Raw genomic sequence first — 72,089 nt, forward strand, 5'->3', positions numbered from 1 at the left:
AGGGGACATAATAGAAAAACATGCACTTGGAGGGATTAAAACTTTAGACTTTGTGTTATTTTTATTTTTAAGTTTAAAACTTTAACGTTTATTTGAGTGACCTTTTTATTTTGTTTAATGGAGTGTCATCTCGCTTTTGTCTGTGAGAACGACGAAGATCTCATCTCGCTTTTGTCCCAAGACTCATTTTCGTCCACAAATGTCTCGAGTTCTAAACCCTTTGTGAATGTGTGAATTTTTGATGTTTTTTTTTGTGAATCTCTTTCATTGAATTACATGTTTATAAGGTACAATAAAAAACATATTCAATCAATAGTCAACAAACCATCTCGATAATATGTTTATAAGGTACTATTACATAGAAAACCAAAAAGATAAAAAATAAACATCTGAAAATACAAAATCACGGGATAAGGTGGTTGTAGAATAAGTCCACGCACCATTTCTTCCTGAACGTTCTCATATTGACACTTTGAAGAGTGTCAAATGATTCGTTCAGTACTAGGTGCTCGACATACTTCAGTGCGAACATCCCGCAATCACCGCTACAACACAAGAATAAGTAAAAGAAATTGTCAAAAAAAGTTGAAACATAACTTGAAAAAAAAAGTTCAATTAACTAATTGTTTAAAAACATAAATTGTCGATAAAAACATAATTGTTTAAAACTTATCAATAAACACATAATTGTCAAAAAAAAGTTCAATAAACTTGTCAAAAAACTTGTAAAAAAAAAAACAAACTTCTAAAATAACTTGTCAATAAAAACATAATTGTTTAAAACTTGTCAAAAAAAAGTTCAATTAACTAGTAAAAAAACTTTTTTTTAAATAACTTTTACCTGTATGCACATTGTGGGACGTTGTCCTCGACGAGCCACGTCAGGTTAGCGAACTTAATTTCACCTTGCCCATTCTCCCGGTAAGAGTAGGGATGGTTCTTGAAGAAACCACCTATGGCCACAATCCTAGCAAATGCTCGACTCCAAGTCTGAATAATAAACATTTTAACAATGTTAAGTAACCCTTATAATTTAATTAATTGTTGCTCTAAGGTAATAATTGTGAATAACATAACATTTTACGTACGTCCATCAGCTCAGTGAAGTCCTTTTGTTTGTTCGACGACTGCATGAGATCCTTTTGGCAGTCGAGGACGGTAATGGTCCAGGCCTCGATGTCGATCCGAAATGTGAACCAATGAAGGTTCTGGAAGTTCACGACGAACAGGATCTCGCGAGCACCATCCCAAGGCAAAATATCGGTGTCCCTATACCCAGTCATCGGGCTAATAGTTGCCCTCATGTCCCAGTCCACGGGTTCGGGCTCTGCTCCCAGCTCGATGGCATTCTTGATGTTCGCTTCTTCCGTTGTGAATCGGCCGTACACGTGCTGGACCCACCGACAATCCATGATTCGGACGTCTTGCCGATATCCGTCGAGAGCTCATTGGCGAGCCCGAATCATGTGAATCATAGCATCAATATGCTGAGACATTACAAACATATAGCGTTATTTTAAATTGATAGGGAAAGTGAAATTATATAATAACGTACCGAATCATGTAGCCATCTGGTTTCTGTCAATATCATGTCGAAGAAATTCGTGTCTCCGTCGCACGTCTTCAGTCGAGCAGACTCCATGAACTTGCCGTCCCACTTTTTTGTCCGCACCCACTTAACGAAATTATCAAACTCTTTTTGCTTCGCGTCCTTCAACGGCTTGAACTTGGGGATCGGCTTTTCCAAATACTTGGGCCTCGTCGGATCAGTGAATTCGGCCCAACGCGACGACTTCTGTCGCACTTGCCGATCTGGACGTGCCGGAGTAAGCTGTGCCTTCTGTCTTTTCCTTAGAGGAGTTGTGAGCGGGCGTAGCTTATCCTAAATGTCTTCTCTACGAGGACTCGACGAAGACGTCGACAACCTGGGAGAAGTCACCGGCCTGATCTCCGATCGCTTCGACGACTCGCGATGCGTTGAAGACGGCTTCTTCGACTTCTTCGATGACTCGCGATGCGTAGAAGACGGCTCTGACTTCTTCAATGACTCGCGATGCGTAGAAGACGGCTCTGCCTCGTGCGATGGAGACGCCGGCTTTTGACTAGCCGCCGGAGGAGGAGGAGGAGGAGGGGTCCGGCGTTTACGACCATCAGCTTGGGTCATGGGAATATCACCCCCAGGCAAGCCCGTTGCGTCCTCGAACAAAATGTTCAGCCTCTTCCACATAGAAAGCTGAAAGTCAAAGTAATAAAATATGTCACAAAATTTAAACTTGTCACAAAAATTTAAACTTAACTCTAAAACGTTAAAATAAAATTTAAACTCAACTCTAAATTTTAAACTCAACTTTAAAACGTTAAATTATATTTAAACTTAACTCTAAAATGTTAAATTATATTTAAACTTAACTCTAAAACGTTAAATTATATTTAAACTTAACTCTAAAATGTTAAATTATATTTAAACTTAACTCTAAAACGTTAAATTAAATTTAAACTCAACTTTAAAACGTTAAATTAAATTTAAACTCAACTCTAAAACGTTAAATTGATTTAAATATAACTTGTCACAAAATCTAACCTGGTTAACACTCATGCGCTCAACTCTACGGCCGGTCGTGCTAAGAGCACGTAAGACTATCCCTTGTGACTGAATCATTTGTTTTTGGGATGCTCGCAATTGTTCTTGAGATGCTCGCAGTTGTTCTTGGGAAGCTCGCATTTCTTCCCACATTTCCCGTGTTATGACAAAGGGCTCGGGAATGTCGGCGCGAGAGGTCGGTGTGGGTCTCGATCCCATTGGGGGAGTGGTCGGTGTGGGTCTCGATCCCATTGCGGGAGTGTCTGACACGTGTTCGTCGTCGGAGTCTCCGACGATGACATCTTCTGCAACAGTCGCGACTCGATCTATTTCTTCTTCGATATCTCACGGCTCTGTCGCATCTTCTCCCTCGACGTCTATGGGATACAGACATTTGCTCGTCTGTGTCTCGAGGAGAGTGAAAAATTCTTTCTCTGGTGCCTTTGGTCTCTGCATTTGAAGAACACCCACCTACAATACATTAATAAACGTTACCAATATTCCAAAATAATGTAAAATACATTAATAAACGTTAAATAATAAAAAGTTACCGCTTTTTTATTCAGGACGGCCTCGATGTCTTTGCCCATGATGATCACATTACTAGACCACGAGTGCATCCTGGGCACACGAATCCCCTGGTTCGACCCGAACCTCATCCCAATTTCTGGGATAGCCTCGTACGCCGAGTAATGAAGATACCCATAGACGAATACGAGCAGCCCGAGCTTGAACGCATCGTCAGGGCTTCGACATATGGTGAATGCGTTGATCAATGCGCTCAACTTGCTTCCGGCAACGCCATTCAAGTGATCTGTGATCAATCGATCGTTGTTTCGCTCGTCTTGTTCGGCTTTGGTCGGACCGTCTTCATAGCTCATCCCCGTGACGAGTGCGTACTCGAGGCGTCCAAATCGTACTTGTTTGCCTCCGATCCCAAAATGTATCTCCCCCCGTACCGTCGCCTCGATCTTCTTCTGAAGGAGAGTATGTACGAGCACCGGTGAGAAACCAAGCTCGCTCTCCGTAAAAAATTGCTCGAACGGAGTCCCGAGGATTCGTTCTTTTATCCCGAGCTCATCGAATCTACTCCGTACCAGCTTCAAGATCCCCGTCCCACCGTAGGTGATACGCCCCGGGAATGAGACGTTGTATATGTAGTTCAAATTGTCCTAAAAAACAACAAAATTAGGTCAGAATCACAATTCATCGTATGGAATCGTACAGACTCGTATAGCATCGTAAAACAAAAAATTCATTTTTTTTAAAAAAACTATCGTACAGCATCGTACAGCATCGTATATCATCGTAAAACAATAAATTAAATTTTTTTAAAACATCATCGTATAGCATCGTACAGCATCGTACGACAATTTTTTGAGAAAACATAAACCCATCGTACAACTCTATGCATTTCATCGTACGACATCGTACGATGCATCAATCTCATCGTACACTGGCCCTAATTTCAAACCCTAACATTCTAAATCCGACCCAAATCAACTCAAATAAGATTAATACTAACTCATAAACCCTATTCTAACTATTTCCAAAGACATTTAACAACAAATTAGTTGAAAACTTACCTTTTTAGATGACTTTTGAGCTCGGGATTTCTGTGTTTCACCGCCGCCGAAGATTGAAGCGTTTCCATCGTACGCCATCGTCCTCTATCGTATTATATCGTACTGGCTCGTACAAGATCGTATGCCGTCGTACAATATCGTAGGAGTTCTCAGTTTTTTCTTTGTTTTGGAAGTGAACGAGTGAAATAGAGAGGGAGAGAGGCGCGAATGAGTTCAAATAGAGGACAGGGGTATATTTGTCCGTTTTGGGTCCAAAAGTCCATTTTTAGATATTTTAAAAAGTTAGGGTCTAATCTTGATATTTAATCAATTTTTAAGTCTAATTAATGAAATTTCTCTATATATCATATATTAAAATAGGTATAATTCTAAAACTATGTCGATTTAAAAAACAAAAAAATAAGTAACTAATTAATTAAAACGTTTGGGATTGCTATATAGTCAACATTTCGTAAATCTTAGGTAAATAGTCATATTGATAACGTGACATTCCTGATTTGCCCTTTCATTGAAATAAAATATAGATGTATTTATGTCAATTTACACATGTAAATATATGAACGTGACTATTTACGTAAGATTTACGAAACGTTGACTATATAGTAATGTGAAACTGTAAATATGGATACATGCATAGCTAATGGACCCTTTAAAAAATTTAGACCAAAATCTATTAATTATTTATAATTCTAAAACTATGACTAAGTTTATTGATAAACACAGTTGTTTATGTAGTTACTTATTGACATGTTTGTCAAAAATTAGTTAAAAGTTTTGAATTAAAAATAATTGATAAACTTTGGTAAAAAAAAATGTTATGATAACAATTTTAGTATAATCCCTTAAAAATAACATTGGTCACATGAAAATACAAAATCTACCGAGTGAGAAAAATTGTTCGACTGATAAGTAGTTCAAATCTGTCTGTTGATCAAAAGAGAAAAAGTTGTTCATTCATGAAAAAAAAAATGTTAGTCCCAAGAGTTTCTAATGAAGTTTTAAAGGAGCATGAAAACGCTTAATAAAAATTATATAATTTTTTTTCGTCTTATTCGATTTCCTTCCAAAAGAATTAGCCTGGATACAATTTTTTTCCCGCTAGATGTTAATTGTTAATACTCCAGCAACTCCACGATATATCCTTTTCGGTAACGATTTCTAGAAAGTTAGAGTACATATGGGCAAATACATTATACATCTACAATTAATGTGAAATGAATTTTAAACCACAAACGTCACATAATGTACCGGACTTTCACGTGGCATAGTGACGAAATTGTCGCATTTTTGCACAGAATGACATCGTCCCGTTTGTGGAATCAAATTATTGAGATCATCAAATCAATTATGTGTTCTAGCCATGATGTTGATTTGGGAGAAGGTTGAAAAAGAGAAAGGCATCTAAACGAAGGTTCTAGCAGTAAAATAATCAATAGACCTATGTGCGTGCTATGTCATATAAATAAGGAGAAATTAGGGCAAAAATACTCAACGTAACTAAAACACTATTTATATACTCTTTTTTTTTTTTGTACAATAACACATGTTACTATTTTGTAACGCCGTAACTACTTGCACCGTTAAGTTCAAACATAAATTTTAACGACGGACGTATTTACGCGTAATTAACTTTGTAGCATGGAGTATTTTTGTAAAAAAAAAAATAAGTATATAAATATTGGTTAGAGAAAATTTTGAGTATTTTTGTCGTCATTTCTCTTGTAAATATTGTTTTAATAACTACTTGACAAAACAGTCTCGTTTTTTATAAAATAATGACCATGCCTGAACTGAAACGGTTTGTGATTACCAAACCACGTTTATTTGGTAAACTGCATTCTATATGTAGTTTCCAAGTTCTTCCGTTCATTTCTACAATTTCGAGATTTAATCCTCATGTGTAATAAAAGCAATTTAAAATATAAATAGAAAAGATGTGTTTTTTAGATCTAATCCCATTTGTATAAGCTAAAGGGTAATTTTCATATTCATATGAACTCTCAGACTCTTAGATGAGATCTAAAGGTTAAAAATACTTCAAAATAGTAATTAGTCACTTCAGGAACTTGAGACCGCATGGCACGCAAGAGATTTACGTGTTGCGCCTTGTAGCGTGCACCGCGCAGGAGGATGAGCGATCACTGACCCAAGAATTGCGTGGTGCTCTGTGTATGCGGGTTAAGCGTAAAGGAGTCGCATCAAAATTACTTCAGTTCAAGCCAGAGCCGCCTCAAGGGGAGGGCAAGAAGGGCAACGACTCAAGACCCTTACCCTGAGCAGGCCCCATTTTTAGAACATTTCATTCAGCCCAGTTCTCTTATTATAGAAAATGGCCCAATATATTTAACTTAGATTTAGTGGACGTAACTATAATAACCCATTTGTTTTTATATTGTGAAAACACTGGTTTTTTTTTTTCTTCTGAAAACCGTTTACATTAGTCATCTTAGAGCCTCTCAGATGCAAGCAACTAAAGTTGTTTTTTTGCTTATTTGGCAATACCATGTCATTTTCATTTTTGCATATTAAAAAAATGAAATTTTAACCCATTAGAGAGAAAGTGACGAATTAAAAAACAAGAAAGAGAAAGTGATGAATCTAGAAAAAAAAAAACGTTATATTTATTTAAGGATAAATATGAAATTTTAACTCATTACCTCTAGTGCCACCTAATATAATTGGCTATTTTTCTAAAACTCTCAAAACGTGGGCTAAATCTCAAACCTTGAGTTTAAGGTGGCCTAGTTAGTTACAGATTTCTTAATTAATGTGAGTTGTAATGGTTATGGCAAAGTAGCCAATTCTGGCACCAATGCCAACTATTTTTTAATATAAAAAAAAATAATAAAATACTAAACACACCAATGTCTTGAATAGAGTGAGACCCACTTTTAGCAACTTTTAGTGCTACCACCATTGGAGTATTTTTATGTAAGATACCACAAATGTTGATGTGGATAAAATAAATAAACAATATTATTTTTTATGATGTGTAAAGCAACTTTAGTTGCTTGCATTGGAGATGCTCTTATTGCTAACTTCTATACAAATAATATTTTTTTAACATTATTATCTCTCTCTCTCTCTCTCTTCTTAAATAAACTTATCTAATATTTTAGCCTCAATGACTAGAGAGTCCAAAGATAGCAATAAGTAAAGAGAAATACAATAAATATAAGTTTCACTTTTAAGGATAAACATTTCGGTTAGATTATTTTTCTGATTTTTTAAAGCTATTTAATGTCTATTGTTATATTTATAGTATAAAAAAATGGTAGTAAATTTTTTTGATGTCTAGTCATAATAATTAGTATTTCATTTTGAAACTCAATTTTATCATAAAACAAAAATTATATATGTCTAGTAGGATATACCTATGGAGTTCGGGAACGAACAATTTAAAAAGAAAACGAATATATATGTAAGTAAAAAAAATGGTCTTTTTAAAATATGATTAATTTTGAATATGATTATAAAAGGTCTATTTTTTATCTATCGTCCAAGGCCCCCTAATATCTTAAGCCGCCTTTGGTTCAAGCTTAAAATCACATGATAAGTCCATACAAGACACTTATCAAACATGTTTTTTTAGCCTAATTTCACCGTGTGTCTGTTATAGGGCCTTCTATTGGGATAGCATTAGCAGTCAACAAATAGCTCGATAGCGACAAGTAAACTTGCTTAGACTTGAAGAGACTCTCGATTGGTTACTTATGCTCGAGAATATGAATAGGTAACTTGTTAAAAAGATAATCATCGTCTCTATGAGCAAAGTAAACCCGGAAAATAGGTCTACAAAATGAATATAATGTTATATTCTATTACAACATCCATTACAAATGAAGAGTTGTTTTATTTTTCTTGGCTTTGAATTCACCTTTGAGTTGTTTGATTTGTGACAATACTATTGAAGAAGTGGACAAGGCCTCGTTGGACTCATCACAGCTGATTATACGATTGAGCAAGTTGTTAAGTCGTTGATCGTTTTCGGAAAATTAAAAATACAAAATTCCATACTGAGGCTCAAGATAAGCCGATGAAAAAGCCCAACTCGGGCCCGCGAAGGCAAGAAGGCCAAAAGAAAAGTGCCATGCGCACGCCGCGTAAAGGGCCAGCACGCATATGAGGCCTCTCGCGTGTGCGTTTTGTCTCCCAAATCTGAGTTTTAGGGCTTCCTAAACCTTCTCCACTCTTATAAAAACCCCTCTTCATGGAGAGAAAAAGATAATCAATTCTAAACACTCTCTACTCGATTCCAGAGTCTTGAAATATTGCCTAGGACCCTCCAGTCCTCCACATTTGATTTCACTCTTATCGAGCACGAATCTCAAATAGTCTCAAAGAATAACGGTGCTCTCACCTCAAGCATAGCAATCAGACTAATATTGAGCGTCGGAGCACGCGCCAGATGCACTGACTCAACGCCCGTCTAGCTTGATTTCTCTTCTTCTTATTCTCAGGTCTCCGTGACTAGTGAAGAACGTTTTTTAGTTGGAGGAGCGACACTCGTGACTTACGAGTTTCTCACACTTAGCTCGGGTGCGGCCACTTGGTCCGACCCTGGGTCGAACCGCCCGAAGTCTTCAATTGTTGTTTAATTTTTAGTGACAACACTAATTGTGAGGGAAAGTTTGACCTTGTAGTTCTCATGCTAGATAGTTCGGAGACACTTTTTTCATCTTGTGATAATCTTCATGAAGAGCCGATCATGTTTTGAAAACCTGTGAGGAACGAGTAAAAATTATGAATAGAGTGCATGACGGTAACATGTATAGATTTCGTTCATGAAGACAGTGATGAATAAGCTTCAATTGGCGTTCGTGAATACTCAATTTCCCGTGATCGAAGCACTAATGCCAAGATAATGTTCAGATAGAAATTAAGATGTTGACACGTGTGAATTGAGATAATGAAACCTGATTCTTATTCGGATGAACTGCATAATTAATAATGTTTATATATAATCAGTTAATTCTAAAACAACTCGGTTCTAAGATTTTTTAGACTTAAAGCAGATTTATTTTATATGCATTTTTTAACATTTATTTACACTATTTAACATATTTGAGCCTAAAAATATATATATATTTTAGATTTAAAATATACTAAATTTAGACTTCTTTTTTTCATGATTTAGACCTTTATTTAATGTGGGCTTAAAACAATCGTTATGTAACAAATTGGTACCTAATGGAAATTCCACACAACTTAAGCTTGTAATAGATTGGGCCAACATGGCATTACAGATGTGCATTATTAAGACATGTGGACATGTGGAGGAGGAATTGATATGGTTTAACAAAATCATATGGTTTACGATTGACTATTTAGTCTTATAAATTAAGATTGTGGAGGTGTCGGTGTTATGTAACTTAATTATTCGTCATTTATGCATGTTTTTGGTGTGGCGAACCTTCAATTGATGATTTCAAAAAAAGTTTCAAATTCATATGCCCTGAGTACTAAACCTGGCTTAGTGGGAGATACCGCCACTCCCGCTACCGCGTGTGTCCCACTCCCGTTAATTGACCAAACGGGAGTCCCGTCCCGTTAAGTAATGGGACGGGAACGGGACTTGGCCTAATAGGAATTCGGGACCCCGTTAGGTATTAAAAAATATATATATATAAAAAAAGGTTTTTAAAAGGTTTTAAATAATTATATAGAAGGATTTAATTGAAATGATTTTAAACTAAATGACTAGAAAGAAATAATAAAGAAGAATATCAATTTAAAAATTGGCCTCCTAAAAAACCTCACCGACACCTAAAAAGGTGCGACGGCGAGGAAAAAGAGCACCCCTTACCTCGTTAATTATTTGAAAAATTATCCCGGACAAGGGCCGGGATATCCCTTAGTTATACAAGTTACACTAACCATTGATGTTTACATTTGCAAAATCAACTTCAAAATTGTCAAGAACATCAAAGCACATGAATGTTTCTTGTGCTCGATTATTATGTTGAATCCAATCCTTACCACATGTCAATGCTTCGACCATCTCCGGTTTCAAGCTACATCTTTTATCATCGATGATGCGTTCCGCGCTACTAAAAACCGCCTCAAATGACACGGTTGAAATAGGGATGGTGAGGATGTCTTGAGCCATAGATGACAACACCGGGAACCTCCTTGCGTTCTGTCTCCACCAAACCAAGAGGTCGATGGCTTCGTCATCCGGTTTGACCCACTCGTTCCGGTCGTACTCTTGTATCTCGGGATGGGAACGTGTGTCGGCTGGGCTCGATCTCGGTTGACTTGTCCCACCTTCATGTTGTTGAGGAGATGGGCTATAAGCAGGCGCGTTGACGAACACATTCGTGTATTGGTGTTTTCTTGGATATTGCGTCTGTGATTGACTTGGCTGCGTTCGATATTGCGGTAGGAGTTTCGCTTCGTAAACCCTGAAAAGATCATAAAAAGCTTGCACAATCCTCGCAAGATAAAGTGCAATGTAATCATGATCCTTGAAATGATTTCTAATGTACTTAAGAAACTTTTTTAATCCACCAATTTTGCATCGGCAGTCTAGAATGGCTCCAAAAGCGTATAATAATGGAACCTTTCCAGCCCCCCAATATTTTAGAAACTTGGCTCTCATTGCTTGAATACAATCGTCAAAAATTGCTTCGTTTTTATACTTATCAAAATGCAAAGCAATTGCGGTCATAGTATGAAGACCGAGAAAAGAAGTAGAAGTGTAAACAGCGGAAATATTACAAGTTTCTTCGTAAAAAAACGTCAAGAAAAGAAACAAATAATTCAGCCATCTTAATATCATATTCGGAAATAGCGTCATCGCCATATTCACTAGTTAATGTAAGAAACAATAACATTGACATAAGAAAGGTAGAATTCCACCTAATTTTGTTATCTAGATGAAAGGTGCGCTCTTGGAGGCTGTTGTGTCTAAGGCGTCTCTTAAGCTCGTCTACTCTAGAGGTTGAACTATTGATCCAACTATTGTAACTCCTAATTTTGTTGATGGAAGGATCGTAACTAACGGCTCCGGCTTGAATTATAAGGTTTATGATATGGGTTGCGCATCGTTGATGCAAAATGGTATCGTCACAATGTGACGACCCGACTTTTCGGACCGTCTTACTTATCTTACTTTTTATAACTTTAGAAAATTCGAGGAATTTTTTTTTAACATAACTTAAAATATAAAGTTTTGAAAACTCGTAACCTAAAAATAAATTTTCATTTAAAACTCGATGAACGAAAACAACCAAAAATTCGAAGTTGCATAATCGAAAATTAAAACCCAAAAATATCATGGTAAATAAATACCATAAATATAGTCGTAACCTTTAACGGAATTGAAAAACATAACTTAAACCATGAAAAATAAAACCTTGGGGTTTGATTATTGAAAAACTGAAAGTAAAGCGGAAGTCTTTTATTTTCGAAAACGGCAACCATAACCCAACCATCGCGCTATCGCCGCCGCTGATCCACCCTCCTCACTTGTTCATATGTTGTTTACCTACAACACGGACGTATATACATAGAGTGAGCTAAGAATAACTATAACTCACAAAACATAAGCAATAAAATAAAATGCATGAACCGGTTATTAGTACTTTAAATTTAACCGTGACATGAGATACCCTATTAAAAGTCTATCGTATTTTAGTTCGGGGGTCCCCTAGAGTAGCCGTACCGATTTCAGTGTACACTTTGGTAACGAACCATGAGGCTGCGACCTCCCATAGAACGCCCCGTCACATACATAAACATATGAGGAACTCTCTATGTGAGCCCGTAGTTCGGCTCGATAAATTCCTCTAGTTACCTCCGTAGTTCAAGGCGGTACGACTCTCTTGCTTACTTAACTTATTAATCGTGTTTATTACGTTAAAAGCATGAGCGACATAAGATAAAAAAACATACATGATAACATAGCTAGAAAGATAAGACGTGTTATAGATATTCTATACACAGCATAAGATAACATTAACTCACATATTGTCATATCATATCATACCAAGAACATTTCGAACAATCTCACACACAAAAATTCACACAATACATAAATACTTCATATCACATAATACTTAGTATATTTTTGAACTAATCCGTGTTGCAGTGAGATTATTCTCACCTTCGCTTTGGAAATTACGACTGTTGGTCGAGGACGGCTCGGGAAAAATAGACAGGTCGGAAAAGCTACGCGGCTTGGAACCTAATTGATGGCAAAAATATTAAGCTTCTGTTGAAGAATTTCTAAAGACAACTCGGGTTCTGAATATTTCAAAATTTCGGCTGAAGATGTAAAATTACGAAAATACCCTTGGGGTCGATAAAATATTTTTTTGAAAAAAATAAATCTATAAAAATTACTGTAAAAGAAAAATAAAATTTGGAAAACTTCATACTTCAGAGGCATATACAAAATATTCTCAGATTATTTAATAAAAAATAAAAAGTATAAGAAAGCAATATTTAGTCTTTTTAAAAACAAAAAATGTTTTGGAACGATTCTGCGCACCGTTTGGAAATTATTCCAAATATATTCTGTGGGAATCCAAAAATTCTAAAATTTAGACTAGATACCATTAACATATAGAACTAGGCCGTGTCTAAAAATTAGGTCAAAAAGAATTTTGTAGATATATAAACAAGACGTTTTGTTGTAAAAAATAATCAGGGCGGAAACAAATATGCGCACTGATCGTAATAATTTCATAAAATATTATGTACAGCATGAAAATATTTTTCGATTGCATTTTTAAAAAGAAGACATGTAAAACTAGAGTTTCCAAAAAGAATCAACGAAAAATCATCATTTTTGAATCCACAGCAAACGTTTTAAAGTCTGGAAATTGGAGACAGGCCAGACCAGCGAATCAGGTTTGCGCACTGATTTGAAAATAATCGGAAATAATTCTGTATTTGATAAAAAAAAAAATTCGATTAAGGATTTAGATAGAAGACATCTAAAACTAACTTTCCCAAAAAGAATCGATGAAAAACAATTATTTTTGAAGCCAAGGTAAGCGTATGAAAATCAGTGTTTGATTAAATCCGAACCAGAAACTTTTTTTTTTCTAAAAACTCACTCAAAATAAAAACACAAACAATATAGAAGTTAATTTGAGAAAGACCACGAAATACATACCAAAAATTCTCAGACGATGAGAAGTACTCTTTAACACTCACAAAACTCAAGAACAAAGAGGGTAAGATCTATTTATTTGGTGGTTAGGATTTTTTTTTTTGTGGGAAGAAGGAAGAGAGATGAAGTGAGGAATGGAGAATAAACGGAGAGAGAACGTAGTCAATAGAATGAAAAGAATGATATGAAAACTATTTATACCAAAGAAAGAAGCGTAACCTAATTGACTTAGACACTTTTTTTTTAAATCCTACGTTATTTTCTTTTATTTTACTGACCGAATAAAGAAAACACAAGAGAATCGGTCAATAAACAGAAACCACACATACAGCAGCGCATGATAACAACGATATAATATATATTATATTCCTAAAAAGAATCAACAATTACTTATTATGTTATATATAATATGTATAATATCAAGAAGGAGATATAATATATTATACAATATATACTATTGCACGCATACATATATAAATTACTACGTAAAAAGTTAACATGCAAAGTTAACATATATGGATAATTAACATATATGCATAGATTTATATCTATATACATCTACATATCTACCTACACGTACACATTAATACTCATCTTTTTTTCTATATAATATGTATTTATACATATATATCTTAAGGTTTTAAAAACCCATGAAAACATTTTAAAAGAAGAACTTCTAATAAACTATTTTGGGGTTTTACACACAATGTAGTCAATCTTTTAATTCTCTAATCATAGCATTGTTGCTTGTGGCATTATCTAAGGTTACGGAGATAATCATATCGGTCAAACTCCACTCATCTATAACACTAACTATGATATCTAATATGTTTTGACTAGTATGAGAACCTTCTATCATCTTAAAGGCTATGATACGTTTATTGAGGTTCCAATCATCGTCTATGTTATGCACTACAACACTCATGAAATCCATCTTTGATTGACCAGTCCATATATCCGAGGTTAAGGCTACATTATATCTACCTGATGATATTGTGGCTTTCATTTGTTCATTTTCTTCTATAAACCATTTTAGGATATCGGATCTCAAGGCTTTCCTAGACATGATTTGAACGTTTGGAATTAAATAACTTATGAATCTAACAAAGCCTTGAGATTCAATATGACTAAAAGATTGATCGGTGGAAACAAAGTATTCTACTAATTGACGTCTAAAGAGTAGAGGATCGATATGTTGTCAATGGTGCCCACAAGAATAGTTGTAGTCTTTATTTTGTACATTTGATGTAATAAAGTCTCACGAAGACTCTTGCTTGTAATTGCTTATTCATTAATAAAAAGTTGAAACGTTCATTCATTCTTCCTTGTCTGTTTGAAGCTTTATGATAAAACATTAGTCTTTAGTCCATAAACAAACTTAACAACTTACGAAGAGACAAATGTAGATTTCCATGAACAAACTCTTCGTAGTTTGCTTAAAACGATATATTCGCAATCTAAGTGTCAAAGGACTATTGACCTCAGTACGATTGTTAGGAGAATCTATGATGTCTGGTTATGGGGCATTGAGAGTTGGAGACTCTATAGTTCTTCTAGGTATCTTCCGAAGGTACTGAATTGACCAGTGCACTTCTAGAGACAAAATAAGAATAAACCATTTAACCTCTTATGTCTCGAAGTCACTACGTATGAATTGCATCATGCTTACCTTAATCCTGAAATGAGACATGCCATTTCACAGCTTACGTATTCTCATTTGAGAAAGTCAGAGTTCAGACTCACTATGTGATTATGAACATGACCTATTGGTGAAGTACTAAGTTGTGAAGATGTCATGAGTAACTTTGTGAAGTTCTCATAGATATGAAATTCATGTATAAGATTGCTGAAATGCAACGTATACCACCTCATGTTTTGTTCCTTGGAATGTGAATAAATGAACTGGCCAGTGTCCAAATTGAGTCTTGACTCTTTTGGATGAAACAATGTGACTTGTTAGCTTCTCGTCAATACATTGTTTCTAACTTATTCACAAACGACAAAGGAGTTGAGGAAATAACAGCTAGAAGGGTAAAATGGTAATTTTGTAAATCCCGACTAGCTGATGATATTCATGAAGGGTAAACATAGATAATATTCAGTGGATCCACTCATTACAATTAGGTTGAACTCTTGAGTAGAAAATAAATTCATTTGAACCGAGAGATTTTCAGTGTCAACTCTTTAGTGGAGTCAGTTGGCATTAAGCTAAACTTGGGAAAAGGTTTGTGAACTTTTGAGTCCAAGTATTTAGCTCAAGCTTTGTTCATTTGGATCCATGAGGTCACTGTCACAAATCATATCGAGTAGGAATAGTTAAACTAGAAGCTAAGTCAAAACAAGAACGAGACAAGTTTTACGAAAATTGTCGAAAGGGTAATTTTGTCTTTTTGGACATGGCATGAAATGAATGTCAATAAATTTTTTGACATGGTCATATGATGACACAAATCACTCGGCCATGATGTGTTCATTGGGCCTTGTGAATTAATTTCATTCATAGAATTTTACTTGGAAATTCTTAATGGGTTTTTCTTATGTTGTCATGAACAAGTAAAAAAAAATCTAGAAAGGCTTTCTAGAAGCCTTTTGGCCGTCCAACCCAAGGAAATGGGAGACTAAATTTCGTGCAGCCCATAGTGTGAAAGAGAGTTTATTTTGTGCATTAATGTATGAAGATACTTGCCAAAATAAAAAGAGGAAACAAATTTCCTCTATGAGGAAGAATGGCAATCGGCCAAGCAAGGCAAGGGAGCAAAAGAGGAAACAAATCCAAGCCTTCTAGAAGCCCACGTGGCCGCCCAAATGAAGAAGGGAAATAAGGCAATTTTTGCTCATGAAGAGGAAACTACCTTATTGAAGGTAAAACCTCTCCTATAAATAGGGGTCTTATTCTTCTCATTTCAATCATCCCAAGTTTTCGAGATTGAGAGCTTCTCTCTCTAGCTTGGCTACCCATCCTCTCTCTCTCTCTCTCTAAGTTCTTTTTGTTTTTGTTTTGGCACCTAGGTCCTCATTTGACCTAGTGTTTTAGCTCTTCGACTTTGAGACTTGTTCTCGAGCCTACGTGTTTAAAAGTGCCCACTCACTAATTCATTTTCTCTCGAGTGATTCTTGTGATAGAAACTGTCGTGGTTGCTCGTGTTGCCGAGGAAAGAAGAGAGACGTGCTGCGAGGGGAGACGAACGTTGCAACTTTGCAAAAGCTTCTCAACGTTCAAGCTTCTAAAAAGGTTAGTAAATATATTATGCTCATAATAGTTTTTATTTACGTGTACTTGCTCTTTGTCTAGGTTAGTAAAATCGTTTTACTTGTCAAAAGAAATTTTTTAAAATTCTACCGCTTACCCGAAGCGTTAAACTTTTTCTTAAACCCTAGATCAATTCTAACACGATATTACTTACAGCGCTTGACGAGGCTCCAGATTGTGTCCCGTGACAGTGCTTGTGATGACTCCACAAGAGCGACGTCCCGACTCTTGTATTGTGAGCGCTAAAGATTTCGCCACAATTGTAATATTTTCCAGCTTTTTCGTCGTTCGCAATCACCTTTTCAAACCACGTCCACACAACGGACCTAGTTCGATGTCGTGGTGGTTGTACTTGTTGTTGTTGAGGTGGTGGTGGTTGTTGTTGTTATTGTTGTTGTCGTGCTCGTCGTTGTTGTGTCTCCTCTAGTTGTTCACATTGTCGAGGTCGTGGCACTCTAACGGCATGATTGCTTTGACTTTGACTTCGATGTCGAGGTGGTGGTGATGGTAGGTCTTCTTCTTCTTCCTCCTCCTCCTCCTCCTCCTTCTCCTCCTCTTCTTCATTTGGATTTTGGGTTTCATCGCCATCTTCTTCTTCATTTGGATTTTGGGATTCACGCATATGTTGCTCATATTCTTGAAATGCTTCATAAGCCACTTTGGATGGCGGAATTTGAGCTTGATAGGCTTGCTCGGGATCCATTTGAGGGTAGTATGGCACTTGGGTGTTTGGAATTTCGGTGAATTGAGAATGGGCGAAAGTAGGAGCAACATAATTTGGATCGAAACTGTATTCGGGGTTGTGGTCGGGGGGTTTTGAGACAAATGCAACCAATTTTCTTCAAATTGGTGAATATGTTGACCTCGGGAAGCTCTTCCCCTTCGACCTCCTCGGTTGCGGGATGAAGATACCATGAAAAATTGATATTGAGAGCTTGAGAGTTTGAGATTGAGATTGAGAGAGTTTGAGAAAAAAGTGTGAAGAAAATGAATGAAATATGGGTATTTAAAGATTTTAGAAATAAATGGGTTAAAAAAAATTAAAATTTTCGCTGATATTGAGCAACGGCTCTATTCTAACGGGAAAAAAAAAAGCGGCTATTTTTTTAGGCCAGAATTTAAAAAAAAAAAAAAAAATGTACGGGACTAACAGGACCACCGCGTCCCATTAGCCAAATTAACGGGACTCCCGTCCCGCTACCGTTAGGGTAACGGGAGTCCCGTACCGTTTATTTAACTAACGGTAGCGGTGATTCCGTCCCGTCCCGCTACCGTTAGGCCAGATTTAGCCCTGACGATATAGAAAGTGTTGTCTTGAGACTATCTCCAACCCAGAATCTAGATCCTCTTTATTCTTTTTTGGTGTCTCTTTTTTTTTCTCCAATCAAAGTAAATTAATTTAGTTATTTTAATTTATTTTTAAATAATTATAAATTAATAATTAAATAAAATGATGATATGGTTTATTTTGATTAAAGCGACACAAAAAACCACCAAAAATGATAGAGGGTCCGGTCTTCATTTTCCGTCTCTATTTTACACTTTTATACATCAATGAACAATGTTTTTTTTTTTTTTCTCTACTCCATCTCTATTTTACATCTTCTTCAAAGAATATCCTAATTAAGTATATCATCTCTCACTATAATTTTTTTTTATAATTTAGTTTTATCTCATTATTCTTTCTATATATTACAAATTTAACCCACAAAATTAATTTTGTTATTTTAGTAAATACACATATATTATTATGAGGAGCAAATACTTATATATTGTTCATACCAAATTAGTACGTATTGCACATAAAATATTTGAGGAGCAACTACAACAACATGGTACTTCTAATTCTACGAATGTGTTTGAGACAATATATAATAATATTGGAGGATCTAGAAGTGATTTTCCGAACTATCATATTTTCATATAAGTCTAAGTAGTTTGCTTTAATTTATTGTACCTTTAAATTTTTTATTTTATGTCTTGATATCTTTATTTTTCTTGTCTATGTAGTACTGTGAGTTAATTTTTTTTTTTTTATTATGTGATTTTTAAATGTCTTGATTTTTTTTAGTTGTCTATGTAAAATATTGTGATTTCTATTGTAGTAGTTTTAATTTTTCTTTTTCAAGTACGAATTGTATTTGAATTAATGTTTTTCAAAATGCACCTGATTTATAATAAATAAACATAATGCATATTGTGAACTAATGTTTTTCAGAATGCACTGAACAATTAATTTAAATAATTTTGACCTGGTGGGCTATTTATCTAATAAAATGAAATTTGAGCTAGATCCTTAAAATGAGGTAGATGATTGGTTAATTGCAATATATACCACTACATATAAAGTATCAAATTATAGTTATAAATTAAATTTTAGGCTAATTTTATAATTTTTAGAAAAAAAATTATAGAGATGAAATAGTGCATCTTCAAATATGAAGATATACTATTCAAATCATATTCAAATATAGAAAATGAAGTTGAGTTTGAAGATGGAGGGCATCACCATCTATATCTCCATCTCCAATTTGAAAATGCATTGCGGTTGGTCTAAAAGAGAGCAAAAAGTTAGGCTTGAAATAAATATACCCTCTAAGAAAATAGCTAAAATTGCATAATTTGATATTTTCTGAAAGTTCTAGTGATGGTTTAAGGAGCTTTCAGGCTATTTTTTATTACCACCATGTGTTATACATACTGTCATTAGTTTAGATTTGAATGAAATTTATGATTTCAGATTTGTTGCATATGTTGATACCAATGAACCTTTAAATTGTCTTTTATAAGGTTTTATAGGCAACAATAGTTTTAATTTTTTTTTTATTGATTGAAAATAGAGTTAATTTTTCTATCTTTCTTGCTTATACGTGCCATAGATACACATAAGAGTTTGTAATTTTTTTAGCGCAACAGATTGGAGGAATTAACACTTATTTTACTGGATTGTGGATTTTACGTTACAGTACGTGTTATTTAAAATACGTATTATATTAAAGATGTTCCAAATTCCAATGAGTGTCAAATTAGCACAATTTTGAACTTCACATTCGAATGTGTATGTGCTCAAAAAAAACCCGCGCACGAACTATTAAATTATATATTTTATTCAAGAAAAAGAAAAAAAAAATTCATTCTGGTGCTCTTTTGCCACTTCTCGACTCGCTCTCTCTCTCAAAGCGCCGAAAAGGACAGAGAAAAAACTGCGTCTCTTCTTGTTTCTATTCTTCCATGGGAGGTTTAGGGCAAATCAGAATCGACGAAAACCAAGGATAAAAGTTTTGGCATTTCGTCTGATTGCACTAGTCTCTGCACCGGAATATGGAGATACTGGTTTCGAGTACTCCAATGGAGTTGATCTGGACATGCAATGGCGGTCGGACTACGAGTCCTTGGCATATCATCGCCGCCATCTGCTTCGCGTTGATCTTCTTAATCGCAAGGTTCTTTCTCGATAGATTCATCTTCCGCGTAAGATTCTTCTACTGCTGCTTAGTAGTTGATTCCATTTTCTTGTTTTATTAGGATTTTTTCATTTCTCTGCTTCGTTCAATGTGAATTTCTTGATTCTTGTTCGCTTTAGGTTCTTGCGTATTTTTGTTCTTCTTTCGAATCTTTCATAAACGATTCATATTTTTCAGTTTTCGGTTTATGGTCATTAAAGTCTAGTTCAATAGTTGAGTTTGGATGATTATATCATATCGTTTATCAACTTTTTTTTTTCCTGATTCCGAGCTTCTACGGATGTGGAACTTACGTTGTTGAAGAGTTTAAGTAAATGGAGGATTTAATATGTTAAAGAAATTTCGTTAAATTATCTAGAAAGTTAAGAAGACAAATTAACGCAGTTTTTCGTGGTTTTTGTTTCCTCTCAAATGAAGGAAGAAGTAAATTATTCGTGTTTCCATTTAGAATGAATACAATTCTTGAACTTTACTATGGTGTTGATTCACTTGCGAATCTTTTTGTTTATCGAATATTCAGAGACTGGCTTTTCGGTTTCTGTGTAACGGATGTGTTCCATTGAAGCTTAACAAGGCTACACGAGCAAAGGTTGCAAAATGTTCAGAGTCAATGTGGAAGTTTACATACTACACTACTGCCCAATTTTGCATCCTTGCATTTGTGTATAACGAGCCGTGGTTTCAACATACGTACGAGTTCTTCAATGGCTGGCCCTATCAGGAGCTAAAGTGAGAGCTTCTTTTTTTTAATGGCTTAAGTTATTTGAAATTGCTTAGCAGGCATTGCTTCTCATTCATTTCGCAAAGATACTTTTCCACTGTCCTGGCTTACATATTGTACAGAAAAAGCGATTCATGAACAAGAATTTAACTAGTTGGTGAATTTGCTCTTGTTTTAGTTGTATGTATCTGATTGACTTGAAATCTGTTGATTTAGGTATTGTAATGAAACGCGAATAGATAAGTACAATGTAGTCATGTCACCGTCACGAAGATATTATGTTGGATATATTATCTTCTTTTTACAACTGTTTAATATTGTCGTGCCACTGATCTTTTCTCGTTCATCCCCCAGGTTACCAGTACAGCTTTACTATCTGTGCCAGTGTGGATTCTACCTCTACAGTATCGCTGCGCTTCTTGCTTGGGAGACTCGAAGAAAGGATTTTGCTGTTATGATGTCTCATCATGTGATAACTGTTATCCTGCTTGGGGTTTCATACCTTACAAGGTATCATTTGTATGTTATGCGAGTACCGAAAAACTTGAAATTAATACAACATGAGTCATTCTATTCTATTATATTACTGTTTGTTGTTATAACTTGGAATTGAAGCCAACACTATCGTGTATCTCCTTTTATTATTTTGTACCCCCTCTGCTGAAATTTGTGTTGCATGAGTCTCTTTTTGTCTGAAAGATCAATACGATGTTTTGTATCATGCTTTCTAATTTTATTTTATATGTTGAGGTGTATCAGAGCGATTATGGTTCTCTTAGCAGATAAATATGCTATTAATCTAATACAACACTAGAAAGTTACAGCTACGCCTTATATGTAACAAAAGCTTTATGATGGTAGTGCTTGCTTGTTATGCTTGAGATTTATTTAATAATGATCTTTATGTATAAACATCCCAACGTTATTGTCGCAACTCTATAAACTAAAAGATAGGTAAATTCAAATTTTTCGTCCTGTGAAAAACATTTGTATTGGCTGGAGTTTCCTGGTCTTGAATGTGAATGGGATTGTGTTGATGATTTCTTCATATTAATGTCAGCCTTTTGGTCTATTCCTATTCTCAACGCGTATTAGTACTCTGATGAGCAACTTTATACAGTATCCAATCCACGAGTAAAAACTAAAGGTGGCATTAAATCATTTTCCTCAATCTTGCTCTGCAAAGTGCTTATAACGTTGATACAGAGAACTTTTTTTAATAATAAATACACAAAATTAAGCAGTTTAGCTCTTTGACAGTTTTGAAAATCATCCCACTGTATTTATGATTTTGTTCAACCAGGGTAATGAATCGTGTATTTACAGGTTTTTTCAAATAGGCACAGTCATACTTATTCTGCATGATACAAGTGACATATATATGGAAGCAGCGAAGGTTTTCAAATACTCGGAGAAGGAATTCGCAGCCAGTGTCCTCTTCGGATGTTTTGCTGTGTCGTGGGTCTTCCTGCGTCTGATATGCTTTCCCGTCTGTATCATAAAAGCCACGAGGTCTTCCCTTAATAAACAAAATTTCCGTCAACACACACGATAGAAAGCGGCTCTTCCTTTTCAGCTTATTATATGTCTGATGTGATCTGTTTCTTTCCAGCTACGACAGTTGTCAAGTCTTGAACCTCGAAGACGCTTACCACAGATCTCTCTATTATCTTTTCAATACTATGCTGATCATGCTACTTCTTTTCCACATATACTGGTGGGTACTCATATATGCCATGATAAGAAGACAACTGAAAAACCGAGGACAAGTCGGAGAGGATATAAGATCGGGTAAGATATCAGTCATTTACAATTATTTCCTGTTTGTGTATAATTTGTATCTGTAAATAAAATGCCTCAACAATTTTTATCCTTTTGACTAAATTCACCTTTCAGATTCGGAGGATGAAAATTGAACAGAAGATTTTGTTCGGGGTTCATTTCCAGGTTGAAACTCACACTCCTCCTTTCTTTTATTTGCCTATTCTTTTTCTTTCCCATGTGATATTCTAAATTCTAATTCTTCTTATGGATAGAGCTGCTTTGGGGTGGGAAATTTATCTGAGGATAGTTTCGTCTTGGGGTGTACAAATAATTGGCCGTTCTTGTATAGTCATAATCTCTAGATGATTATGATGCTTTGGTTTAATTTTTTTTAGATATCAATCGTTGATCACCTTCCTTTGGTAACCAAAATTTGTTCTCGTTAGTTCTTTTTTTTTGGAAATTTTTCTCTGTACTTTAGATCAGACAGCATCGTGACGTGATAATTTCATAGAATTACATAGTGGCTTCTATAGCTCAAGGTCTTGAAATGATATGACTGGATTAGAAAGAAAAAAAATCCTGTTAAAGTGTGCATTTACTGAGGTGAATTCACTATTTCATGCTAGTACTTCTAAACTATCCAGTTAGAATAGAGTGAAAGTGAGATTGCATTATACCAAAGTATCGTGTAATCACTAATACTTGTGCCAAACTAGGGTCAGGATAAAGAGAAAATGAGATTTCTTATTTTTCTAAGCTCTAGCACTATCAGTTTAGGAGTGTAATTGGACTAATCCAGTTTTGTATGTGCCACCGACCGGAACAGAATAAATCGGTTTATCCTTTTGAAAACTCTAACCGAACTGATGAAGAGCTAGAAGCTAACTTGAATCGAGTTGGTTTGCGTTGACTTGTATTCGACAATTAGAGTCGGTTTCCACGGTTATTCATGTATTGAATCATAAAAATAAATAAAATACAATATCGACTGTAACAAATGTTTCACAGAATATAGAATTTATTTGAAAAAGATAACACTAGCAATAACACGAGTTTATAGAACGAAGAAACAAGAACTTGAAAGTATAGGTCAGGACCTACAACTACAAGACAATACTTTATCAAAATTGGTTGAATTGATGTTCGTTTTGCACTAATTCTCTTCGAGCATTCTCTGTTAGAGTAACTACGAAATAATTCGATGGAAATTTTTATTTTCCCCCTTAGCTACTCCTTTGCTTACTACTTCAACTCTCTCGGCTCAGGTGATTATTTTTAAGCGAAAGAATCTACTTCAAGTAAAAGTCGAAATTCACTCTTCTTTGTTACATCTAAAAACAACCCTTCATTTCTCATTCATCATCTTTAGTCTGTCTGCCATGGAAAATTAGATTGCAACCCAAAAAAAAAAAAAAACCTACAACATCATCGCCAAGGACAAATGTAACTACGACTTGTCCGAGATAAGCCATTCTTTTGTTGCAACCAAGTCGGGAAGCACGGTTGCACCAGATTTCCTCCACTCTTCAGCGTCCGAAGTCTTAAACCGGTCCAACAACAAAGCTTGCATCCCAACACTCCTCGCCGGTACATAATCCTTGCGCATACTGTCCCCAATATGCAAAACTTCTTCAGGAGCAAGATTCCCAGCTCTCTCTAGGGCAATCTCGTAAAACCTAGGGTTCGGTTTCTCAATCCCTTCAAGGCCAGAAAACACGCCAAAGTCCCACTCGGATCCCTACACAACCATACCATATCAAATTATAGCTCGAAACAGCGAAGAGACGAAAAGGAAAAATGGCATAGCCTAGTACTTGCTCACTAACAACAACGTTGGAACCAAAAATTTAAATCATTACACTTTTCATAGAACCAGTAAGATTCATTCACCACAGTAACTTTCTTTATTTATTTATAACCATAGGTATACGGGTGAGGCTCTAGCAGTTCAACTATGAGATCCTCTCAGCAGCCCAAAGTCTTTTAGTCTAGGGCAATTGAACATGGGACTATGTGCTTGTCCACATACATATCTAATAATTTGCTCTTAACCATTCTTGCCATTAATTAATTAATCAATACTATTTGATAACCGTGGTGTTCGGATTAGACCCAACTAAAGTCCACGAGGCACTGAATCACCCTTACTACTAGAGCAACCCCTTGGGGTTGATTGATTCATTCAAGTTTATGGATAAGGATCTCACCAAGGTTGTTCATAAAACATCTAGTCAATTGAGATCTATATTTACCTGATTCAGACCTAGAGCTGGGAGAATGACATCTGGATACCGGTACTCCGAGTCGCTAACAATGCCAACCGTAAGACCCTGCTCTCTCACCCATCTAAGGAATGGTTGGGAGTCCGGGAAAACAGTGTATGGAGCAGGTGAACCAAATGAAGCATAGATGCGTCGGAACACCTTTTCAAATGTCTCTTCGTCGTACTCGTAACCAGCCTAAACAATAAAGAAAGAAAAAAGGTTTGCACTTTGTAAAACCCTACATGTGAATTCATAAACGATAAAATAATAATAATAATAAACACCGTAGAAGTCCCCAAACATTCCCATGGTTCCTTCTCTTTTTCTTTTGCTTTCCAAAGTCGATTCGGATACTACATGCTCAATCACATTATACTTGAAAAATAAAAAAATAGAAATTCAGTAACACATACTGACATTAAAAGGGTCAGTCTTCGATGTGAACGTTTTTTTTTTCAATTATCAAATGCACTTCAACTAATTCCCAGTTGCCTAACCTTTTGTGAGTGATGACTTACTTAGAAAGTAAACTCGATCCCTAGCCGTCTATTTTCTGTTTTGCACTTATTCAGTAGCTCATTGACATACAAGCGCAGAAACATCTCATACAAGTCTTACCCTGATAAAAGAGTCCCTTACGCAGGTTTTCCACCAGACAATGTTGGGAATTTTTTCAGCATATCCGAAACATGGATGCCTTTGAGCCATGTCTTTATACGCTAGTTTGAAGCCCTCGTGGACCCGTTTGTAATCAGGGCAAGGAAGCCCAACGGCTTTGGCTGCCATACAATAGTAGTCACCCAGCTCACCCTTGTACGCAATCAATGTGCCCGTAACATCCACGGTAATACATCGCAATTTTGACAAGATAGTCATTGATATGATGACTGATCCGAGACGACTTATGAGAATCGATGAACTTAATGAACCCTCCTTGCTGAGAGCTACAGACAAAAGGCACTGCTTTTGAATCCAACAAAACACCTTCAGCTATTCCAGAAATTATCTGCGTAGTTAACCGGACTCAATTCATCAGTAAAATAAGCACTTATTCAACAAAAATGTGAGATCAAATACAAGAGCATCACTTGTATTTTTATTTTCCCCTCATTGACATTGATTGAAAAAGAAAAGAAAGATGTCTGCTCAATATAACTACACAATTTTCAACATCTAGATGAGTTATTAAACATTCCTTTCTAATTGCTTGCAATCTCTTGTCGAGTGGTTATATGTTAATCCTGTTTCGATTTCCAACTTTTACTGACACAATATAATCCAGAACATGATACATCAATCATTCATGTGCGAGTGATATATTTGACTGAGCAGAGCGGTTAGTAAGAGATACGATATATTTTCCCGGTTAACAACGTTAACGTAAGTGATATATGAATTAACACTTTGGGTGCAATACAAAATTCTTAGGTGCAAACATAACAGAACGCACAATAAAGAACGATGATTACAAGCATGATTAGGCTCCCAAAACCAACGCCTGTACGAAAAAAGTCTTGAGAGACTCTCAGCTAACAAGTACGAGTTAGGCAATCTAGTTGAACATATAGCAACACCAGTGCAAGGTTTTTCATTTCCATTTCTCATTGAACAGAGGATTTATTAGCATTCATACTAGCATACTCAGCGAAAACACGAACCTGATCTGGATCGCAGAGACTAGATCGGCGTTCGAGTATTGTGGTGTGGCGATTGTATATTTACGCGATGAATTTGTCTGGTAATAAGATTTAGGGCTTCAGCATCATTTAGGGTTTGAGGCCACCATCGCCGAAACCGGCCGAAGATCGGTCCGGCGAGACTAAGCACAGAATTTCTCGGTCTGGACTTTGGACAGTATATCCTGCAGTGTCTGCTTCAAAGTCGCATCAATCGAAGCTCTTCGTCACTGCTGCATGTGATTTATTAATTTTTGGAAATCGAGACGAAATGTCTTTTTGCGCTTTAGGCCAACTCAACCATAGCACTATTTTTTTGTGTTAAATCAACACAACTTTTGTGTTGATTTAACACCAAATCTTTTTCCAACTCCAATTACAACACCAAATTTTACGCTAAAAATATTATTCACCATTATTATATTATTATAACTATACACCTTTTTATTAACAAATATTTAAATAAATAATTATAGTGTCTTTATTTTTAATTACATGATTAAATTATTTACTACTTGCTAATGTTTAACAAAAATAAAAAATTTAAAATAATAAAATAATAAAATTCTGAAATAAAAATTACATTACTTAAAAAACATATTACATCTAAATAATTAAAAAAAAACATACATTTGAAATACAGATTACTTCATACTAATTACTTCATACATATTGTGTGTTTAATTTGGACTTTGTAACCTATGTTTAAATTTTTAAGTTTTATTGAATTTCATTTTAATGTGTTTTTATAGTCAAATTATGAGTTTTGGTGTTATATAAATATTAATAAGGGTAAGTATAAATATATATATATATATATATATATATATGTAAAACTTTTGTTTAATGTATAATTAAAATATTAAAAAAAAAATTTGGCGTGATATACAGTGCCACGCTATATATGGTGTGACACTGTATATCACACTATATATAGCGTAAAACATGCAGTACGATTGGAGCAAAAATGACACTACTTTTGGTGATATAGCGTTGCATTGGAGTTGGCCTTAGTCCTCGTGCTCGTGTTTGGAATTTGTATCATGATTAAAATTTTGAAATATCTTTCATCGCTTATATTATGAGAAATTTCAGAAGTGTGATGGGAATAATCAAGGATTTGGATTTTGGACACGGTTGTCTATCCTATTTTATATTATGTTCATTTCTAATATAACTAGTTAAAAAAAGTGAAAAAAATAAGTAAAATGGAGTAAGTTGAAGACTTTTAATTGTATTAAATTAAATCTAGTAAAATCGTTGTCAACGATGTTTAAAAAATAACAAAAGGTAAAAAAAAATTCTTTTATGTCAGATTTCCTAGAAGTAATATGGGAAAAAGAAATTTTAGGTAAATAAAAGTTGAAGTTAAATTTTGATAAAAAAAAATTAAAAAAAAAAAATATAGAGAAATAGAAAGTATAAAAAATTTCTTATATTTATATTAATAATAAATATTGCTATGTTGAATTGCAAAAATGTATTATACATCAAACAATAACATATAAAATTTGCGTCATGAACCAAAGCATCGAGTTCTCCCAATTGGCATGAATTGTACCTCTTTAATATTAATACCATATAGTTTTTCCAAGAATATATATATATATATATATATATATATAACATATACTCAGAATAATGTATGTTATTGGTATAATATAATATAGTATTAGCAATTATGATTATAATATACATAAAAAAAGTATACAAAATATACTGATAAGAGAGGGAGGAAAAAAATTAATATACATAAAAAAAATTATACAAAATATATTGATGAAAGATGAAAAAAAAAATTGAAGGTTGGGAAAATAAATTGAAGGCTGAAAAAAACATGCAAAAAAAAAAAGGCATTAAACGAAAGAAAAATTAAGTACTATATTTCACTTTAATGTGAAAGCGTAAACGGCCACATGTCGCTGTCAGGCGGGGCCACGTGATGGCCCTAGGATGCATGTGGGGGAGGAGTTGCTCCTTATTAACTATGTTATAGATATATAATAACATATACTCAAAATAATGTATGTTATTGATATAGTATAATATAGTATTAGTAATTATAATTATAATATACATAAAAAAATTATACAAAATATATTGATGAAAGAGAGAGAAAAAAAATAATATAAATAAAAAGATATACAAAATATATTGATGAGAGAGGGAAAAAAAATTAAGGGTCGGGGAAAAAATAAAGGATAATGTATGTTATTGATATAGTATAATATAGTATTAGTAATTATGATTATAATATACATAAAAAAAAATTATACAAAATATATTGATGTTTGGAAGGAAAAAAAAATCAAAATTGGAAGGGAAAAAAAATCAAAATCGGAAGGCAAAAAAAAAAGCCGCAACGTGTCGCCGCCTGGTGGCGGCACGTGGCGGCACCAGGATTCAAGTTGGAATAAAAAGATATATAAAATATATTGATGAGAGAGGGAAAAAAATTAAAGGTCGGAAAAAAATGATAATATATGTTATTGATATAGTATAATATAGTATTAGTAATTATGATTATAATATACATAAAAAAAATTATACAAAATATATTGATGTTTGGAAGGAAAAAAAATCAAAATTGGAAGGGAAAAAAATCAAAATCATAAGGCAAAAAAGATGGCCGCCACGTGGCGGCACCATGATTCAAGTTGAAGAGGCATTGTCTCTTATTAACTATGTTATGGATTATATGTGAATATCAAACATTATACAGGGCATAAAAAAACCTATCATTTTAAAAGTATGAACATTGATATATTTTTACTTTTGAATTACGTATATATTGAAAATTATCAATAATTATAAATTATTATATGTGCATTATATATACTACATTACCCTTAAACACGTCATTTTTTTTAGAAAACGTTGGATTTCATTCAAAATTAGAGGTCTTGCAGAATATAAGTTTAGAATTCAGGAAGAACAGTTTCTCCTTAAAAAAATATGATATGTATTGAAACTCGCCGCTCTTGCAATGGAATTGACAACTCGCAGACCGTTTAATAAAAATAAGAGAAATATTTGATAACGAAAAAAGTAATTACAATCATGAATAATACGACCAAATGCGGAACCCATATGTTTTTTTAGAACCATGAATCATTTGGATGACTTTTACGCCGTCCGCTTCAATGCAAACGTCTCTCCACCCTCGCTCTTTTGTCCAGCTCAATGCCTCCCTGATTAGAGAGAAAACTCCATCGCCACATCTATTCACCGCTTCCACCAGTTTACTCTCCGAGTGACACATAATTTAAACTTATCTTAATTCTTTATTTTATTCTTTTTCTTTTTTCCCTTTCATATGTGCACGACTACCTCTCTCAAAAACAATAAACGCCAACGCCATTGCCGCTCCAACGCACCTCCTCAGTCCGAGCATGCTCTTGAGAGACTCGACCACTTCTTCCTTGCAATTCTTGGAGAAGAAACACCCGAATTTGTTATGTTTATTCGATTCCCGAACCAACCTTCATACACCTCAAGACACTTCATAACGGCCCTATTCTCCCAGTCCTTCGCTTGAGTAAACAAAATGGTATCATCAGCGAACATAAGATGGGAGATACTTGGCACTCTCCGACCTAAGCTCATCCTGTGGAAACTCATATCCCTCTCCGCCCGCAAAAGCAACCTACTCAAGACTTCGGAAGCGATTATGAATAAATATGGGGAGAAAGGGTCCCCTTGTCGAAGATCCCGAGAATGCGTGATTTTCTCCAAGGGACTCCCATTAAGAAGCAAGGGTCCAGAGGCAGTAGTGATGCATTCCCGAAAAATTTGAATCATCTTCTACGAGGCCCCAAAGCATTTCAACACGTGGAGAAAAAAATTCTACTCGATGCGATCATACACCTTGTTCATGTCTATTTTGATTCCCACGAGACCCTCATTTCCTTTTTTCTCTTCATGATAGCTATAATCTCACGTGCGAGAATCGTGTTCTCCGCGATCCACCTCTCGGAGACAAAAGCTGATTGGAAAGGCGAAATCATCCAGTCTAGGAACCCCTGGAGACGCATCGTCATGATCTTAGTAATAACCTTGAAACTCACATTACAAAGGCTAATTGGCCTAAACTTCTCAAAAGAGTCCACACCACCGGTCTTAGGGATCAAAACAATATGCACAAAGTTAACTTCTTCAAGAGTTTCCCATTCCGGAAAAAATCTTGAACAAACTTTACGAGATCTTCTCCAACAATATCCCAATACCTTCGATAGAACACTCCTTGCAACCCGTTTGGGGCAGGCGCCTTAAGCGGGTGGATCAACTAAAGGATGGCCTTGACTTATTCTCTCGGCGGGATAGCCGATAGCACCTCAACGTCTTCGATACGCAACACCAGTTGAATAAGACCCTCTAACCCTTCGGTGTACTTCTTGTTGAGGAACTCCCCAATGGTCCCACACGAATCGTCATTCCCTCATTCTCATCATTTCGGATGCCTCCAATGTAGTTTCTCTTTCTCCGGATTAAAGTAGCCGTGTGGAAAAACTTGATATTGGCATCTCTATCCTTGAGCCAAATCTATCTTGACTTTTGCTTCCACACAATCTCTCTGATCCTCGAGAGACCTTTGATTTCCTCCTTTAACTCGGCCTCTCTACCATAGTTCGAAGAAGAGAAATGTCTTCCTTGCATAACCTCAAGCTCTTTCTCGCAAAATGTAACCGGGAGTTTGTAACGTCCCACATCTTCCGGTTGTTTGTGTGTCTAGGACTGTATCTTCCATTTTCGCGATTCTCATTATTTGCTGTTTGTTCGCATTTTTTTATATATAATTTATATTGTAAACTCGGCATACAATAGGCGGGAAACTAAAAATCAGGGCATTCGCATCTTTGGTAATGTGTTAATAAATTGGAGTGGTTTATATTTTTTTTAGAATTGGCACTGTTACATGATATATTGTAGCAGTGCGAGCGCATGTGGCACTATTGTTCAAGATTACATGATTTAGTACATGAGTATTAAGCTCCAAGGAGGCTCGAATCTAGGACCTCTCAGTTGAAGTATGTGTGAGATCACCACTAGACCAAACTAGCTACCACCTTAATTTTTAATTAACTATATAGTGACTATTGTGGAATGTTATGTTTGTAATATGTTTTGTCCATATATACGTTAATATTGACATTTCATATATCTCTAAATATCCACAAGTCACCAATATTAATCAAAGAGAAATTTTATATTATAGACTTAATAATTTAAGAAATATCAAGAATGAAACTCTTACTTGCAAAATATCTAAAATGGACTTTTAATCCAAAATAGAAAAAAAAAATACCCTTTCAAGACATTTAAACTTAATTCTTTAAAAAAAAATTATTTTAAACTCTATCATTGAAAAAATATTAAATTTCATCGTATTTTATCGTACACATCGTATTTTATCCTCAATTGTTGAAATAAATCAATGTTCGTAGTAGCAGCAACTGCAAAAAGAGTCGATGTTGGCTTTTATTCAAATATATTCCAAAAAAAATACGATATAATACGATCAAATACAATGACTTACAATGATATTTATTCGTAATACACTAGTACAAAAAACAGCATTGGGTGCGACTTTTTTCGCACCTAAAGGTCGAAAGTTGCACCCATTGATACCTTTAGGTGCGACTTTAGGTGCGACAAAGTCGCACCCGAAAGTTCGCACCTAAAGGTCATGGGTGCGACTAGTCGCACCCGATGGTCATGACTTTTAGGTGCGACTTTTAGGTGTGGATTTTCGCACCCATATTCGCACCCATAAGTCAGAAAAGATGTGCGAAAAAGTCCGCTGGAAGGCCATTAGGTGCGACTAGTCGCACCCGTTGGTCTACCCGCCAAGTTTTTGGGTGCGACTAGTCGCACCCAATGGCCTTCGCGCCAAGTCTTTGGGTGCGACTGGTCGCACCCAATGGCCTTCGCGCCAAGTCTTTGGGTGCGACTGGTCGCACCCAATGGCCTTCGCCCCAAGTCTTTGGGTGCGACTGGTCGCACCCAATGGCCTACCCGCCAAATTTATGGGTGCGACTAGTCGCACCCGATAGTTTTTTTAAGATTTTTTTTTAATTTTTTATTCATATGAATTCTATAATTGTAATCAAATAACTAAATAGTTTATTAATTAGAAAATTCATTAATTAATATTTATAATAATAATAAAAACTAACCATTTGTTGTTCGATTACAATAATTATTATAATGTACGACAAATAATTAAAATAAATGTTCATTCTTTTCCCTTTCCTTTTCCTCGGTTTGTAAACCAATCCTTGAACATTTTACTCCCTCTTCCGCCAAATCTTCCTCCAGAACTGCTGCTACCTCCTCGTCCACTGCCGCTCGTACGCTCACTGCCGCTCGTACGCTCTCGCTGGTAATCTGCTGAAGCTGGCGGCGTCGTCTGAGCATCTGCCATTGAAACTGATGGCGGCGTTGTCTGATGCATAGGGTGCATCTGAGGCGACGGCGTCGTCTGAGGCATCTGTGGCATCATGCCGGGCGACATCTGAGGCATCTGTGGCATCGTGCCGGGCGACATCTGAGGCAAGGGCGAAAACTGTTGCCTGAACGCGAACAGTTGTCGCTGCACCTCCTCCATTTGTTGTTGGTTGGCTCTCCTCATCTCATCCATAGCGAGTTGTTGTGCCGCCACCTGAGCTTGGAGCTCGCCAACCACTGGATCTGGAACGCGGCGCCGCGACGAGCCTGAGCCTGACGACGAGCTTTCGTCCTGAGCCTGAGCAATAGCCCAAGATGTTCTCGGGACCGTTGGACCTATTCCAACGTACCAATCTTGACGGTTCCCGAGAATTTCTAGCATCGCGTGCTCCTCTGCGGCGTCCTGGTTAAAGACTACGCCTTGCTCTTCTGCTTGTCGCTGATAATCCGCCAGTAGAGTAACTATCCGCGCCTTTACACATAAAAAAAATTATTAAAAATTAATTATTATATAAGTAACGTACACTTAATTATCACATATGACTTACATGTGCTCGTCTCGCCCAATCTGTCGTCCATTCACATTTTCTATTATGGTGTTTTTGCTCCCACGTCGTTAACGCGGAGCCCAAAGTCTCATCATCCTTACTCTGCAATTGTTATGAAAATATAAGTACTGAATTTATTTCAAATTAAGTATTTCAAAATTAGAATAACTTACGTTCAAATGACGATGAGCCAAGAAAGAAAGAGATCCTTGAGTCGACCTCGTCTTCTTCTTCTTCGAATTCTCCTTGTTGCGATTAGATTTTTTCTGCAAATAATTAATTTTGTCATTATTCAATCTGATAAAGATATTGTGATTTATTACAATCATACATTACGTACCTTCCAATCGTCAATTGTGAACTCGTCTACCACCGCCTCCCAATCCTCTTTCTTATATCCCGGTGGTGTTTCCGCCTTAGCGTTTTCTGTGCTCCCACAAAACTCCAACATGAACTTCTCTGATAGCTTGGACTTCTGGTTGCGTCGCCTGATCTTGGCATTCCGAATGATAGTCTGATCAATCGTATTCTGATAGCAATCCGCATGCAGATCCTCGCCGGTGTCAGGATCCGTGTACACAAATCTGAACTCGGAATGAAGTGCGCTCAAAATAGCAGCCAACATCTGGGGCGTCACTTCACTCCAATCACGAGTCGTAGGCGAGATATGTGCTTTCACCAAAGCACCGAGGCGGTTGTTGGGTCCCACTTGACCACATTCGCACCCGGTACACCCTGTGTTGCTCGCGCCGACGTCGAGCCGGTTGTTGGTCCCCTTGATTTCTTAGGACCTTGGGAATCAGGTTCCTATGGCGGAGCTTGAGAATCCGGTCTCTGTGGCGAATCTCCACCAGAACCTGAAGCGGTCGACATCCTATAAAATGAAAACAACATTTGTAAATTGACATCGTATAAAATAAAACAACATTTGTGAACATACATCACAAAACAAAAGGAAACAACATCATACAAAAACGTGGGTGACACCACGGATATATTTTATTATAAAATCTCACATATGGCGGAGGAAAACCGTGGTTACATAGATAGTTCTCATTCATCGTCATCACTACCTATATCAACATCAACATCAACATCTTCTCCCTCAAAAACGATGCATTCCTCATGATCATCATCGTCTTCCTCACTATCGTCAACGATATTTACTAGCTCAGCATCTTCGATTTCATGTCGATGATTCAGACGATCGATGTTTGACAATTCTATTGTCAACGGAATCGAGGCTGAGGTGGTGGGGTCGACTTCAGGAACGTCCCAAATCCCTCGATGATTGCATTCCTGAACGATTTCCCAGTTACCACCTAAAACAAGATCTTTGATGTAAAAGACTTGTTTCGCTTGAATTGCGAGTATGTACGGCTCCTCTGTAAACCACTGTTTCGCGGTAAAAACACTTGTTTCTCCAGTAGTCTTATCGTTGTGAACTAGTCGCCGAGAATCGTGCTTGTCACCGTACCATATACATTTGAATAATACAACACGACAGTCGTACCTATAATTCAGCACTATGACGTCTTCCATACGACCGTAGTAAGTGAAATCATCCACAGGCACACATACACCGCTATTTTGAGTGACTCGTTGATTATCGCGACGATGAGTAATGAACTTCACGCCGTTAACAAAGCAGCATGGATATTGATAAGCGACTTGAAGGGAACCGATAGAAAGCGAGTAGATTTTGTCAGACACGTCAGAGCCACTAGCTTTCATTTCAAAAATCTGGTTATTACGAAACAAAGTATTGGTTAGCACTTGTGTGTTTATAAAAAAACGGGTTATTGTGTTATTACCTTGTTCGCAAATCAATCTTTGAATCCCTTTCTATGCTCCGCTTCAATATCGCGAACTCCAGATTCGTTCAGGAAATCCAAATGCTCGCTGTTGCATGTTTAAAACATTGCTTAAACAAAATACAACAATGAAATAAGTTAGAGAAGCAAGTGGATCGATTACTTACACCAAATACGGATCCACTTCAGGACAGTTGGTATAGATGTACCACTCCGCTTTTTCTCTTTGCTCATCGTCTAATACTATCGCGTTCATCATCCCATAAGGCTCACACATCTCGGATCGAAAAACGGAGAGCTCTCGCACTTGAACTTCATCAACTACTTTCTTATCTTAAATATACCTTGCAATGAACGTTAGAGCTTCTTCTACAACATAAGCTTCTGCAATAGAGCTTTCTGGTCTAGCTCTATTTTTGACAAAATGTTTTAACGTCCCAAGGTATCTCTCAAAAGGGTACATCCACCGCATATGCACCAGGCCGCCGTGCAACGCTTCCTCTGGTAGATGCATCGCCACGTGAACCATGATCGTGAAAAAAGCAGGTGGAAATATCATCTCAAGCTTACATAAGATCTCGACGATAGACTGTTGCGCTCTTTCAAGATCTTCGGCTCTTAATGTTCTCGAACTTATCAACTTGAAAAAGTTGCAAAGCTCAGTGATCGTATCATGTATTGGTTGTGGCACAAAAGGACGAATACCAACAGCCAACAATCTTTGCAAGATCACGTGGCAATCATGCGACTTCAAACCTGTGAGCTTCCCATCAGTTGTCACATTTTTTTTAAATTCCCAGCGAGACCATCGGGAAATTTGACAGATTTTAAGTACTCTGTAAATCTCTGTCGCTGCTCAAGGGTCAAAACGTACGACGCTCACGGTTTGTAATACCCACCCCCATTTGGTTCCAAGTGCAAAGCGGTCTTGATGCCCAAGTCCATCAAGTCAAGCCTCGCCTTCTCGGTGTCATAGTTCTTCTTTTCCAAGCTGAGCATCGTCCCGAGAAGATTCTCACACACGTTCTTCTCTACGTGCATCATGTCCATGTTGTGTTTCAACTGCGACTCAGACCAGTACGGCAACTCGTAAAAGATGCTTTTCTTGGTCCAATTCAGTTCGCACTCAGCTCGCTTTCGTTTTTTGCCTACAGAGGCAGCGTGTTTGCCAGTAGTCGTGCAAGAAACACCAGCCAACTGAGCGAGTATGTCTTGCGAAGTCAACTTCTCGGGTTTATTTCGTTTCTCGTGCTTATCTTTATAGTGATCGTTGCTTTTCCTCAATCGGTGACGCCTTTTTAAGAACCGACGATGGTTGTAGTAGACGATCCTGTTTCTAACGGCGTGTCAAAGTTGCACGTAGGACAAGCGAGATACCCCTGGCCGCTCCATCCCGATAAATACGATCTAGCCGGAAAATCGTTTATCGTCCAAAGTAACGCGGCACGCAACCGAATCACTTCATCTATGGCTCCATCACGAACGCGGACTCCATTCTCCCACAGTTCTTTCAGCTCTTCAACCACAGGCTGCAAAAAAACGTCCATATCTTTTCCTGGTGAATGGGGCCCCGGGATCAGAAGCGTGAGCATCAGGTACTCTTTCTTCATGCACAACCAAGGCGGCAAGTTGTACGCCGTAAATACTACATGCCACATGTTGTATGATAGGCTCATATCCCCAAACGGTTTGAATCCATCCGCAGCTAGCCCAAGCCGCACGTTCCGAGGCTCTGCAGCAAAACCTGGGTATCTCTCGTCCAAATTCTTCCACGCTGTACCATCAGCAGGATGTCGTAGAACACCAGCTTCCCTGACGCGATCTCTTTCGTGCCACTGCATATGAAGCGCCGTGTGTCGAGATGCGTACAGTCGCTTCAATCGATCTTTCAAGGGAAAATATCGCAATATCTTCTGCGGTATCTTCTTACCAGTTGGCTTCCATCTACTCTCGTTATATATCGGGCACACGTCGACGTTCGCGAGATGTTTTCGGAATAGAACACAGTCATTAATGCACGCGTCGATCATCTCGTATCCCATGCCAAAACGCTTCAGCTTTGCTTTTGCCTCGTAGTGCTTCTCAGGTATTCGATTACCGGCTGGATGAGACTTCCTCAAAAGCTGCAGCAGTTCTGTGAACGACTTGTTCGTCCAATGGTTCGTGACTTTAAGGATCAACTGAACCAAGAATGACAACGACGAAAACTCCTTGCATCCAGGGTACAATTCCGCTTCCAACTCAGCGAACAAGTCTTCCACTTGCTCCTCCGCACGCACATCGCTCGGAGCCGGCTCCGTAACACCATCGAAATCCTCGTGATCTCTTATATCCTCCACAGCATCATGTATTCCTCCTACTCCTCTCTGGGCTGTTTCTCCGATGGGGACTTCTTCAAGATGACCGACGGAACACACGACCTCGCCGTGATGATACCATTCTGTGTAGCCCGGGGTAAACCCTTTGTTTAGCAGATGATGCCTTACAACCCCAATGTCGTGCCATCTCACGTTGTTGCAAGGCTTGCATGGACATCGATATTCGTAATTATCGTTCGGAAATCTTCTTGCAGCGCAGATAAATTCATTAACTCCGATTTTATACTGCAAGGACAACCGATTGTTCTCGGTGATCCAATCTCTATTTGGATTGGACATTGATTTCGCTAAACGAAAGAGAAAATTAACAATTATTAATAGTTGTTGCTAAGGGACAAAGACGACTGAAATCGATTACTTATGTTGGCGCTGATGCCGAATAGTGCGGCTTAAGAGTTATTGCTAATTAAGGGACGAAGAACTATAAAGGTGAAATTATGAATATTATGTTATTTGAAGTCGAATTGAAAAAATTAGGGTTTTGAGAATAATTGGTTGGAAACTCTACCGAAATTTCGGCAGAATTTCCCATATAATTCTAACAAACCAAAAACCTGCAAACTCATTTTAAAATCATATACAAATCATCCAAAACTATCTTAATAATCAACTAAACCCTAAATCGAACCTCCGTGGCTCGATTACAACAAAAATTTAACAATATCAACTCATCTATCAAAAATATGTAAACTAAAACTAAATTATACAATAACTCAACTAAATTCAATTTCATGATTAACAATTGAACAAATAACTTAAATTATATGATATTAACTTAAAAAATTACTAACTAAATTAATTTCAATTACATAAAACATTTTACCAATTTTACTAATTATATCAAATTAATTTCAATTACATAATTAACAATTTTTATAATTGTATCAAATTAATTTCAATTACATAATTAACAATTTTACCAATTTTACTAATTATATCAAATTAATTTCAATTACATAATTAACAATTTTTATAATTATATCAAATTAATTTCGATTTCATAATTAACAATTTTATCAAACTAACTACATTATTAATACATATATACATATAAAAAATTATTCAATTACCTAACTAATTAACAATTAGACTAATTATACTAATTATACTATACGAAAATCTGAGACTAACCGGCTTGATTACGAGGGAGAGGCTCTCAATTCGAGGGAAGCGGAGTCACGTAGACACACAGGGACAGCGGCTCGTGGTCGGGGTCGATCGGACAGCAGCTCGATCAGGACAGCGACACTGAAAAAAAAAAATTATACACCAAATACAGTCACAAACACACACACTCAGAAATTCCAAAAGCCCCAAAACCAACCCTAGTTCATGAGATTTTTGGCCAAAACACTACCAAACCAAGGAAATTCGAGTTCAATCCACAAATTCGAGCTATAAACATCAACAATCGAGTCCAAACAACATATGATACTAACCAATTTCACTGAATTCAACTAGGATTCAAAACCCCCAAAAATTAAAACCAAGAACCCTAGATCTCAAAATCCATTTCGGGTTTGATTTTCTTACCGAGATTTTCGTGAATTTTGGACTCCTCGGCGTGTTATCTCTCCTTCCCGGCGTCTCTTTCTCGGGCGGTGGCCACGGCGAGCTCGCGGAGGTGTTGCTTCCTCGACTGGATCGCGCGCGATGGTGGAGGGGTTCGGCCAACAGCTCGCGAGGTAGAAGAGAGGAAGAAGGAGGAGAGAAGAGTGTGGCGGCGACGGTAAGGCTCGGTCACGCACTAGTGGTGGCTGAGAGAGAGTGGTAGTGGTGGCGCCACCACTTGTTGGTGCAGAGGCGTCGAGGGGTCGCGCGAGAAAGAGCAGTCGGAGGCTGAGAGAGAGTGGTAGTGGTGGCGGTCGGAGTGGTGGCGGCGACGGGGGTGGGAGCAAATGCATGAGAGAAATCGGAGAGAGAAATCGCATGAGTTCTTTTTTTTTGGGTCTTTGGCGATAGAATGAAAACCCGAGCTGCTGCTTAATTTATACAGACTTTTGAATTTGGGTGCGACTTTGTCGCACCCAATGACATGTGTCAGTGATTTCGGGTGCGAGAAAGTCGCACCCAATGACATTTGTAAAAAAAAAAAGGGGAGTTTGGCCGCGGAAAAATTTAGGTCATTTAGGTGCGACTTAGTCGCACCTATTACTTTGGAGAAAGTATTGGGTATTCGCGAAAATTTTCCAGCGCTTAATTGATTTTTGGGTCCGACTATTCGCACCTGAAAGTCTTTTTGGTGCGACTTTTAGGTGCGAATAGTCGCACCCAAAAGTCATCCGCACCGGAAAACTGTATTTGTAGTAGTGATACATCATATTTTATCGTATTATAACGTATTTTTTGGAATTTATATGAATAGAAAGCAACACCGACTCTTTGTGTAGTCATTGCTAAAAATAGTATTGGTTTGCTCTATTTATCTTAACTTTGATTCATTTCAATAAATTACGATAAAATACGATATATTACCATGAAATTTAAAAAGAATTCAATTATAGAGTTTAAAATAATTATAAAAAATTAAGTTTAAATAAATGTCTTGAAGTGGTATTTTGGTCAAAAGTTCATTTTTTTGATATTTTGCAAGTAAGTGGTCCATTCTTTATATTTCTTAAATCATCAGGTCTATAATATGAAATTTCTCAAATCAAATACGCGGTATATTCACCGATCTCTACATTCCAATCCTATTTCAATGTTTACTCAATTGCGATGGTTGTCTTGGGTATTGACCCATTATTATTTTATAATTTTTAATTTTCTTAATTTATCCGAGGTATATAGCTCATTTAAACCCCTTATGTTAAAATTTTATCCAAACTATTTAAAAAAGAGAAATTTGCGGCAAAAATACCCAAAGATTTTGAGTTGTTGCAATTTAATACTCACTTTTAAAACTTACGGGAAAAATACCCAAAAGCACATCTTTGTATCACCGTTACTACTTTTGACGTTAAAAGAAGATGGAAAACATGTGAACGCTCTAAATCATTTCAGATGATCATTTTAAATTGTTTTACATTTGATAACCATTTATAATCATTTTCTTACCATTTATAAAGACATTTTATTTGTATTTGTTAAATAAAAGGTTTTATTTTATTTTAAAACCATTTGAATCCATCGTGGTTTTTAAACCCTAAATCCCCAAAATTGGCCAGACTCGACATTTGTATCGGAAATTGTTCGAGAATGGATACCGATCAACGCGATGGTAAAGGCGATGATTTCAAAGTAGTTGAGGAAGAATATCACGAAGAGGATGAAGCCAACGCGACTGCACCAACTCAGCCGTCCGAACCAAGCAAGTGGTGGGCTGTGGTCAATGAAATTTGCAACGACGGAGCTGGTGGTGATGAAGAGTCGGACGGAATAAGGTCTGAGAGTGACCTCGACAGTTTGTGTAGCGATGAGGAGGAGGAATCAACGAGGAAGAGTAAGAGAGAGTTAAATCCTCAATCATCACGCGAAGACGTTCAACTGATGTGAAATCCCAATTTTTTTTTAGCTTAATTAAAAGGCTAAAATTTTTGTGTTCGAATGAAGTTAGTCTTTTTTTTTTGTTAGTAAAATAGTAGTGAATGATTTATTTATGTGGTTGTTTTTGAAGTTTTATTTTTTTATGTATACTTTAGAGTGTTTTTTAATTTTACTATACTCTTTAGATTACAAAATATGGATATAATATATATAAGTTATATAATATTTATAAGTTATATATTATAAATAAGTTATTATACATGCTTTATATATATATATATATATATATATATATATTATAGGAAATTAAAGTTAACGTAATAATATATATATATATATATATATTACTTTATATTATATAACATAATATATATTAGTTTTTTTACGTTTATATATATATATATATATATATATATATATATACACTTATATAAAAGTTACAAACAAGTGATCTGCCGTGTAGTGTAGTGTAGGTTTTATAATAATAATAATAATAATAATAATAATTAATATATTAATATTAGAAGTAGGATTAGGGTTTGGGCTTTTAGGGTTTAATTAAGTCATATTTAAACATCCCCTCCTCTTCTTTTAACGCTTCTTCTCTGCTCTGCCTCTCCCATCCCTCTCTTGGTTTGAAAATTCGTAGCTCCAATTAGGTATGCTTTCTTTTCTCTCTGGTTCGGATTCTTTGAAAACGGTTTCTTAAAACGCTTGCCCTGGTTTCAAAACAAATGTTTTTGCGTTGATTCGTTTCGGAAAAGTTAGGTTTATGTTTCTTCTATCTAAATCTTTAATCGAAAAATATTTTTCTGAAATACATAATATTTTCCGATTATTTTCAAATCAGTGCACAGACCTGAGACATATTCCCGATTTTCAGACTTTAAACGCTTACTGTGGATTCAACAAATTTGTTTTTGCGTTGATTATTTTTGGAAACGTTAGGTTTAAATGTCTTCTATCTAAACCTTTAATCAAATTTTTTTTATCAAATACATAATATTTTCTGATTATTTTTAAAACGGTGCGCAGACAGTTTTTGACAAAAATTTTAAAGTTAGATTTTAGCATTTCTTTTATTTTTAATAAATAGTTAAAAACTTATTTTGACCGTGATGCCTTTATAAAAGTGATCCAAATTATGTTTTATACGTACTTGAATTTTTACAGAAGTTTTCTCAGAGTTTTAATTTTTCACCGAAACCCTAATAGCCAAGGGTATTTTGGTAATTTCACTTTGAAAGTCGTTTTTTAAAATTTTCAGAACCTGAGTTGTCTTTAGAACTTCTTCAACAGTAGCATAATAATTTTTTTTCCCATCGATTAGGTTCCGAGTCGCGTAGCTTTTCCGACCCGTCTAGTTTTCCCGAGCCGTCCTCGACCAACGGTCGAAATTTCCGAAGCGAAGGTGAGAATAATCTCACTGCAACATGGATTAGTTCAAAAATATACTAAGTATTATGTGATATGAAGTATTTATGTATTGTGTGAATTTTTGTGTGTGTGTTTGTTCGGAATGTGCTTGGTATGATATGGTATTACGATATGTGAGTTTATGTTATCTTATGATGTGTATTAGAATATATATAACACGTCTTATCTTTCTAGCTATGTTACCATGTATGTTTTTATCTTATGTCGCTCATGCTTTTAACGTAATAAACACGATTAATAAGTTCAGTAAGCAAGAGAGTCGTACCGCCTCGAGCTACAGAGGTAACTAGAGGAATTTCTCGAGCCGAACTACGGGCACACATAGAGAGTTCCTCATATGTTTATGTATATGATGGGGCGTTCTATGGGAGGTCGCAGCCCCATGGTTTGTTACCAAAGTGTACACTGAAATCGGTACGGCTACTCTAGGAGACCTCCAAACTAAAATACGATAGACTTTTAATAGGGTATCTCATGTCACGATTAAATTTTAAAGTACTAATAACCGGTTCATGCATTTTATTTTATTGCTTACGTTTTGTGAGTTATAGTTATTCTCGTTGAGCGTTAGCTCACTCTATGTATATACGTCCGTGTTGTAGGCAAACAACATATGAACAAGTGAAGAGGGTGGATCAGCTGCGACGATAGCGAGAGGGTTGGGTTATGGTTGCCATTTTCGAAAATAAAAGACTTCCGCTTTACTTCCAGTTTTTCAATAATCCAAACCCAAGGTTTTATTTTTCATGGTTGAAGTTATGTTTTTCAATTCCGTTAAAGGTTACGACTTTATTTATGGTATTTATTTACAATGGTATTTTTGGGTTTTAGTTTCCGATTATGCAACTTCGTCTTTTTGGTTGTTTTCGTTCATCAAGTTTTAAATGAAAATTTATTTTTAGGTTATGAGTTTTCAAACTTTATATTTTAAGTTATGTTTGAAAAAAAAAATTTACCTCAAATTTTCTAAAGTTTTTAAAAAGTAAGATAAGTAAGATGGTCCGAAAAGTCGGGTCGTCACAACTGAAACTCGGTATGATATTTCCCTCTATTTGTTCTGAGAGAGGGGTTCATTAGAGAGAGTAGATATTTTCAGTATCTCGCCAATTATCAAAACAGAGTGAGAGCAAAATGCAAAGGGTTAGGTAGTAAGTGGCTTCTCTATGCACGAGTTCAGAATTCAGACCAAAAGACGGTGAAGATTAATACTCTCGTAGATCAACATGACTGTGGAATTGTGTTCGACAACAAGCGTGTGAATAGCATGTGGTTAGAGCAAAATTTCCTTGAGAAATTTTGGCTAAATCCACACTTGGAGTCTCAAAGCTTCAAGGAAATGGTTGCATCGACGAAATACAGCAACGTGACTAGTACATGTTCTATCGGGCTAGGAAGGCAGCAAGAGAGACTCTAGAGGGTTCGGTGAAAGATCAATATGCCGTCCTAGAAGATTATTGCAAGCAATTGTCCTCAACTAATCCTGGTACTATAACTATGCTGAAAACAACTCTTATTAATGGACAAAGAATCTTTAAAAGAGTGTACATTTGCTATAAAGCTTGTAAAGATGGCTTCAACAAAGGGTGTCGACCTTTGCTCTGTTTGTGATTATTGTACCTTGATAACCATATTAAGTGCGGAAAAGATTAATTACACTAACAAGAAATAATTAATATTATGGTTATCTAACAAGATCTAGATTTACTTATTAATCATTCATGAAAGCAATGTCAAGCACCCAATACGAGCTAGGTTCAGAGATTCAGTAATACTTACATGTTTTGGATCAGCTACTGAATCTTCTAGCTTTGACTCATCCCTCTTCAGTCTTAAAAGACTATCTTCAAGCTTTAGATCCTTCTTCAAGTTTTAGCTCCTCGATACTCTGAACTCGTCTGTGATGACACTGTAATCTTTCGAAACGTAATCTCCGAGACGAATAAGAAAGATGAATGGGCACAATCTTTATCTTACTACAATCTACAACAAGGTGTTTAGATCGTATCGTGTTTATAGGATTGGAACTTCCAAGAGGAGAGAGGGAGAGCCGACCGAGAGAGAATGGGAGGACTCTATTGGTCGAAATTTTTGAAGCACACAAGTGTGTTTGTTGCCTTCTCATGAACCCCTATTTATAGTAGTGGAAATGATATATTCTTGCTAGTTTCCAAAATATATTGTTTCCTTCTATTATGTTCACACTAGTGAATCTAAGTTTGGCCATTGGATCTTATCTCATGAATCTTACTTTTTCTCTTAGCCATCATATCAATATCTATACGATTTTATTTCTTGTTTAAATAGAGAATATTTATTAATGAGAGAATAAAGGACAATATTTTTTTTCCTTTTTAATATTATTCTCTCCTAATATTCACGAGAGAGAATAAATGACAATATCTTATTTCCTTTTAAACATTATTCTATCCTAATATTCATGAGAGAGAACAAAAGACAATATCTCATTTCCTTTTAAATATTTTTCTCTCTCTCTCTCCTTTATTTAAACAACTAAAGAGAAAATATTGGTAAGTACCAATACACTAGTACAAAAAACAGCATTGGGTGCGACTTTTTTCGCACCTAAAAGTCAAAAGTCGCACCCATTGATACCTTTCGGTGCGACTTTAGGTACGACGTTTCCGCACCCGAAAGTCCGCACCTAAAGGTCATGGGTGCGAAAAGTCTCACCCGATGATCAAGACTTTTAGGTGCGGATTTTCACACCCAAATTCGCACCCATAAGTCAGAGAAGAGATTCGAAAAAGTCCGCGCGAATGACATTGGGTGCGACTTTTCGCACCCAAAGGCCTACCCGCCAAACCATTGGGTGCGACTAATCGCACCCAATGGCCTACCCGCCAAACGTTTGGGTGCGAAAAGTCGCACCCAATGGCATTCCCGCCAAACTTTTGGGTGCGAACAGTCGCACCCAATGGTCTTCCCGCCATAATTTGGCGGGGAATATTGACCTTTGGGTGCGACGATTTGCACCCAAAGGTCTACTCGCTTCATTTTCGGGTGCGGATAGTCGCACCCGATAGTATTTTTTTAATTTGTTTTTTGTTTTGTTATGCTTATAAATTTTATGATTGTAATCAAATAATATGTACTAAATAGTTTATTAATTAGAAAATTCATTAATTAATATTCATAATAATAATAAAAATTAACCATTTGTTCTTCGATTACAATAATAATTATAATGTACGACAAATAATTAAAAAAAGTTCAATCTTTTTTTTAATCTTTTCCTTTTCCCTTTCCCTTTCCTGTAAACCACTCCTTGAATGTTTTACTCCATCTTTCGCCAAATCTTCCTCCGGAACTGCTGCTTCCTCCTCGTGCACTGCCGCTCGTACGCTCTCGCTGGAACTCTGTTGAAGTTGGCGGCGTCGTCTGAGCATCTGCCATTGAAACTGATGGCGGCGTTATCTGATGCATAGGGTGCATCTGAGGCGACGGGTGCATTTGAGGCGACGGCGTCGTCTGAGGCATCTGTGGCAACATGCCGGGCGACATCTGAGGTATCTGTGGCATCGTGCTGGGCGACATCTGAGGCATGTGTGGCATCGTGCCGGGCGACATCTGAGGCAAGGGCGAAAACTGCTGCGTGAACGCGAACAATTGTCCCTGCATCTCCTCCATAGCGACTTGTTGTGCCTCCATCTGAGCCTGGAGCTCGCCAACCACTGGATCTCGAACGCGCCGCGATGACGAACATGACGACGTGTTGGGAATATTGCCCGCTTGAAGATAATGATTACCAAATTCATTACTTTATTAGCATTATATGATTAGTGGGTTGAGTTCTAAACAATTAGAATCAATAACAACTATCTTCCATAGCCTCCGTATCTAACTGAGTCACGTGCTGGGCACCTGAGTTCGGGCGATGTGCTAAAACATGGTCGATGACTGATATACGCCTGGAAAGCTATATCTAAAGTCATATATGTGGAACACATAGGTGAAGGTTGATCACTATGTGGGAGCATTCTACACTTGTGGTAAGTGTACGACTTGGACAGGTCTTGGTTGTAGATGTGTCGTTTAAGGACCGTTACGACACACTAACCGAGGCCACTATGATGGTCACAGTGAGACTTGATCTAAATCCTGAAGTGATCATGGACACTGGGTTATGTTACTGAGCTCTTTGACTCATTCGCTAAAAGGCTATTCATGCTAATCACAGCTTATGTCTTGGGAGTTTTCTCGGAGCATAATTCGAGTGGGAAATGATTTACAGATACGGAATACAGCCTTCCTAAAAGAAGGTTAATGTTCTCTCACCTAAGGGTTGATTCCAGAACCGATAGATTGCTAGCACTTTCGAAGTAAGTAACGTTCGAAAGAATCTTTCACTGGGGAAGCAACAATGTTTAGGGTTGATATGTATTAAGAGAAGTATAACGGAAAAATTGACTTCTCTTGACACGGGTTGAACCTGAAGAATCTTGATCACGAACTGACTATATCAGTGGACACTCGTCACGATGAGTAAATATAATTCTAGTATAAAGGAGAGTTCAGTCTTGGCTTACAAGGTGGAGTATTTGACCAAGATTAAACGAATCGATGGAAAAAGAGAAAGGACTATTTCGTCTTTTTCATCGGATTTGTTAAGCTTCTATTACTAGGTCCATAGTCCCCGATTCGGCTCTGATAAAGGCAGATAAGAACTTTCGTATAATAATGTTTATCATTATTAATCTCACTTGCTGTAATTGTGATTGACAACATTAATTCTGGAAAACGGGTATTCCCAGAATTAAATAAATATTTATGGTAGAATTGTTTATTTATTGTTTGATCAAGTAAATAAACAATTATTAATTATTTGTTTATTGTTGGACCAAGTAAATAAATGATTAATTGGGTTTTAAGCAATTGGGCCTTGCACACATGGAAAAATCGAATTGGGAATTTCGGCATAGGATTTGCGCAAATCCCCTTGGCCGTGTGCCTCCAAATCCGATTTTTTCAATATTGGTATTTACCAATATTTTCTCTTTAGTTGTTTAAATAAAGGAGAGAGAAAAATATAAGATATTGTCCTATATTTTCTCCTTATTTAAAGGAAAGTATTTAGGAGAATATTTAGGAGAATAATATATTCTCCTTTATTATCTCACTAAATAAATTATTCTCTATTTAAATAAAAGAATAATATCCCATAGATATTGATCTGATGGATGAGAGAAAAAGTAGGATTCACTAAATGAGATCCAATGGCCTAGATTTAATCCACTAGTGTGAACACAATAAAGGAAATAAAATATTCTGGAAGATTCCATGAATATCTCATTTTTACTACTATAAATAAGGGTTCATGAGAAGGCAAAAATAAGTAATTATTTTAAGAAATTTGAGAGAAATTTCGTGCATCACTAGCCTCCCTTGGCCGTGCATCTGCCTCTCCCTCCCCTCGGAAATTCGTTTCCATTCTTAGTAAAATAAGAGAGAGATCTCGAAACACCTAGTTTCGTGATCTAGTGAGATAAAGACTGTGCCCACTCATCTTTCTTATTCGTCTCGGAGATTACGTTTCGGAAGACTAAGGTGTCATCCTCGAGTCCTTCATCAAGACGACGCAAGGAGTACGCGATTGGATTGGACCGTTCTGTAGCTGAACCGAAAATCAACGTAAGTACTCGTTTACTCTTGTATCGGTTGCTTGACTTATATGCTCTCGTGAATTAAATTAATTAAACATAACTAGATCTTGTTAATTATAACCATAATTTAATTAGCTTATGATCAACGTAATTAATTATTTTTCCGCATTAATATGGTTATATGGTGGAATCATCTCAAACGAGTCGCATCGGAGCGATCGTTCGTGTCCGATGCGCGCTCGATCCACCGACAAGTGGTATCAGAGCTAGTTGTTATGATTAATTAATCGATTCATTCTTGTAATTAATTTAAATATGGTTTGAATGAAATTATATGTAGATGTGAAATACATGCAATTCAATATATGATATGTGGATTGAGATTCGTGGTTTGATCGTAGAATATTTGATTCTCGCTTTCCTAGATTTTTTGTAAACCCGAAATTCAAAGGGTATAGGTTTTATGTAATTATTATTATTATTGTTGTAATCTGATGGTGCGACGTTCTTGATCGCGACGATCGGCGAGAGACGGACACAAAACGAAGAAGCATGACGGACGAAGAAAGCCTCCACGACTACGCCACAAGAAAACTTGTCACAAAATTTTGTGACAAGTCTCGGCGGTCCTCTTCATGCCGGGCCGCGCCCTCGTGGCGGCGGCGGTCCGGTGCAGCCTCAAGTCTAATCTTGACCTAGGTCAAGATTAGAGGATTCGTCCGGGCCTCAGCCCGGAAACCCTCGTGGGCCCACGGGCCCACTCATAAAAAAAAAATTACCGAAAAAAAATTAAGTTTTTAAATGTTTTATTTAATTAATTGTATGGGCTGAGCCCTAATGATTTTTATTTAAAACATTACAAAATAAATGATTATGATATCGATTTATTTTTAATGGGACATTGGAATGGGCCCTTACTTAATTAATTTTTTCGATAAAAATTAGAAAAATTAAATAATTTGATATTGATTTATTTTTCTAAGGAACATAAGAATGGGCCCAATTGAATCCATGGGCCAATATGATTGGGCTCATCTTGATTTACTTTATAGAATCAAATAGGAAACGATCAATCCGAATCAAACCATTCTTGCATGCTCTTGCTTGTTTATTTAATTACTATGCCATGCTTGTATGCTATAACTTAGATCATGTATCGTATGTTAATGGTTGTCATGGGCTTTCATTCATTAAAATTGACTAATTGGATTAGGATAGTTAATTAATGAATGAGTTAAACGGATCGGAGAGCTTTGTCACCAAGCCGATAAGAGGCTAAGCTGAGAGGTACTTAAGAAGACCTAGTGTCTCACCTTCTCTACTGGGAGCTTTTCCGTGATGGAATACTTTTAGGATAATCAAGACTAGATGTCACGAATTCCTAATCACTAAACTATATCGAAACATCTGTTTTTAAGGGTAGCTTAGAAACACTCGAGTTTTTTAATATGACTTAGTTAACTCGAGTGGATCACCTAGATTAAAGTTAATGCTAGGAAAATTAAAATACTGAAAGTATGTTGAGTCGAAGGTCTCCAACATTGACACAACACCGTGAGGATGAAAGATCCCCTCGTGACCGGCGGTTTTCTAAACATGGTGGTCAGTTCCATTCGGAAGGGCTTTTCTGTTTCCAATACCAAGGTTATGTCTCTGACGATAGGTGGGAGGGTTGATCTCTGCGTGTACTAGTTACGCTAGTGCGTATGAGCTAGATTTCTTTCACTGAAATGTTGGGTTGACTCATGCATGAACCAACCGGTGGTTGCTCATGTGACCAAAGATTCCTATAAAATTGGTAGTTAGTGAGCATAGTTATGAAGGTGCATGTACTATGATTGCTCACTAATCTGAGATGGTTCTCATTTTCACTAGGTGCACTCCGTTACATCACCAGAGTGAAACGGACTGTGGCTATTAGTCGAATTACCTTGGAATATAAAAATTAGGTTCTTTTGATTAGTATTTTATCCCGTGCATGTTTGCATTATAGTTTTTATTTCCTAAATTATATTGATAGTTGTTCCTTTTCATATTGTTAATAAATGTACTTTTATGTTTTTAGTAATCATGTCGAACCCTATTATGGCCCTGTTGTCGAAAGACGTCCTGACTGGAGATAACTTCCCTAAGTGGAAGTTGAATCTCAACATTGTGCTTGTGAGTGAAAGCATTCGCTTTATCCTCACTGAAGACAGACCTCCTCTTCCTGCTCATGGTGCCTCCAAGAACTTGAGGGAGGACTATGACAAGTGGACTACTGCCAATAACAAGGCGGTGGCCTACATGCTCGCAAGCATATCTGATGCGTTGCGAACTAAGATGGAAGGGAAGGAGACCGCTGTGGAGATCCTTGACTCGTTGCAACAAATGTTTGGGATGCAAAGCGAGCAAGCCCGCATTGAGCTCACCCGTAAGTGCACTAGCACTAGGATGACTGCGGGAACTTCCGGTGAGGGATCATGTCATGAAGATGACTAACTACTTCACCGAAGCTGAACTCCATGGGGCACAGATGGATGAGGTTACTCAGGTGGGAATAATCCTGAATTCCCTTTTGAGTGACTTCATACAGTTTACGTCCAACTACATCATGAACAAGTTGACGTATGGACTGTCTCAGCTGTTGAATGAACTACAGACTTTCGAGTCTATCACTCGACATGGGAAGAACAAAGGATCAGCTCTCTATGCTGACAAGAGTTCTTCGCCTAAAACCAAGAAGATGTTGACTTCTGGTCCTGAGTCATCTAAGGCACGTCCGAATACTTCAAAGGGGAAAGGTCCCGCTAAGAAGGAAAAGAAGAACTTCAAGAGAAGTGGAAAAGGAAAAGAGAAGAAGCGTGAAAGCATTGGTAAATGCCACCACTGCAACACTGAAAGCCATTGGAAGAGGCATTGTCCTCTGTACTTGGCTGAGCTTGAGAAAAACAAGAAGAATGCTGGTATGGTACCTTAAAATTCATGATTAAAGATATCCTAAAAATGTTTTGAGGATAATTATTCATGAGCATACTTATTTTCTTGTTGCAGAGCAGATCTGATGGAGCACACATGTGTAGACGAGCTTGCTGAGCAATGTCAGATTCAAGCCCGAATTGTAGAGAAGCTCATGCTCCGTTTGCAGATCTAATTTCCCGCTAGTTTTATTACTTTCATTTTTGGATTTATTTTTTGAACATGGGATGTGTCATTTAATAATCCGAGGTTTTCTGGATTGTAGCCTTTATGGCTATTCCAGAAAGGATGAATATTTCTTTCTTTATGTTTTATTACATTATTTATGAACACATGGTTGTGTCTTTAAATATTTCCTTCTATTGAATGCCTTGATTGCTTTTATGATATTTGAATATGCATGAATGCTTATGTCCTTATGAAAAAGATATAGAATATGAAGGTCACGTTTTTCCGTTCATATGCTATATAGAAGCACAATAAATAAATATAAATATTTTCTAAGTTATTATCTCTGTTAGAATTTAATTAGCTTTTCTTGCTTCATTAAATTCTTATGTTGAATATGTTTTATTGTTTAAGAACTATTTAGAGCTTTGAAAGCGTCTAAATAATTATTACCATTATTCGACAATGACTTGTGCGAATAATAAGTAATAAAGGAGACACAACTAAGAGTTAGTGTTGATGATGAATTAAATTAGTGGGAGCTTCCTTAATTGGAACCTAGTCACTAATATTCGTATTAATTGAGTGGGAGCATCCTTGAATGGAACCTAGTCACTCTAGATTTATTGATTGAGTGGGAGCATCCTTAATTGGAACCTAGCTAGTCTAAAATTCAATAATCGAGTAAGAGCATCCTTAGCTGGAACCTAGCTACTCTTATTCATTGACTATAGTGGGAGCATCCATAAATGGAACCTAGCCACTAAATAACCAATATTATTGAGTGGGAGCATCCTTAATTGGATTCTAGTCACTATTGTTCAATAAAAGAGTGAGAGCTTTCTTTAATGAAATCTAGCCACTTGTTGTTCAATAAATAGCAACATCCTTCATAGGATTAAACCCATCATTGAAGATGGCATCCTTAACCGGAATGTATATGCTATTATTCAATAATTAAAGTGAAAGAGTAATCAATGATTACCTTGCCACATAAATCAATGAATTGAAAGGAAGGATAATTTTGAATTGTCTTGTCGTTAAAATCAATAAACTAGTGGGAGCATCTTAGAATGAATCCTTGTCACTCTCATCAACAATAAACTTTCCTTAAATGGAAAGACATGATCTTGAGATATCACTCTCGATCATACTAACTTGTCTGAAAGTTATTAGCCCATATTTAATAGATCTACCTATTAAGCTATTAGCTTAAAGGAATATAGAGATCTATAAAAGGATTAATGAAATGGTTTAAGCTTTAATAAGCTATAAGGTAAGGGATTGAGCCCTTAAGGAGAGACATTATCATCAATGATACTCTTCTTTCTGATACCACAAACCACTTCATTAGGGACCTTCAAAATTGAAGATGAACTGTCATTTGAGGATGAAGTTCCAATAACATAAAGACATGGATCGAAGTAGTTATACTACTAAACCTTTTGAAATATGAAAGGTAGATCCTAAGTACTTAACAAACTAGTCATGATTGTACATGGATGTTTGTTATAATCGATATTTTGAGAATGATCGATAAGTGAAGCTCCTAAACAAGTGTCATGAATAAAGTCATTACTATTATAGCTCTAGACCTCATTATGACACAAATAAATTGACTGAGCTAATTGTTTCTAAAATTAAATTTAGAAACGACATGCTCATTCCATTATGTCTCAAACATACTTATTGATATAAGGTATGAGCTCAATGTTGAGGCTATCAACATTGTCTTTAAAAGGACTAATAATTAGACCTTAGACATTGTCGTATTTCCGAGAATAACTACATGTGTTGTAAACACTGTAATTTTTGGAAGTAGTGAGATACTTAGTTATTTAAATATAGTAAATCCTTAAAGTCCTGTGTATATATTGAATATGAACACGACAAACAAGGATGAACTATAAATAACCAAGTAATGGAAATAGGTCAATAAAGTTCTTATTAAACACGTTCAATAAATCACACTATAGTAAGTGGTGATGAGATCAAACCATGCAATGGTGCAACCTGTTTTGACACCAAAGGGATGTACACCTTGATAGGGAGACTTATTATCTTTAGATATAAAGTCTGGTGTATAATCTAAAGGTATGCGAAGTGTTAATTTGTTCTAAAGTAAATTTATTTACTGTGAACAAATTGACTTGACCTTAAATGGTAAGTCAATCACTTGCAAAAATGCATGAACTAGAATAATATGAAAATGGGACATGTCCCATATGTCAGATCGACATAAATGATAGAGTATAGATAAAAGTGGGAATCCATATGATGGGAATCTCAATCCTGGGTCAAAGTCTAAACCGTCTATAATGATGGCAAAGAATTAAATTGGCTGAAGGAAACTTATCTTCTCTGGTCAAAGTGGGAGATTGTTGGGAATATTGCCCACTTGAAAATAATGATTACTAAATTCGATAATAAGATTACTTTATTAGCATTATATGATTAGTGGGTTGAGTTCTAAACAATTAGAATCAATAACAACTATCTTCCATAGCCTCCGTATCTAACTGAGTCACGTGATGGGCGCCAGAGTTCGGGCGATGTGCTAAAACATGGTCGATGACTGATATACGCCTGGAAAGCTATATCTAAAGTCATATATGTGGAACACATAGGTGAAGGTTGATCACTATGTGGGAGCATTCTACACTTGCGGTAAGTGTACGACTTGGACAGGTCTTGGTTGTAGATGTGTCGTTTAAGGACCGTTACGACACACTAACCGAGGCCACTATGATGGTCACAGTGAGACTTGATCTAAATCCTGAAGTGATCATGGACACTGGGTTATGTTACTGAGCTCTTTGACTCATTCGCTAAAAGGCTATTCATGCTAATCACAGCTTATGTCTTGGGAGTTTTCTCGGAGCATAATTTGAGTGGGAAATGATTTACAGATACGGAATACAGTCTTCCTAAAAGAAGGTTAATGTTCTCTCACCTAAGGGTTGATTCCAGAACCGATAGATTGCTAGCACTTTTGAAGTAAGTAACGTTCGAAAGAATCTTTCACTGGGGAAGCAACAATGTTTAGGGTTGATATGTATCAAGAGAAGTATAACGGAAAAATTGACTTCTCTTGACACGGGTTGAACCTGGAGGATCTTGATCACGAACTGACTATATCAGTGGACACTCGTCACGATGAGTAAATATAATTCTAGTATAAAGGAGAGTTCAGTCTTGGCTTACAAGGTGGAGTATTTGACAAAGATTAAACGAATCGATGGAAAAAGAGAAAGGACTATTTCGTCTTTTTCATCGGATTTGTTAAGCTTCTATTACTAGGTCCATAGTCCCCGATTCGGCTCTGATAAAGGCGGATAAGAACTTTCGTATAATAATATTTATCATTATTAATCTCACTTGCTGTAATTGTGATTGACAACATTAATTCTGGAAAACGGGTATTCCCAGAATTAAATAAATATTTATGGTAGAATTGTTTATTTATTGTTTGATCAAGTAAATAAACAATTATTAATTATTTGTTTATTGTTGGACCAAGTAAATAAATGATTAATTGGATTTTAAGCAATTGGGCCTTGCACACATGGAAAAATCGAATTGGGAATTTCGGCATAGGATTTGCGCAAATCCCCTTGGCCGTGTGCCTCCAAATCCGATTTTTTCAATATTGGTATTTACCAATATTTTCTCTTTAGTTGTTTAAATAAAGGAGAGAGAAAAATATAAGATATTGTCCTATATTTTCTCCTTATTTAAAGGAAAGTATTTAGGAGAATATTTATGAGAATAATATATTCTCCTTTATTATCTCACTAAATAAATTATTCTCTATTTAAATAAAAGAATAATATCCCATAGATATTGATCTGATGGATGAGAGTAAAAGTAGGATTCACTAGATGAGATCCAATGGCCTAGATTTAATCCACTAGTGTGAACACAATAAAAGGAAATAAAATATTCTGGAAGATTCCATGAATATCTCATTTTTACTACTATAAATAGGGGTTCATGAGAAGGCAAAAATAAGTAATTATTTTAAGAAATTAGAGAGAAATTTCGTGCATCACTAGCCTCCCTTGGCCGTGCATCTGCCTCTCCCTCCCCTCGGAAATTCGTTTCCATTCTTAGTAAAATAAGAGAGAGATCTCGTAACACCTAGTTTCGTGATCTAGTGAGATAAAGACTGTGCCCACTCATCTTTCTTATTCGTCTCGGAGATTACGTTTCGGAAGACTAAGGTGTCATCCTCGAGTCCTTCATCAAGACGACGCAAGGAGTACGCGATTGGATTGGAGCGTTCTGTAGCTGAACCGAAAATCAATGTAAGTACTCGTTTACTCTTATATCGGTTGCTTGACTTATATGCTCTCGTGAATTAAATTAATTAAACATAACTAGATCTTGTTAATTATAACCATAATTTAATTAGCTTATGATCAGCGTAATTAATTATTTTTCCGCATTAATATGGTTATATGGTGGAATCATCTCAAACGAGTCGCATCGGAGTGATCGTTCGTGTCCGATGCGCGCTCGATCCATCGACACGACGAGCTTTCGTCCTGAGCCTGAGCAACAGCCGAAGATGATCTCGAGACCGCTGGACCTATTCCAACATACCAATCTTGACGGTTCCCGAGAATCTCTAGCATCGCGTGCTCCTCTGCGTCGTCCTGGTTAAATACTACGCCTTGCTATTCTGCTTGTCGCCGAAGATCCGCCACTAGAGTAACTATCCGCGCCTTTACACATAAAAAAAATATCAAAAATTAATTATTATATAAGTAACGTAATCGTAATTATCACATATTACTTACATGTGCTCGTCTTGCCTAATCTGTCGTCCATTCACCTTTTCTATTATGGTGCTTTTGCTCCCACGTCTCTAACGCGGAGCCCAAAGTCCCATCATCCTTACTCTGCAAGTGTTATGAAAATTTAAGTATTTCAAAATTAGAATAACTTACGTTCAAATGACGATGAGCCAAGAAAGATAGAGATCCTTGAGTCGACCTCATCTTCTTCTTCTTCGAATTCTCCTTGTTGCGATTAGAATTTTTCTGCAAATAATTAATTGTGTCATTATTCAATCTGATAAAGATATTGTGATTTATTACAATCATACATTACGTACCTTCCAATCGTCAGTTGCGAACTCGTCTACCACCGCCTCCCAATCCTCTTTCTTATATCCCGGTGGTGTTTCCGCCTCAGTGTTTTCTTTGCTCCCGCAAAACTTCAACCTGAACTTCTCTGATAGCTTGGACTTCTGGTAGCGTCGCCTGATCTTGGCATTCCGAATGATAGCCTGATCAATCGTATTCTGAAAGCAATCCGCAGGCAGATCATGGCGGTATCAGGATCCGTGTACACAAATCTGAACTCAGAATGAAGTGCGCTCAAAATAGCAGCCAATATCTGGGGCGTCACTTCACTCCAATCACGAGTCGTAGGTGGGATATGTGCTTTCACCAAAGCACCGAGGCGGTTGTTAAATAGTTCAATCTTTTTATTTTCTTTCCTTATCTCTTGATAGAAAGTTTGGTTTATTGGGTCCCACTTGACCACCTTCGCACCAGGTACACCATGTGTTGCTCGCGCCGACGTCGAGTCGGTTGTTGGTCGCCTTGATTTCTTAGGACCTTGGGAATCAGGTTCCTGTGACGGACCTTGAGAACCCGGTCTCGGTGGCGAATCTTCACCAGAACTTGTAGCGGTCGACATCCTATAAAATGAAAACAACATTTGTAAATTGACATCGTATAAAATAAAACAACATTTGTGAACAACATACGTCACAAAACAAAAGGGAACAACATCATACAAAAACGTGGGTGACACCACGGATTTTTTTATTAAAAGATCTCACATATGGCGGAGGAAAACCGTGGTTACATAGATAGTACTCATTCATCGTCACCACTGCCTATATCAACATCAACATCAACATCTTCTCCCTCAAAAACGACGCGTTCCTCAAGATCATCATCGTCTTCCTCACCATCGTCAACGATATTTACTAGCTCAGCATCTTCGATTTCGTGTCGATGATTCAGATGATCGATGTTTGACAATTCTATTGTCAACGGAATCGAGGCTGAAGTAGTGGGGTCAACTTTAGGAACGTCCCAAATCCCTCGATGATTGCATTCCTGAACGATTTCCCAGTTACCACCTAAAACAAGATCTTTGATGTAAAAGACTTGTTTCGCCTAAATCGCGAGTATGTACGGCTCCTTTGTAAACCACTGTTTCGCGGTAAAAGCACTCGTTTCTCCAGTAGTCTTATCGTTGTGTACTAGTCGCCGAGAATCGTGCTTGTCACCGTACCATATACATTTGAATAATACAACACGACAGTCGCACCTATAATTCAGCACAATGACATCTTCCATCCGACCGTAGTAAGTGAAATCATCCACAGGTACACATACACCGTTATATTGAGTGACTCGTTGATTATCGCGATGATGAGTAATGAACTTCACGCCGTTAACAAAGCTGCTGGGATATTGATAAGCGACTTGAAGGGAACCGATAGAAAGTGAGTAGATCTCGTCAGACACGTCAGAGCCACTAGCTTTCATTTCAAAAATCTGGTTATTACAAAACAAAGCATTGGTTAGCACTTGTGTGTTTATAAAAAAAAACTACAATATTGTGTTATTACCTTGTTCGCAAACCAATCTTTGAATCTTTTTCTATGCTCCGCTTCAATATCGCGAACTCCAGATTCGTTCAGGAAATCCAAATGCTCGCTGTTGTTTAAAACATTGCTGAAACAAAATACAACAATGAAATAACTTAGAGAAGCATGTGGATCGATTACTTAAACCAAATACGGATCCACTTCAGGACAGTTGGTATAGATGTACCACTCCGCTTTTTCTCTTTGCTCATTGTCTAATACTATCGCGTTCATCATCCCATAAGGCACACACATCTTGGATCGAAAAATGGAGAGCTCTCGCACTTGAACTTCATCAACTACTTTCTTATCTTCAAGATACCTTGCAACGAACGTTAGAGCTTCTTCTACAACATAAGCTTCTGCAATAGAGCCTTCTGGTCTAGCTCTATTTTTGACAAAATGTTTTAACGTCCCAAGGTATCTCTCAAAAAGGTACATCCACCGCATATGCATCGGGCCGCCGTGCAACGCTTCCTCTGGTAGATGCATCGCCACGTGAACCATGATCGTGAAAAAAGCGGGTGGAAATATCATCTCAAGCTTACATAAGATCTCGACGATAGACTCTTGCGCTCTTTCAAGATCTTCGGCTCTTAATGTTCTCGAACTTATCAACTTGAAAAAGTTGCAAAGCTCAGTGATCGTATCATGTATTCGCTGTGGCACAAAAGAGTGAATACCAACAGCCAACAATCTTTGCAAGATCACGTGGCAATCATGCGACTTCAAACCTGTGAGCTTCCCATTAGTTGTCACATTTTTTTTAAATTCCCAGCGAGACCATCGGGAAATTTGACAGATTTTAAGAACTCTATAAATCGCTGTCTCTGCTCAAGGGTCAAAAAGTACGACGCTCGCGGTTTGTAATACCCACCCCCATTTGGTTCCAAGTGCAAAGCGGTCTTGATGCCCAAGTCCATCAAATCAAGCCTCGCCTTCTCGGTGTCATAGTTCTTCTTTTTCAAGCTGAGCATCGTCCCGAGAAGATTCTCGCACACGTTCTTCTCTACATGCATCACGTCCATGTTGTGTTTCAACTGCGACTCAGACCAGTATGGAAACTCGTAAAAAATGCTTTTCTTGGTCCAATTCAGTTCGCACTCAGCTCGCTTTCGTTTTTTGCCTACAGAGTCAGCGTGTTTGCCAGTAGTCGTGCAAGAAACACCAGCCAACTGAGCGAGTATGTCTTGCGAAGTCAACTTCTCGGGTTTATTTCGTTTCTCGTGCTTATCTCTGTAGTGATCGTTGCTTTTCCTCAATCGGTGACGCCTTTTCAAGAATCGACGATGGTCGTAGTAGACGATCTTGTTTCTGACTTTTAGGGACGGCGTTTCAAAGTTGCACGTAGGGCAAGCGAGACACCCTTGGCCGCTCCATCCCGATAAATACGATCTAGCCGGAAAATCGTTTATCGTCCAGAGTAACGCGGCACGCAACCGAAACACTTCATCTTTGGCTCCATCACGAACGCGGACTCCATTCTCCCACAGTTCTTCAAGCTCTTCAACAACAGGCTGCAAGAAAACGTCTATATCTTTTCCTGGCGAATGAGGCCCCGGGATCAGAAGCGTGAAAATCAGGTACTCTTTCTTCATGCACAACCAAGGCGGCAAATTGTACGCCGTAAGTACTACAGGCCACATGTTGTACGATAGGTTCATATCCCCAAACGGGTTGAATCCATCCGCAGCTAGCCCAAGCCGCACGTTCCGAGGCTCTGCAGCAAAGCCAGGGTATCTCTCGTCCAAATTCTTCCAGGTTGTACCATCTGTAGGATGTCGTAGAACGGCAGCTTCCCTGACGCGATCTCTTTCGTGCCACTGCATCTGAAGCGCCGTGTGTCGAGATGCGTACAGTCGCTTCAATCGATCTTTCAAGGGAAAATATCGTAATATCATTTGCGGTATCTTCTTACCAGTTGGCTTCCATCTACTCTCGTTACATATCAGGCACACGTCGACGTTTGCGAGATGTTTTTGGAATAGGACACAGTCATTAATGCACGCGTCGATCATCTCGTATCCCATGCCGAAACGCTTCAGCTTTGCTTTTGCCTTGTAGTGCTTCTCCGGTATTCGATTACCGGCTGGATGAGACTTCTTCAAGAGCTGCATCAGTTCTGTGAATGACTTGTTCGTCCAATGGTTCGTGACTTTAAGGTGCATCAACTGAACCAAGAATGACAAAGACGAAAACTCCTTGCATCCAGGATACAATTCCGCTTCCAACTTGGCGAACAAGTCTTCCACTTGCTCCTCCGCACCCACCTCGCTCGGAGCCGGCTCCGTAAGACCGTCGAAATCCTCGTGATCTCTTATATCCTCCACAGCAGCATGTATTCCTCCTACTCCTCTCTGGGCTGTTTCTCCGATGGGGACTTCTTCAAGATGACAGACGGAACGCACGACCTTGCCATGATGATACCATTCTGTGTAGCTCGGGGTAAACCCTTTGTTTAGCAGATGATGCCTTACAACCCCAATGTCGTGCCATCTCACGTTGTTGCAAGGCTTGCAAGGACATCGATATTCGCCATTATCGTTCGGAAATCTTCTTGCAGCGCAGATAAATTCATTAACTCCGATTTTATACTGCAAGGACAACCGATTGTTCTCGGTGATCCAATCTCTACTTGGATTGGACATTGATTTCGCTAAACGAAAGGGAAAATTAACAATTATTAAGAGTTGTTGCTAAGTGACGAAGACGAATGAAGTCGATTACTTATTGCTACGGGACGAAGAATGAATGAAGATGCGATTATGAATTTTATGTTATTTGAAGTCGAATTGAAAAAATTAGGGTTTTGAGAATAATAGTCTGGAAACTCAATTTAAATTTCGGCAGAGTTTCCCCTATAATACTAACAAATCAAAAACCTGCAAACTCATTTAAAAGCATATACAAATCATCCAAAACTATCCTAATAATCAACTAAACCCTAAACAGAACCTCCGTGGCTCGTTTACAACAAAAATACAATAATCTCAACTCATTTATAAAAAAATATGTGAAATAAAACTAAATTATACAATAACTTAACTAATTTTAATTTCATGATTAACAATTTAGCACATATTATTAAACTAATTACATTTTCAATTAACATAAACTAATCAAAACTAAACAACCTAAACATATTATTAAACTAATTACAATTTCAATTTGACAATTTCAATTAACCTTAACTAATCAAAACTAAACAACTTAAACATATTATTAAACTAATTACAATTACAATTTGACAATTTCAATTAACCTAAACTAATCAAAACTAAACAACCTAAACATATTATTAAACTAATTACAATTTCAATTTGACAATTTCAATTAACCTAAACTAATCAAAACTAAACAACTTAAACATATTATTAAACTAATTACAATTTCAATTAACCTAAACTAATCAAAACTAAACAACCTAAACATGTAAGTATTAAACGAATCAACCTAAAACTAATTAGAACAAATTTCATTTAATAAATTAATTACAAACTAACTAACTAATTCATTACAAATCAATTACAAACTAACTAACTAATTATAAACTAAGCTACTAATCAAATTATGAAAAATACCGAATGAAGCGGAGGGGCTGGTAGGCTCGGGGCTGGTCGGAGAGGCAGCAGCAGAGAGGCTGGTCGGAGGGGCTGCAGTGGAGGCTCGGTGCTGGTTGCGGAGGGGCATGTCGTCGGAGGGGCTGAGGCGCCGGCTCGGTGCTGGTCGTGGAGGGGCTAGTCGGAGGGGCAGGTCGGAGAGGCAGCAGCGGAGGGGCTGGTCGGAGGCTCGGTGCTAGTCGCGGAGGGGCTGGTCGTCGGAGGGGCAGCAGCGGAGGGGCTGGTCGCGGAGGGGTGGTCGTCGGAGGGCTGGTCGGAGGCTGAGAGAGAGTGTGTGTTAGAGAATGGGTTAGAGAGAAGGGGCTGGTCGGAGTGGTGGCGGCGACGGAGCTCATAGTGTAGTGGTGGTCGGAGAAATTGTATGAGAGAAATCGGAGAGAGAGAGAGAGAAGTGTTTTGGGTCTTTGGCTCGGATAGAATGAAAACCGAGCATCACTTTAATTTATATAAAAACTTTGAATTTGGGTGCGACTTTGTCGCACCCAATGACACTTTTGGGTGCGACAAAGTCGCACCCAATGACTTGTGTCAGTACTTTGTCGCACCCAATGATATTTGTAAAAAGAGGGGGAAAATTTGGCCGCGGAAAAATTTAGGACATTTAGGTACGACTAAGTCGCACCTAATAGTTTGGATAAAGTATTGGGTGCGACTTTGTCGCACCTAAACGTTTTAACGGACTTTTGGGCGCGACAAGTCGCACCCAACTTTACAAAAATTCGCGAAAATTTTCCAGCGCTTGTTTGAGTTTTGGGTCCAACTATTCGCACCCGAAAGTCTTTTTTGGTGCGACTTTTAGGTGCGAAAAGTCGCACCCAAAAGTCATCCGCACCGGAAAACTATATTTGTAGTAGTGATAATGGCATGGACGAATTTCTACCTCTCGGCCAAGGAGGATTTGCGCAAATCATGTGCCAAAATCTCCTAAAATTCGTGCACCTCATTTTGTGCAAGACTTAATTGCTTAAAACCCAATTAATTATTTATTTACTTGGTCCAACAATAAACAAATAAGTAATTGATTAATTATTTACTTGATCAAACAATAAATAATTAATACTAACATAAATAATTATTTAATTTTGCAAATACTCATATGTCAGAATTGATGATGTCAATCACAATTACAGCTAGTGAGATAATAATAATAAAAATATCATTATTTGAAAGTTTATATCCGCGTTTATCAGAGCCGAATCGGGGACTATGGACCTAAAATTAGAAGCTTAGCAAATCCGATGAAAAGACAAAAAAGTCATTTCTCCTTTCTACATTGATTTGTCTAATCTTGGTCAGACTCCACCTTGCAAACCAAGGCTGAATCCTCCTTGGTACTAGAATTATATTACTCATCGTGTCGAGTGTCCACTGATATAGTCCGTTCGTGATCAAGATCCTCCATGTTCAACTCGTGTCGAGAAAAGTCAATTATTCCGTTATACTTTTTTTGACACCTATAAGCCATAAGCATTAATTGTTGCTTCCCCAACGAAAGATTCTTTCGAACGTACAAACTTCGGAAGTGCGCGCTATCTATCGGTTCTGGAATCAACCCTTAGGTGAGAGAACATTTAACTTTTTTCAGGAAGGCTGGATTCCATATTTGTAAATCACTTCCCACTCGAACCATGTTCCGCAATGCTCCCAAGACATAAGCTGTGATTAGCATGATAGTGGCCTTTCAGCGAATGAGTCAAAGAGTGCGGTAACATAATCCAGTGTCCAAGATAACTTCAGGATTTAGATCAAGTCTCAATGTGACCATCATTTGTGATCCCGGTTAGTGTCTCGTAATTATCCTTAAACGACATATCTACAAGCAAGATATGTCCCACTTACTTCAAGTGTATAATGCTCCATCTAAGTTATCAACATTCACTTGTGTTCCACATATATGATTTCAGATTCAGCTACCCAGGCATGAAACAATCATCGACCAGTTTTAGTTCACCGCCCGAGCTTAGATGTCGTGCATGTGACTCAGTTCGATACGGAGACTATGGGTTAATTAATGTTTGATAAATCTTAATATATAAAAAATAACGTTTTTTATTCGAATAACTTATAAATGTCAAAACTTTATTTTATTAATATTTCAGCGAGAATTTACAAAAGCATATTCTCGTGGGCAAGAATTCCTAATAATCTCCCACTTTGACCTAGAGAAGATGTGGCATATATCTAAGATCCATCTCTTCTATGTGTTTCAAGAACACACGTTCAGGCAGTCCTTTAGTCATTGGATCCACGATGTTATCCAGCGTCGAGATCTTCATGATAGCCGCATCTCCCATTCGAACTATCTCCCTTATGAGGTGGTATTTTCGCTCTATATGCTTTCCTATCTTATGGCTGCAAGGTTCCTTCGAGTTTGCAATCGCTCCAGTGTTATCACATTAGAGTTGTACAGGCTCATTCATATCAGGAACTACCTCCAGTTCGGCTAAGAAGTTCTTAAGCCAAACAGCCTCTTTGGCTGCCTCGGATGTTGCAATATATTCAGCTTCCATCGTAGAGTCCGCGATACTAGATTGCTTAACGCTTCTCCAGACAATCGCCCTTCCATTGAGAATGAACACTGACCCAGACGTAGACTTCAACATGTCACTGTCTGCTTGAAAATCAGAGTCATGTGTATCCTTGTATACCACCAAGTCATTATTTGTGTATGCAAGCATCATGTTAAGATATTTGAGGATATGCTTAACAGTTATCCAATGATCAAGACCAGGAATTGACTGGTATCTACTAACAACTCCCACTGCATAACATATGTCGGGTCTAGTACACAACATGGCATACATTAGACTCCCAACTGCCGAGACATATGGAACTCGACTCATATCATCCACTTCTTGAGGTGTCTTAGGACACTGCTCTTTTGACAAGGCTAACCCTGTCCGCATCGGTAACAATGCGCCATGAACATTTTTCATCGAGAAGCGGACAAGTACCTTATCAATATAAGTACCTTGAGACAGAGCTAGTAGTTTGTTCTTCCTATCACGTATGATTTAGATTATATTGATGATTGGTATAAAAAAGAGGCATACACTGTTGCATATAGTTGATTGATTGAGCCGATGACTAGCCCGGATAAGTGGCCGGATGCTGGATTGAATCCTATCCTGCCACCTGAAGCTAAAGTACTTCCCGGAAGACCGAAGAAAAAAGAAGTCGAAGTAACGGTGAGGCTGCCCCTGGTTTTGGGCCTCATCCTGCACATGCTACAAAACAGTCACGAAAAAGACAAGTCAATCATTGTAGAAAGTGCAAACAACCAGGGCCATACAAGGACAACATGTATGAATCAAGCTGTTGCACATGTACAAGTCATGTAAATCATATTATAACTCTTGTCTTGATTTTATTACCTTGCAGATCATAGTCGCAAAGAAGCGAGGCAGATCAAAAAAAGCCAAACCTTGCCCCGAGACCGTGAAAAGACAAGAAAGAAGGCAAGGACAACAAGCTACTCAGCTTTGAAGTCTGTTTAAGTCCTTTTTGGTGTTTGGTTTAAGTCTGTTTTAGTATTTTTTGGGTTTGTGTTAAGACTTGAAATATGTTTTGGTTTAAGTCTGTTTTGATTGTTGGGTTTGTATTAAGACTTGAGAACCGGGTTTAGACTTTGTGCACCTAGTTAAGACTTGAAATAGCACATTTTTTGTGACAAAGCTCTACTGAAGTTTTTTTTAATTTAATAGCATTGCGAATGAGTTTTTAATCAACTGAAATAGCACAGCTTCCGATTCTTGTTTACAAAACACATGAGAACAGGTAAAAATGAGAACTTGTTTACAAAACACATGTTTGTGCATCTTGTTTACAGATCACTGAATGAGAACAAAATGATTTTAAATGGTTTTCAAATGATTTTATAAAAATGATTTTATAACTACAAATGCTTTTATAAATGGTAACAAAATGATTTTATAACTACAAATGCTTTTATAAATGGTAACAAAATGATTTTAAATGGTTATCAAATGTAAAACCACTTAAAATGATCTTCTGAAATGATTTGGTGTGTCCACGTGTTTTCCATCTTCTTTTAACGCCAAAAGTAGTAACGGTGATACAAAAATGTGCTTTTGGGTATTTTTCCGTAAGTTTTACAAGTTGAGTATTAAATTGCAATAACTCGAAATCTTTGGGTATTTTTACCGTCAATTTTTTTAAAAAAAATTAAGAAAGTAGCAAAAACTAAGACATGACACATACATTATATAATGGAGACATAAAAATGCGTTGGACTATTTTTTTTTTATTATTTAAATAGTTTGACTATAATTTTAATAAATGGTAGCTATTTGATTAGGTGATATAATTTAGTACCTTATACTTTAACAAGATTATACTTTATTGATTGTCTGGTACCTTATTTTACAAGATTATTTTATACTTTAGTCTTTCATTATTTTATAATTTAACTTTTCAATTTGAATCAACTAAAATATAGGATTCGAATTCCACGTGAATGATAATGACACCGACTCGTGATGCAATCCGGGCATTGTAAATAATTTGATATAAATATACCTAGAAAAGTGACCCACAGTGTATTTATTACGCGATAACCTGCATCATTTCCCGAGAACAATTTAAGTTTTTTTTTTTTAAATAAATAAATTTAAGCTATTTAAGGTTAGCTTTATTGAAAAATTACAGTTAATGGTTATTGTTGATTAAATTATAAAGAAATGATCGAAATACTGTTATTGTTATTGTTTCGAAACTCAAATTTTACTGGTATACCATGATATACCAGTGATATACTATGATATACAAAAAAAGAGTAAATTGTCTCGTTGAACTAATTTAACAAAAAACTCAAAAACATATTCAAATCAAAATCTTATTTTCGAATTTGACAAAAAATAAATATGAGAATTTATTATATTACCACAAACACACCGCATAATTAAATAAATATGAGCAATGCACTCGACGGAATTCAATCCCGCGTCCTACTCATATGAGGAGAAATGATATTACCACTTGTCTCAAACAAGTTTGGGTTCAATTGATATTATTGTTTCTAATAGATATTTAACGTAATTTTTTATTTTAATAATTAGATGTATCTCTCTCTCTCTCTCTCTCTCTCTCTCTCTCTCTCTCTCTCTCTCTCTCTCTCTCTCTCTCCCTCCCCAACAACCGTTTATGAATTTAATATTTTGGCTTTATTATTTTTTTTATCCGCGCTCTCGCTTTATCTATATTGTTTGCTTAATGCGAAACTCATTTATTTATGGGTAATTTAGCAAAATAGCAAACTCAAATGTTGAGAATTGCTAAATAGCCAATGTTTTGTAAATAATAGGTAAATAGCCATTTGGATGACGTGGACCAATCAGATTATTTTTTAATTCCGGAAATTGTCCTTTTAGATTTGAATCCGGAAATTATTTGAATTTTGAATTGTTTAGGATTCCCAGAAATTGAATTTTGAGTTGTTTCAGAATTCCCTAAATTAAGTGTGAACATAATTTTGGGTATGTTTGGTTGAAAAAGAAAAGTGGAATATGAATGAGAATGTGAATGAGAATGGTAATAGAATGAGAATGAAAAGCTAGTCTGGTGTTTGGTAATTATTTTTAATCAATTAAAAATAAGAATGGAATGAGATGGTAATTGACAAAAATAACCCGATTTTATCGTCCTCAAAGTTCAAAGGCCCTCTGCTTCGAATGTCTGCAAGCCACAAAACCCCTCGCCGGACGATTCACTGCCGCCACAGCCCCTGCCGACTCCTCGCCGTGACAACGAACCCCTCCGGCAGCCTGACACGACCTGCCCATCCCCAACCCTCTTCTCACCAAAATTCCCGGTATCGCCGCACGAACTTCTCCGCGAAGCCTCTGCACGATGAGCTGGAAGGCCGTAGCAGACGCAACACGAACACGCCGTTGGCCTTCGCCCACTCCACGAAGCTGGCCGGGGACGACGGCTAGTCGGCGGCGTGGACAGAGTGAGGTCCACCGGAGAGGATCACGACGCGGGGACGGTGGGCGGCGATGGTAGAGAGCGACGCCGTGCAGAGAACACCGAGAGGGACCGGATTCTGTGGGTGTATTGCGAGCTATAGTCGAGGATTATCACTCCCTCGGCATCTATGGAGTTCGAGTCCAACGCCATTGCTAGGGTTTTTTTGGTTCTGCTATGTTTAGAGATTGACTAGGGTTTTGTTAAAGGCGGATTGCAAGGGCGGCAGTCGGAGACGGCGTCGTCCGTGGAGGCGGTCCAGGAGGTGGCCGAGGTCGAGATCTGCCATCAACAGATCTGAGTTTGGTATTTTGAAGTTGAGAGTTTTTAATTTTTTTAAGTAAAAAAAAAAAGTAATAAAGATTCAGGGATAAATTTGGAAAAATAATTGATTACATAATGGAATGGCTTTTCTCTCCAATATATGAAGAATGAAAATGAAGTAATGAAGATTCTATAGAATGATGATTACCTTAAAAAAAATTAAACCAAACAAAGCAATCCGAATTTTTTGGAATGGATTCCATTCTATTCCTTCATTTTTTGGTGAGCCAAACATGCCTTTGGGGTTTAATTTCGTTTCCTTATATGTAGCAATTGAAATTTATGTGGGTGTTTTATTGTTATTTTGTTTCCTTATATATTAGACGTTATTTATTTCTTATTTACTGAATCCGAGTATACATTCTTTTCTTATTAGATATAACAATATTTTGGACTTTACATATTCTGCAGTAAATACATGTAAATAATCTCCTAAATACATGTAAATAATCTCGGTATTTGTTTCAGAATTCGTTAAATTAAGTGTGAACATAATTTGGGGTTTAATTTTGTTTCCTTATATGTAGTAACTGAAATTTACGTGGGTGTTTTATTGTTATTTTGTTTCCTTATATATTAGACGTTATTTATGTCTTATTTACTAAATCCGAGTATACATTATTTCCTTATTAGATATAACAATTTTTGGACTCTACATATTCTGCAGTAAATACATGTAAATAATCGATTGGGCGGGAATAAATTTGGGCATTTTTAGTAAACTTAGATGTGTAATTAAAATATGTTGACTATTTACCTAATATTTACAAAACTTTGGCTATTTAGCAATTCTCAACGTGAATTGACTATTTTGCTAATTATATATTTATTTATTTAAATTATTTATGACGATTATTATATCACTGATATATTATCGTATTTATAACTATGTGGTTAAAACAACACATCCAATACAAATTGTATACAATAACAACTTAATTTCAATTAATTGTAAATTGAAACACATAATACACATACACATGTACATTCAGAAATCATTTACAAACATTTTTTGTTATTTACAAAAATCAAACATCTACCCTAAGCATCAACTTGTCGAACTCAATCGTGACCTGATAATGAATTGAGAAACTCGTTAAAAGTTCATACAAAAAAAGGAAAAAGGGAAGAATGAGAAAATAATAAGGAATAATTTTATATAAAAACAAATTCTCCGTCATCATTTATATTCATTGCATATTTCTTTGTTCATTCTCCGTACTTTGATGCCCAAAATTTAAAAGGCCGATTAGGTATCTAGTCCAAATTAACTACTTTCTTTAAAATTATAGCCAAACTATCACTTAAATTAGGTAACTAGCCTAATCCACTACCAAACAATATTATATTCCTATCTTATCCCTCATCAAATACACACCAAAATTTTCGCCTCCGACTCCGAATCCTTCAATCCTCCAATATTTCCTCCGAACTCTCCGCCAATTTCGAATACTTCAATTCTCCAATATTGCCTCCGACCTCCTTTTCCGCAACAAATTTTCTGATTTTGCCACTTCCAAAGCCGACGAAAACGTCTCCGTTCTCATACTTGGAAAAAGTGGTAAGTAAATATTATTTCCAATTCGATTAACCCATAGAACACCATAATCGAAACCCTAGCCCGTATCTCCGATCAATTCTTTGTTAGATTAACTATAAAATATGATCAATATTATTTCCAATTCGATTAACCCATAGAACACCATAACCGAAACTCTGAAACTTTAATGGTAAATAATATTTACAGTCCGATCATTCGATAGTAAATATTATTTACCATTCGAAAAAGCAAAATACTTGTCTCCAATTTGGCGAACGATTCCATGATTCAAATCCGATGATGAATAACTGAAAAAAAAAATTGGAATTAACAAACAAATAAAAGTGAAGTTTTCTGCACTAGACAAACATAAACTAAGAAGGATTAAATGACTAACCTAGACAAACAGATAATATAAGAACAATAGAAGAACATCTATGAAATCGACGATCCTAAACATCTATTCCAAATGAGTCGTCGAATATCCTGGTTGCAAATCGCAGGATAATTTTAATGGTAAATAATATTTACAGTCCAGCCATTCGATAGTAAATATTATTTACCATTCGAAAAAGCAAAATACTTGTCTCCGATTTGGCAAACGATTCCATGATTCAAATCCGAAGATGAATAACTGGAAAAAATTTGGAATTAACAAACAAATAAGAACAAAGTTTTATGAAACCAAAGACAATTGAGGAAGTATGAGAAATATCAGCTATTTCCATAAATAAATAGATAGTTGAGCTATAATTTAAAAGTTCCCTATATAAGTAGACTAGTTGTTTACAAATCTCAAATTTAAAAGAAGATAAAAATAAAATTACTGTCGTAATTATATGAATATAATAGTTAATTCAATAATGTACTCAATAACAAACAAATTACAAAATTAATAATGGTATTTATGAAGAAAAAAATGATAAATATGAACATATTGATATGAACAGACCTCGAAATCATAAAAAAAAGTATATTAAAAAAAAAAACTTGCTCAAACATTGACGCTAAAAGATTGTAACTACAGGGAAAAACCACAATTACGGTATTTAATAAATAAATATATAAGAATTAATTAAGTATTGTAGTGATTGAAATAATTATGCAAAAGGATGAAATAATAAACATTGATCTGAATGAATCTCAAAATCGTCTACAGAATTAGAAAGAGAGCCTACAAATGTGAAAATTATTAAGATATAATCGTATATTGCTTCCATAAGAATTTTAATTTGAAAATTCATAACAATGTCAACAACCCGTTAATAAGATTAAATTTGTTACAAATTTTTTTTGAGATAATAGCCACATTATCAAAATAGATAGGTATTTTTTGTATAAATATTCAAAGAAGATAGTTGATGAAATTTTTTAAAACAATTTTAATATTTGACGTGAGTTAATTAGATATATTTTTTTTTAAAAGTAAAGGATCTAAATTTGAGAACTTTAATGAAAGGGGGTAAAATGCCGTGAAAAATTACGGAGGGCGATTTTTGCAAGGGCAATTTCTCCCTCTACATTCCACCCCTAAAATCCCTTTCTTTAATTATTGGGTTTCCTATCCTAAATTCCTCTCCCTCGATTCTCTCAACTCTCTCTCTCCACCATCACAGCTTTTTTTTTTTTTTTTCTTATTCCGATTCCTTCGCCGCCGGCAAGCTGTTGTGACTGGATCGAGCGCCGCCGCGAGTCTCAGGTGAGACTGTGCCATTGCGCTACCGGAATCGAGTCTTCACAGATTCTCTCGCTCTCTCCTCGCTGTTCGAAGGCCAAATCGGCGAGCCTCAGTCGGAGCCGGACTCGCCGCGACGGTCCTAGTGAATCTGTATTGGTAGTCAAAGAAGTAACATATTTCTAGGTTTCACTTTGTTGGATTTGATTTTAGACATTCGAGGAAGAAAGAATGGGGGATAGTAATGCCCATGGAAGTTTGGAAGTAATTGAAGGGGAGATAGCGAAAGCCGTCGAGGAGGCGAAGGAGCTTCAAGAGGCCGCGGCGTCGTTCTTGCAGAGCTCCGGCTCCGACGAGCAGTCGCTGCGATCCCGTGGTCAGTCCGTCGAGTCTACTATCCGCCGTATCAAATCTTCACTCCGATCTGTCAAAGCCTCTGCGCTTGCGGACCCCAAGCATGTAGAAAAGGCAATTTCCTGATCAAATTTTATGTCTCTTAATTGTTGTATACCATTTCATATCATCTGAATTTCTTTTCTTTTTCGTGTATAGCTTGAGGAGGATTTGCAGAAGGCAAGAAGCATCCTCGCCGACGGCGATGCTGCTTCATTTCTTCCGGCAAAAGCACAAGGTGCTTTTTTTTTTCTTCTTCTTAAAAGATTCTTTATAAAATTTAGTGTTTAGTTTATTAATTGGTTGTGGTCATTTTTCAAAACAATCAGGTCGATTTTTGAGAATGTTTCTCGGTCCTATTAATGTGCGTGCCTCTCGCAAAGACATTCAGCTTAAGGTTAAAGAAGAGTACAACAGTTACAGGGTACGCTATTTTTGGTTTCTTTACCTTTTTCTTTTTCTTTTCTCGAATTTAGAAATTTCGGGTACTACCGATTTCTTCTCATCCAATTTTTGTTGCATGTATGCATGCGGTTTTAGCTTTTGATTCCGTATTTTGCCTGTCGCTTGTGCTCTGTCGGTTGAGACTGAT

General features: G+C 36.7%; 5 protein-coding genes across 5 annotated transcripts in view; 2 read left to right on the top strand and 3 right to left on the bottom strand.

Annotated features, from left to right (window-relative positions):
- Positions 1–403: 403 nt before the first annotated feature.
- LOC149389262 (uncharacterized) lies at positions 404–1,431 on the bottom strand. The gene is made up of 3 exons (XM_089622590.1): positions 1,089–1,431; positions 842–990; positions 404–545 (listed from the first exon to the last, which is right to left on the bottom strand). The coding sequence occupies exons 1-3, from the start codon at positions 1,410–1,412 to the stop codon at positions 404–406; spliced, it is 615 nt and encodes a 204-aa protein (XP_089478716.1). The 5' UTR covers positions 1,413–1,431.
- An 18,310-nt stretch (positions 1,432–19,741) lies between these two features.
- LOH2 (LAG1 homolog 2) lies at positions 19,742–22,979 on the top strand. The gene is made up of 6 exons (XM_089624234.1): positions 19,742–20,009; positions 20,523–20,731; positions 21,078–21,233; positions 22,050–22,235; positions 22,336–22,514; positions 22,620–22,979. The coding sequence occupies exons 1-6, from the start codon at positions 19,860–19,862 to the stop codon at positions 22,637–22,639; spliced, it is 900 nt and encodes a 299-aa protein (XP_089480360.1). The 5' UTR covers positions 19,742–19,859; the 3' UTR covers positions 22,640–22,979.
- A 576-nt stretch (positions 22,980–23,555) lies between these two features.
- LOC149389264 (Haloacid dehalogenase-like hydrolase (HAD) superfamily protein) lies at positions 23,556–26,717 on the bottom strand. Its single transcript, XM_089621751.1, has 4 exons — positions 26,413–26,717; positions 25,373–25,760; positions 24,743–24,949; positions 23,556–24,228 (listed from the first exon to the last, which is right to left on the bottom strand). The coding sequence occupies exons 2-4, from the start codon at positions 25,628–25,630 to the stop codon at positions 23,938–23,940; spliced, it is 756 nt and encodes a 251-aa protein (XP_089477877.1). The 5' UTR covers positions 25,631–25,760; positions 26,413–26,717; the 3' UTR covers positions 23,556–23,937.
- Positions 26,718–56,186: 29,469 nt separating this feature from the next.
- Positions 56,187–59,861, bottom strand: LOC149389265 (uncharacterized). The gene is made up of 3 exons (XM_089622591.1): positions 59,326–59,861; positions 56,915–56,997; positions 56,187–56,191 (listed from the first exon to the last, which is right to left on the bottom strand). Exons 1-3 carry the CDS (start codon positions 59,859–59,861, stop codon positions 56,187–56,189), a joined length of 624 nt encoding a protein of 207 aa, XP_089478717.1.
- An 11,127-nt stretch (positions 59,862–70,988) lies between these two features.
- The window catches only part of LOC149389266 (uncharacterized), a 4,255-nt gene continuing 3,154 nt past the window's right edge, over positions 70,989–72,089 (top strand). The window contains exons 1-3 of the mRNA XM_089623634.1: positions 70,989–71,572; positions 71,657–71,735; positions 71,827–71,921. Coding sequence (XP_089479760.1) covers positions 71,336–71,572; positions 71,657–71,735; positions 71,827–71,921 — 411 coding nt within the window. The 5' untranslated portion in view covers positions 70,989–71,335. The remainder of the gene's footprint in view (positions 71,573–71,656; positions 71,736–71,826; positions 71,922–72,089) is intronic.

This window comes from Urtica dioica, chromosome 8 (genome assembly GCF_054948205.1).
Source record: "Urtica dioica subsp. dioica isolate 48M chromosome 8, U.dioica_male_clone48M_v1_H2, whole genome shotgun sequence".
Lineage (NCBI taxonomy): Eukaryota > Viridiplantae > Streptophyta > Magnoliopsida > Rosales > Urticaceae > Urtica > Urtica dioica.

What these genes read in the sequence shown, in the direction of transcription:
- LOC149389262 (XM_089622590.1), bottom strand. Translation starts at nt 1,412, where the DNA reads ATGGATTGTCGGTGGGTCCAGCACGTGTACGGCCGATTCACAACGGAA. An exon ending in ACTTCACTGAGCTGATGGAC is followed by an intron (nt 991 to 1,088) that starts GTACGTAAAATG and finishes TTTATTATTCAG; the next exon opens with ACTTGGAGTCGAGCATTTGC. An exon ending in GTCCCACAATGTGCATACAG is followed by an intron (nt 546 to 841) that starts GTAAAAGTTATT and finishes CTTGTGTTGTAG; the next exon opens with CGGTGATTGCGGGATGTTCG.
- LOH2 (XM_089624234.1), top strand. Translation starts at nt 19,860, where the DNA reads ATGGAGATACTGGTTTCGAGTACTCCAATGGAGTTGATCTGGACATGC. An exon ending in TCGATAGATTCATCTTCCGC is followed by an intron (nt 20,010 to 20,522) that starts GTAAGATTCTTC and finishes TCGAATATTCAG; the next exon opens with AGACTGGCTTTTCGGTTTCT. An exon ending in CGGAGAGGATATAAGATCGG is followed by an intron (nt 22,515 to 22,619) that starts GTAAGATATCAG and finishes TTCACCTTTCAG; the next exon opens with ATTCGGAGGATGAAAATTGA.
- LOC149389264 (XM_089621751.1), bottom strand. Translation starts at nt 25,630, where the DNA reads ATGACTATCTTGTCAAAATTGCGATGTATTACCGTGGATGTTACGGGC. An exon ending in TAAGGGACTCTTTTATCAGG is followed by an intron (nt 24,950 to 25,372) that starts GTAAGACTTGTA and finishes TTTATTGTTTAG; the next exon opens with GCTGGTTACGAGTACGACGA. An exon ending in CAGCTCTAGGTCTGAATCAG is followed by an intron (nt 24,229 to 24,742) that starts GTAAATATAGAT and finishes ATGGTTGTGTAG; the next exon opens with GGATCCGAGTGGGACTTTGG.
- LOC149389265 (XM_089622591.1), bottom strand. Translation starts at nt 59,861, where the DNA reads ATGATATTACGATATTTTCCCTTGAAAGATCGATTGAAGCGACTGTAC. An exon ending in TCGGGATGGAGCGGCCAAGG is followed by an intron (nt 56,998 to 59,325) that starts GTGTCTCGCTTG and finishes TTCATTTTATAG; the next exon opens with GATGTCGACCGCTACAAGTT.